The sequence below is a fragment of the Elephas maximus genome, chromosome 6 (assembly GCF_024166365.1).
Source record: "Elephas maximus indicus isolate mEleMax1 chromosome 6, mEleMax1 primary haplotype, whole genome shotgun sequence".
NCBI classification, from domain to species: Eukaryota; Metazoa; Chordata; class Mammalia; order Proboscidea; family Elephantidae; genus Elephas; species Elephas maximus.
Genome location: NC_064824.1, coordinates 142120295 through 142192383, shown reverse-complemented (window position 1 = coordinate 142192383; position 72089 = coordinate 142120295). Strand labels below are relative to the sequence as shown.

General features: G+C 42.6%; 3 protein-coding genes and 1 pseudogene across 3 annotated transcripts; all 4 read right to left on the bottom strand.

Moving 5' to 3' along the window:
- Nucleotides 1-11447: 11447 nt before the first annotated feature.
- On the bottom strand, nucleotides 11448-12398 carry LOC126078492 (olfactory receptor 12-like). The gene has a single exon (XM_049889039.1). The coding sequence runs from the start codon at nucleotides 12396-12398 to the stop codon at nucleotides 11448-11450; it is 951 nt and encodes a 316-aa protein (XP_049744996.1).
- Nucleotides 12399-24440: 12042 nt separating this feature from the next.
- Nucleotides 24441-25391, bottom strand: LOC126078388 (olfactory receptor 12-like). Its single transcript, XM_049888870.1, has one exon. The coding sequence runs from the start codon at nucleotides 25389-25391 to the stop codon at nucleotides 24441-24443; it is 951 nt and encodes a 316-aa protein (XP_049744827.1).
- Nucleotides 25392-37119: 11728 nt separating this feature from the next.
- Nucleotides 37120-38031, bottom strand: LOC126078387 (olfactory receptor 12-like; annotated as a pseudogene).
- A 10200-nt stretch (nucleotides 38032-48231) lies between these two features.
- Nucleotides 48232-49182, bottom strand: LOC126078491 (olfactory receptor 12-like). The gene has a single exon (XM_049889038.1). The coding sequence runs from the start codon at nucleotides 49180-49182 to the stop codon at nucleotides 48232-48234; it is 951 nt and encodes a 316-aa protein (XP_049744995.1).
- Nucleotides 49183-72089: the final 22907 nt, after the last annotated feature.

The following is a 72089-nucleotide window of genomic DNA, read 5'->3' as shown; positions in this document are numbered from 1 at the left end:
TGACCCTACATTCAACAGAATGAAACACTGCCTGGTACTGCACCATCCTTACAATCATTGTTATGCTTAAGCCCATTGTTGCAACAACTGTGTCAATCCACTTTATTGAGGGTCTTCCTCTTTTTTGCTGACCGTCTACCAAGCATGATGTCCTTCTCCAGAGACTGAGCCCTCCTGACAACATGTCCAAAGTATTTGAGGCATAGTCTTGCCAACTTTGCTTGTAAGGAGTATTCTGGTTGTACCTCCTTCCAAGACAGATTTGGTGTTTAAAAAGTGGTTCTGAAATTTCTTTCAGGTCAAATTTTTCAAAGTAACATTTTACAGGTACCATATTTACACAAGTACCATGTGTCTGTCAGTTTGTCATACTGTGGGTGCTTGTATGTTGCTGTGATGCTGGAAGCTATGCCTCCAGTATTTAAATACCAGCAGTGTCACTCATGCAGACAGGTTTCAGCTGAGCTTCTGCTCTGAGACAGACTAGAGGAAAGGAACTGGCAGTCTACTTTTGAAAATTATACAGTTAAAACCTTATGAATAACAGCAGAACATTGTCTGGTAGAGTGTGGGAAGATGAGCTCCTCAGGTTGGAAGACACTCAAAAGATGACTGGGGAAGAGCTGCCTCCTCAAAGTACAGTAAATCTTAATGACATGGATGGAGTCAAGCTTTGGGGACCTTCATTTGTTGATGAGGCACAACTCAAAATGAGAAGAAACAGCTGCAAACATCCATTAATAACAAGGATGTGGAATGTACAAAGTATGAATCTAGGAAAATTGGAAATCATCAAAAGTGAAATGGAATGCATAAACATCAATATCCTAGACATTAGTAGGCTGAAATGGTCTGGCATTAGCCATTTTGAATTGAACAATCATATGGTCTACTATACTGGGAGTGACAACTTGAAGAGGAATGATGTTGCATTCATTGTCAAAAACAACACTTCAAGATCTGTCCTGAAGTGCAATGCTGTCATTGATAGGATGATACTCACATGCCTACAAGGGAGACTAGTTAATATGGCTATTATTCAAATTTAAATACCAACCACTAAGACCAAAGGTGAAGAAATCATGATGCATTGATAATTACTGGTGATTGGAATGTGAAATTTAGAAACAAATAAGAAGGACTGGTAGTTGGAAAATATGGCCTTGGTGATAGAAACAAAGCCAGAGATCACATGACAGAATTTTGGAAGACCAGGAACTTCATTGCAAATACCATTTTTCACCAACATAAATGGCGGCTATACACGTGGACCTGGCCAAATGGAACATATAAGAATCAAATCAACTACATCTATGGAAAGAGATGATAAAAAGCTCAATATCTTCAGTCAGAATAAGGCCAGGAGGCCAACTGTTGAACAGACCATCAATTGCTCATATGCAAGTTCAAGTTGAAACTGTAGAAAATTAGAACAAGTCGACGAGAGTCAAGGTATGACCTTGAGTATATCCCACATGAATTTAGAGACCACCTCAAGAATAGATTTGACATGTTGAACACTAATGACCCAAAATCAGTTGAGTTGTGGAATGACATCATACATGAAAAAAGCAAAAGGTCATTAAAAAGACAGGAAAGAAAGAAAAGACCAAAATGGATGTCATAAGAGACTCTGAAACATGCTGGGAATGAGTTAAAATCTGTTCTTGATTAATAAGCCCCATGACTCTTGAGGTTTTATTACTCCAGGGCAAGGGCTTTAGTAAAGTTGTGGGATTTATTACAGATAATGTAAAATCTGTGTCAATTAAAATGTTACATGGTTCTATATTTATATGAATAGTAACTTTCTCCCTCAGAGTTCAGTGCTACCATAGGAAAAGTCCTTGATTTGCCCCTGGAATTCCTTTATTCTATTTCCTTCTGGGCTGCATCTAATCTTAGATTGCCCAATTTATTTTTTAGTCTTGAACATTCTCTTTTAAAAAGTCCAGGATTCTTAAAGTAGTAACAAACAAGGGGCAAGTTACTGGGCCCAGTCGTAGCCATATGTTGGGTGAACCCGTTCTGTGTGTAGAAATTAGTCTGAGGCTGGGCTTGCAACTGCTGTAATTGCAGAGCCATAAGGTGATTTTGTTTAGCTTTACTTCTCTGTACAGCTTCCCTAGCCTGATGTTTAAGAGTTTGAGAGAGTTTATGGGCTAGAGTGGCTAACCGTGAAGTGTTTTCATTTCCCCAATCTAGTTTATGGCATTTGACTAACTCAGTGAGCTCTGGATGTAGGTCATTCACAAAAAGGCATTGAAAGCAATAGGGGATCTAGACTCTTCTAGCCTTAAACTGGAGTGTTCTGGAAAAAGTTTAATCAAACAGTTCCTAAAATCATAAACATTTTCATCTTCATTTTGTTTTCAACCCTGAACATTGGTCCAATCTACTTTTCAGGGAAAATCTTTGGGCTAGTTTCAATAAAGGTTTGTGACAATAACTCTGGTCTGTGTTATTATTTCCATGCCAGAAACTTCAGGCTGGACAGTTAGGGATTCTGTAGGAGCTTTCCATTGGGTCTTTTTCATCTATCTTTTAGCATCATCTGGCTCCATCAGTGAATTTATTAAATTATATAAGTCTGCTGGACCAGGTCATAGGTATCAGCTGAGATTCTAAATTCTTGAATGAATTTGTGAGAATCCTTGCAAGGGCTAGGGAATTCCTTAACAACACAGAGAAGTTCCACTTTGACCAGAGGGCAAACGTAGCTTGTGGTGGCTTCTGAGCCTCTTCAGGATATTTAATTTTAAAAGGCATTTTACAGATGAGTTTGACTTCTAGAAGTTCCTTGAGATAATATGGAGTTTCGGTTAGGGGGTTTTCAGTGGTGTAGGCAGGTAGAGAGGGCCACAGGGGAGTAACTGCTGAAAAGGTAGAAGAAAATGAGGGTAGCAGAGCATTAGAGGCTGGGGTAGACTACAGACACTGTGGGCTTTACCATTTTGGTAAAGGAAGCCAATTTGGGAAAGGGAGCCAATCTGGGAAAAGGAGCCATTTTGGGAAAAGAAGGGTATAGGGGCTGCTGCTGGGTAAATATCTTTGAGATTACAAGGCTCTAATGCTGCAATTCTTTAGTTTATTTAGCTTGTTTCTAAACAGTTTCCTGAAAGGAGGCAAATTTGTCATTATGATTTTGTTTGGAAGCTTCCAATACTAATTACAAAATTCCTCCCATTGCTTCAGTTTTATTCATAAGCTCTTAGCCTCTAATTTGCTGTGCAGAAAGTTCAACTTATTTAACTCAAATGACTCTCACAATAGCCACTGGTCCTTTAAATTTCCCTCTGTAAGTGGATGCTATCAGCTTAAATACGAGACCTAACCGGGGCCATAATGCTTAGTCGTACAACCAGTAGGAGTTCCCTTAGGGGGTCTTACTTCAGTCTTGGACATGGCATTACCCACCTCACAGAGAAACTTGCAAGTATTAAAGACCTAAATGTATGCAAAAACCTTATGATGCACCGGAAAGAAAAGGGAGTTCAGCAAAATAGAAGGCAATGAGATGGCAGTCCCAGCAAACTTAATTTGGTAATGAACCCAGCAAGATGCTCAGGACACCAGCAGAAAATAAAAGCATAGAGAAAAGATATCCAATAAATCTCTCAATGAGCCATCTTCACAATAAGCAGAGGCTTCGATCAGAGAGGATTACCTCCAGAAAACCTGAAGAATTTGAGGAGGCAACTCTGGGCACAAGGGACCCTGGCTCATATCAGGGTGAGCTGGTTCCATGACTTCTCAGGAGTACGTAAGACAATATTCCTTCAGAATCCTGTTCGTGGCACCACTAAATGTCACAGAGTAATTGTCATACTCTGATTAAAGTAAACTTGAGAGATTTATTGAAAGAAAAGAGACAGCTTGAGCTGCGAATAGATGGAACTCCATGAGGTGAAATCTAGTAATTCAAAATGGCAACTCAGCGATGATGTTTTATAGGAGGCGAAAAATGGATATGAAACAGGTTACTTGATTGGTATTTACAAACTTAAATTATCGAAAGCCATTACTTGATTGGTAATCACAGGCTTATATCATCCAAAGGCATTACTCAATTGATAGTAGATCATTTTAAGGCAGGACTTCCTGTGGCGGCAACTTGTAAGGCTGGAATTACTGTAATGCAAGCTCCATTAGGCAATTGGCTTAAAAGGGTGTACTTCTCTTTCTTACATTGGTTACAGTGTGGCAGTTACACAGGTATGTGACAGGGAAGGGTCACAGTATAGTTGCATCATCAATACTGAATATCACTTTTTTTTTTTTTGGCATTAATGAAGAGAAATTTATTTTCTCACAGTCTAGTAGGCTAGAAGTCCCAATTTAGGATCTCAGCTCCGGGGGAAGGCTTTCTTTTTCTGTCAGTTCTGGAGGAAGGTCCTTGTCATCAGTCTTTCCTTGGCCTGGGAGCATCTCAGCACAGGAACCTGAGGTCCAAAGGATGCACTCTGCTCCTAGCACTGCTTTCTCAGTGGTATGTAGTCCTCATGTCTCCCTGCTGACTTCTTTCTTTTATATCTCAGAAGAGATTGGCTTAAGACACTAATCTTGTAGATCTCATCAATATAACTGCTGGTAATCCATCTTATTACATTATAGTGATAGGATTTACAACACATAGGGAAATCACATCAGGTGGTAAAATGGTAGACAATCATGCAAGGGAATCATGACCTAGCCAAGTTGACAGATATTTTTTGGGGACACAGTTCAATCCATGACAGCTGCTGTAACAGAAATACCACAAGTGGATGGCTTTAACAAATGGAAATTTATTTTCTCACAGTCTAGGAGGCTAGAAGTCCAAATTCAGGGTGCCATCTCCCAGGGAAGGCTTTCTTTCTCTGTTGGTTTTGGGGAAGGTCCTTGTCATTAATCTTCACCTGGTCAAGGAGCTTCTCAGTGCAGGGACGCTTGCTCCTAGCCCTTCATGCTTGGTAGTAATGAGGTGGTCCCCCACTTTCTGCCACCTCTTGTCTCTCTGCTCGCTTCTCTCTTACATATCTTAAAAGAGATTGACTCAAGGTACAACCTAAACTTGTACATTGAGCCCTGCCTCATTGACATAACTGCCTCTAATCCTGCCTCATTAACATCATAGAGGCAGGATTTACGACGAATAGGAAAATCATATCAGATGACAAAATGAATCACTCAATACTGGGAATCATGGCCTAGGCAAGCTGACACACATTTTTGGGGGACACAATTCAATCCATGACACATGGCTAGGGATAAAACTAGTTGCAGTGGAGACTTGGAGACTGAGAAGGTGTTTTTTTTTCTTTACAATTTTTATTGTGCCTTGAGTGATAGTTTACAAATCAAGTCAGTCTCTCACACAAAAACCCATATACACCTTGCTACACACTCCCAATTACTCTCCCCCTAATGAGACAGCCTGCTCTGTCCCTCCACTCTCTCTTTTCATGTCCATTTCGCCAGGTTCTAATCCCCTCCACCCTCTCATCTCCCCTCCAGGCAGGAGATGCCAACATAGTCTCAAGTGTCCACCTGATCCAAGAAGCTCACTCCTCACCAGCATCCATCTTCAATGCATTGTCCAGTCCAATCCATGTCTGAAGAGTTGGCTTCGGGAATGGTTCCTGTCCTGGGCCAACAGAAGGTCTGGGGGCCATGACTACTGGGGTCCTTCTAGTCTCAGTCAGACCATCAAGTCTGGTCTTATGAGAATTTGGGGTCTGTATCCCACTGCTCTTCTGCTCCCTCAAGAGTTCTCTGTTGTGCTCCCTGTCAGGGCAGCCACCGGTTGTAGCTGGGCACCACCTAGTTCTTCTGGTCTCAGGATGATGTAGTCACTGGTTCATGTGGCCCTTTCTGTCTCTTGGGCTCATAATTGCCTTGTGTCCTTGGTGTTCTTCATTCTCCTTTGATCCAGGTGGGTTGAGACCAATTGATGCATCTTAGATGGCCACTTGTTAGCGTTTAAGACCCCAGACACCACTCTTCAAAGTGGGATGCAGAATGTTTTCTTAATAGATTTTATTATGCCAATTGACTTAGATGTCCCCTGAAACCATGGTCCCCAGACACCTGCCCCTGCTACACTGGCCTTCGAAGAATTCAGTTTATTCAGGAAACTTCTTTGCTTTTGGTTTAGTCCAATTGTGCTGACCTCCCCTGTATTGTGTGTTGTCTTTCCCTTCACCTAAATTAGTTCTTATCTACTGTCTAATTAGAGAATGTCCCCTCGCACCTTCCCTCCCTCCCCCTCTTGTAACCACAAAAGAATGTTTTCTTCTCAGTTTAAACTATTTCTCAAATTCTTATAATAGTCGTCTTATACAATATTTGTCCTTCTGCAACTGACTAATTTCACTCAGCATGAATATCACTCTCTTAGAAACAATACAGAAGATGGCTGCTGTTCACGTTAAAACAGAACTAGCAAACAAAGAATCATACCCAATCCTCAAACTGGCTATTTGAGATCTATCAGGTACTTCAATTTTTTTTTTTAATTCCCGTAAGATGTGTGGCAAGTCTCGTTTTCAGTCTACTGTCTACTGTTAACTGACTGGAAGAGATCCATATTTGTACCCATTCCAAGATAGGTGGTCCAACAGAATATGGAAATTATCAAACAATATTATTAATATCACACACAATATCACACTGAAGTTCATTCAAAGGTGGTTGCAGCAATACATCGACAGAGAACTGACAGAAATTCAAACCGGATTCAGAAGACAACATGGAAGAAAGGATATCATTGCTGATGTCAGATGGATCATGGCTGAAAGCAGAGAATTCCAAAAAGATGTTTACCTGTGTTTTATTGATTATGAATCATAACAAATTACAGGCAATATTTCAAAGAATAGAAATTCCAGACACTTAATTGTGCTCGTGAGGAATCTGTACTTAGACCAAAAGACAGTCATTCAAATAGAACAAGGGGATACTGCAGGGTTTAAAGTCAGGAAAGGTGTGAGTCAGGGTTGTATCCTTTCACCATACCTATTCAATCTGTATGCTGAGCAAATAATCCAAGAAGCTGGGCTATATGAAGAAGAACAGGGCACTAGGATTGGAGGAAGACTCATTAACAACCTGCATTATGCAGATTTTACAACCTTGCTTGCTGAAAGTGAAGAGGATTTGAAGCACTCACTGATGAAGATCAAAAGCTACAGCCTTTAGTATGGATTACACCTCAAAATAAAGAAAAAAATTCTTGTAAGTAGACCAATAAACAACAACATGATAAATGGAGAAAATATTGAAGTTGTCAGGATTTCATTTTACTTGGATCCCCAACAATGCCCATGGAAGCAGCAGTCAAGAGATCAAAAGACCCATTGCATTGGGTGAATCTGCTCAAAAAACCTCTTTAAAGTGTTAAAAAGCAAAGATGTCACTTTGAGGACACCATTGTGTTTTCAATCATCTCATATGCATGTGAAAGCTGGACAATGAATAAGGAAGACTGAAGAAGAATTGATACCTTTCAATTACAGTGTTGGTGAAGAATACTGAACATACCATGAACTGCCAGAAGAATGAACAATTTTGTCTTGGAAGAAGTACAGCCAGAATGCTCATTAGAAGAGAGGATGGGGAGATGTCCTTTCATGTATTTTGGACATGTTATCAGGAGAGACCAGTCTCCGGAGAAGGACATCATGCTTGGTAGAGTAGAGGGCCAGTGAAAAAGAGGAAGACCCTCAATGAGGTGGATTGACACAGTGGCTGCAACAATGGGCTCAAGCATAACTATTATGAGGATGGTGAATGTCGTGGATTGAATTATGTCTCCCCAAAAATGTGTGTATCAATTGGGCTGAGCCATGATTTCTGGTATTGTGTGATTTTCCTATATGTTGTAAATTCTGCCTCTATGGTATTAATGAGGGAGGATGGGTGGCAGTTTTGTTAGTGAGGCAGGACTCAATCTACAGGATCAGATTGTGTCTTGAGGCAATCTCTTGAGATATAACAGAGAGAAGCAAGCAGAGAGACAGGGGGACCTCATACCACCGAGAAAGCAGTGCTGGGAGCAGGGCGTGTCCTTTGGACTCAGAGTCCCTGTGTAGGGAAGCTCCTAGTCTGGGGGAAGATTGCTGAGAAGGCTGACAGAGAGAGAAAGCCTTCCCCTGGAGCTGACACCCTGAATTTGGACTTTTAGTCTACTTTACTGTGAGAAAATAAACTCTTCGTTAAGGACATCCACTTGTGGCATTTCTGTTGTAGCAGCACTAGGTGACAAAGACAGCGAAGTACTGGGCAGTGTTTCCTTCTGTTATAAATAGGGTCTCTGTGAGTCGGAATCGACTCCACAGCATCTAACAATGACATTTGTCACTTTCTGTTAGTGACCTCTGCATTTGCTGTGAGCCTCATAACTGCCTTTTCCTGTACACGTAAACAAATACCATACAACTAAACACTCACTAAAACCAAAGCAAAACCAAACCAATAAGCATCTTTTGTACAATTGTCTACTTATTATATGTATTTCAACAATAGCTAATTAACACGCCTTGAATTTATATTTGTTTATGGAATGCCCAGGGGTCTAACTTTGTGTTTTTCCAAGCAGAGAATCATTCACGAATTTTTGAATATTCTCAGCCTTTCCACATTTGCTTTATTTCATTTTCAATTATAAATTGTAATACAGAAGGGTGTAATGGCAAAATATTTCCCGACTCATTATATCATCACCAGATAACATCAATTAACATTAAAATCATAAAATAATATATAAACAAGACAAAAAATAAAAATAACTAAAGCTAGAAACCTCATTACAATCCAGTATCTTGGGGCTCAAATTCTAGACCCTAAGTTTCTGTGTGAACATATGTGAGTTACACCTTCCCTCTGACTCACTTTAGTATGATGCTTTATTGTTATTACTAATGATATTGCTATTTTTGTTATTATCCTTGGCATACTCCCTCTATAACATTTCCTAAAAAAAAAAAGAACTCCTAAATCATCTCCTGGAAGTGAGTTAAGAAATCAACAAACCGTTGCCATCAAGTGGATTCCAACACATGGTGACCCTATAGGACAGAGTAGTACTGCCCGATAAGGTTTCCAAGGCTGTAAAACTTCACAGGAGCGACGGTCACATCTTTCTTCTGTGTAGAGGCTGGTGAGTTGGAACACTGATCTTTTGGTTAGCAGTCGAGTGTTTAACCACTGTGCCATCAGGGATCCCTATTATCAGCTTTCCTGTCCTTTCCTGACTTCCAGGCCTTGCCCTTGGGCTTGTGTGCCCATTTAGTCTCCTTTTGTTTTATAGTCCTATCTAATCTTTGGCTGAAGGGTGAACCTCAGGAGTGACTTCAGTACTGAGTTAAAAAGGTGTCTGGGGCTATACTCTTGGGGTTTCTCCAATTTCTGGCAGACCAGTAAGTCTGGTCTTTTTAAATTTTTTTGTGAGCTAAAATTTTGCTGTACTTTTTTCTCCGGCTCTGTCCAGGACCCTCCACTGTGATCCCTGTCAGAGCAGTCAGTGGTGGTAGCTGGGCACCATCTAGTTGTACTGGACTCAGTCTGGTGGAGAGTGTAGTACTGGTGGTGCATTAGTCATTTGGACAAATATTTCCCTCTTGTGTTTGGTTTTCTTCATTCTCCCTTGCTCCAGATGGGAGCAGATATTATGCCAATTGAGCTAGATGTTCCCTGAGACCACGGTGCCCATTGCCCTCAGCCCAGTAATTTGGTCCCTCAAGGAGTTTGAGTGCATCTATGGAGCTTCCAGGACCTTGCCTTGCACAAGTTGTGCTGGCTTCCCTAGTATTGTGTGCCCTTCACCAGAGTTACCACTTATCTATTGTCTATTTAGTGTTTTTCTGTCCCCACCTCTCTCCTCCCTCATAACCATCAAAGATTGTTTCTTTTTAACCATTTTGTTGTATATATAACCACTTTGTTATATATATATGCAGCTTACTTTTTTTCACTTCACAATATATTCCCAAGATTCTTGATTATTCTATGTGTTTATTTCAAATGTTTTAAACATCATGCAACTATGTATCAGTTTATTTGTGTAATCTTATGTTGGAGGGTATTTAGACTGTTTTGCTATTTTTTTCTTCAGTGATGAACAGTAAAGCGACGATCAATCTTTTTTCCTTCTAAGATATACATCTAGAAGTGAATTCTTGAGTAGCAAAATATACATTTTTTCTGTCATTTATATCCATTTTAGTCTTATATATGGAAGCTCCATTACATATTTCTTTTTTTGCCATTTATTTATACTATTCAGCCCCAGAGGTGACACCCTGGTTACACTGGAGAGGATCTGCTTGAGTAACTAGGGGGATGGCACACTGTGGGGATTGACGGTTATTGATGCCAATCCTTGTACTCCAGTTCTGGGGTCTTTACCAAGTCTCTGTGAGTCTGGTCTGTTTGTATTTATAACTTCCATGAGAACATGAGGGAAAACTGTTCTATCTATAAATTATCTTGGCTTTCAACTGTCTCTAGTGAATAAGTGCATCATATTAAATGTTTCCTTCTTTATCCTCTTAAATGGTTAAATTTCTCTTCAAATGGTTGTACTGATTAAACACAACTAGCAGGGTGTGAGCTCCCATTTTCTTTATCTTTCTTTGTTTTGATGAGTGTGTTAAGTATATATCATTAAAAAAGTTTGCATTTCCTTCTTTCTAATGACTTCCAGTATCTTTTCAAAACATTTTCAGCCATTTTATTTTCATTTTCTATTTTTCTACTAGATATTTGGCAATACTAAACTTTGGATTGCTAGAATTTTAAAAGGAGTATTGATTTTTGAAGGACAAGTTCCTCCTCCTTGTTCTTATTTTTCATACATTCTTGGGATGTTCTTTGATACAACCGCAAAATCAATTGCATTTGATTTGTCTATCTTCATATAAAAGACAGGTCAATTAAACTTCTAAAACATAACCTGGAGGACTTTCTGTGATCTGAATAAGCAGATTTTTTTTTTTTGTCATATGACAAGGCATAATAGATGGATAAGTGTACTACATTAAATGTAAGAAATTCTGTTGAACAAAAACACCATTAGAGAGTGAATATAAAAGCGACAAAGTGGAAGAAGATATTTGCACATCATATGATCAGCAAAGGCCCACATCCAGAATGTATAAGGAGCTCCTAAAAATCAATAAAAAAAAGTGCAGACCACAGGTACTATTCCTAACAGAATATCCAAATGACCACTAGATGTATGAAAAGATGTCCAACTTCATTCACCAGTAAGAAAGTGCAAGTGAAGCATAAGATACACATTAAATGGCTAAGGAAAAAAAAAAAGACAATATTAATTTTACAACAATGTGAAGCAAATGCAACTCTCATATACTTTTAGGGTGCATATAAATTGCTATAAACATGCTTTGAAAACTTTTTGGCAATATTTAAGAAACGAACTTCTGCTTACCCGTTACTGCCCTCCTTTATGTGGTTGCGTGTTTTCGGCCCAGCCTCCACAGGGCCTCCTTAACATCCTTGTTCCGTAGACTGTAGATGAGGGGGTTGAGCATGGGAATGACCAGGGTGTAGAAGATGGAGACCACCTTGCCCTGTTCCATGGACTCCACAGCCTCTGGCTGGGTGTACATGACAAAGATGGTCCCATAAAATAGGGACACTGCAATCATGTGGGAGCCACAGGTGGAGAAGACCTTGTGTCTCCCAGTTCCTGAGTGCATCCTCAGGATGGTCACTGTGATGTAGCCATAGGAGATGAGGACAACGAGCGTGGTGCTCACAATGATCAGCCCACAGATGCTGAACATGACCAGCTCATTGAAGGCCGTGTTGGTGCAGGCAATCTGGAGCAGGGGTGGCACATCGCAGAAGAAGTGGTTGATGAGATGGGAGCTACAGAACGAGAGGCGGAATGTGAGGCTGGTCTGCACAATGGAGTTGAGACAGCCTCCACAGTAGGTGCCCAGCACCAGGTGGGTGCAGGCTGAGGGGCACATGGTGACCGGGTACCGCAGGGGGCTACAGATAGCCATGAAGCGGTCATAGGCCATGGTGGCCAGGAGGAAAGTCTCGGTGGTACCCAGCAGGCAGAAGAAGAAGAACTGGGTGGCACAGCCAGTGAAAGTGATGACCTTGGTTGGGGAGAATAAGTTGGCCAGGGCCTTTGGGGCGATGACAGAGGAGTAGCAGAGGTCTAGGAAGGAGAGGTTCTTGAGGAAGAAGTACATGGGGGAGTGGAGGCGGGTGTCCACTGTAATGACCATGATCATTGTGAGGTTTCCCAGCATAGTCACCACATACAGGGCCAGGAACACAGCAAAGAGCAGGGCCCGTGTCTCCAGCTCACCCTCAAACCCCACTAGCACAAACTCCTGCAAAGAGAGTCCCGAGAGATTCCTATCTCTGCGTGTTGGCATGGCCCCAGATTATGGACGAGGTGGGGCAGAGAGGGGTCAGTGAGAGGAAGTGGGTCACTGTTCACTGTCACATGTCCTCCTGGAGCACAGGGCCTGTCAGTGTCACTGGCCGCTGCCCAGGGGATGACAGCTGCCTGGTTCTCACTCCAGATGAGCTTGGCCTGTAAGGACGACTTTTCCTCTGACAGTTAATTCACAAACAGGTATGGAGCTCCCACCATGTCAACCCAGGAAGCAAGGAAGCCACCAAAGACTCCCAGGTCCTGTTGAAAGGATCCAGGGGCCAATTAAAAAGTGCTCCTATTAGCCAAAGATGAAATAATTTCAGCATCAAACATAAATAAATAAACAAACACTAACTAACTAAATAAACTAAACAAATTGAAGCATAACAAATGTATAAAAATCTGTGAGCTCATAATGACACTCCAAAAAGTAAATAATAAAAACATGAACCAAAAAAACCCCCAAAAACTCATTAGTCCACTTTGGGGGTTGTTATGGCACCATCTCATTATTCTGCCAATTTATAAGTAAAAAAATTAAACACTTATGGTTCCTTTCCTCTTGGGGTTATTATTTCAGAGCAACCAACGAGTTGAGTAGGTGAAGTTCTTTTTCATTGCTATCAATGCAGAAGGAACAATAGACCTACAAGGTCACTGCTTTGTCCTCTGAATGAAGATACAGTCCTGGGCATTAGCCACCAATGGCCGCTAACACCAGTAGGTTGAGGGTGACAGGGACCTCCACACTGGATGGTCAACTGGCAGCACCAGGCCTCATTGATCCATCTTACAGAACTCAAGTGGGGAAATAGGAGGTTAAGGGCTTCCTACTGGGACGTGCTAGGAAGTTCACAGCCCTCCTGTGAAGTATTCCCACCATGATGAGGAGGAAAGAAACAAATGAACTTGAATCTGATCAAACTCTCCACCTAACTACCCATAGACTGGAAATGGTATTAAACAGGGCATTATGGGCATTATGTGTAAAATGACCATAGGGCTACAACTGAACAAAATCAGCATCTGTGAGACTCTACTGGACAAATGACTTGGTGTTTTCAACAAATAAATGGCAGGAGAAATGAGGCGGGCGGGTGGGAGAGGTAGTTTTGTCATGTGTGAGACAGGACTTCAGAGACAAAGCAAACAAATGCCACACACGAGCTCCGAATCCAATCAGCCATGTATGAAAATTATCTCAGACAATTGGGAACATACACGGGGTGGTGGATGACATTTAGGGACAGTTGCTAATTTTGTGGAGTGTGATGCTGGTATTTCAGGGATGTTTTCAAAAGCTCTGTATTTGTCAGAGATACAAACTGCAGTGTTGGAGGAAACATGTAGTCCTGAATTTGCTTTAAGATTCTCTCAGCGACTATGATAACAATGAAACGTGGGAGGATCGGTGAAAGGACAGCAGAGCAAAGATAATTTTGTATTTACAGGTGTGTGAAATTTTCCCTAATAAAAAGTTAAAAAAAAATGTATTGAGTACTTACGCCCTATAAGAGTCTGAGATGCTACTGAGCGTGTGCAGAGAAGCCTGACAGAGCTGATGGAGCTGAGTTAGTAGCCCCTGTGTGGGACAGAAGGTCAGCCCCTCCCCTACCAAGAGTCAGTGCTGTGCCCCCTGTGGGCCTGCACCCTCCTTGGTGCTTTTCCCTCCCTGCCCACATATCCCACCCTGCTCTTTCTGCCTTATTCACTTATCCACTCACTCAGTTGTGTTTACTGAACACACCTAGAGCCCCAGTTCTGTGCCTGGTAGATTATATCTCCAGCTCCCGGATGAAGGCTAAATAGCGACCAGCTCTCCCCAGGTTATAGAGAGTGCTATCTGTCTCCCCTGGAGGTCTTGGTACCCTGACCCTGTACCTGGTTGCAGTGGCCCTCTATCAGCCAGGGTCTCTGTGTCCTTGAGGACCTCAGGGGTTTCCATCAATGTCCAGCTGTCAGACAGATCATGGGCAGGGACAGCCCAGTCCCAGGGTCTGAGAGCTAGCAGAGACAGGCAAGGACACATGCAGAGATGGCGTACTCTCTCCATTGTCCTCACTCAGGCCCACTCGCATGGCCGTCAGCATTTCTTCAGGGCCAGAATGCTTTAGGCAGGGTGGTCACTCTCCTATGTGATGCCAGGCAGAGTTGGACCCTGCCTGGTCCTGCCTTCATCACAGCACAGAACATGCAGGATGGCCCTGAGCATGGTGGGCTCTGCAGAAATGCTAGCCCCCAGCAGTGCCACAAAGGCTGGCCAGAGAGAGCCCTACTGGGGGAGACTGGGTGAGAGAGAGAAGAAGGAAGGCAGGTGTGAGCTCCAGGAGGGACAGTCAGGGTGACATTGCAGGCAGGTCTCATGGACCCCAGAGTCCAGGCCCTGGGCTGAAAGAGTGGCCTTTGGAGGAATGAGCTCCCCAAGGCGAAGTCATGGAAGACAAAGGTATGTGTGGAAGCCCATCCAGAGTCCCTCCTGACCCTACTTGCTCTCCAAAATGCTATTCCTGGGCTGGTCAGTGAGAACCTACTATTTCAACAGAAGGGGTACAGATGAAAGCATGGGTCATCCTATTTTCCTCTCCTGGGGAGACATCTATTCCTACCGACTATGACAGGACAAGGGTGTCCAGTCAAAACACCCTGGGCTCTGGACCTGCCTATTGGGCTGCTGAGCTGGGAGAAGTGGGGGATGAGGAGGGACACTGCCGTGTCAGCAGCCCTGGTGATACTCTTGGTTCTGATGGACGCTCCATGCTCACCCACTGTCACTCGTTCATGATAGGGACACCAGAGCTGAGGTGGCTCATCTCTCCCTCACCATCTTCTTACTAGTATATTTTGCCACTGTCAGCCCCCATGTCTTCAAAAAATGGAATAAATCCAGCAGAGTAGCCATTGAGGCCGTGGGGTAAGATATGGCAGGGCCACCAGCATTTCCTCCCCAAAGCCCAGCTCTGTTTCTAAACAAGGCAAACCCTGCCGCTCCTAGAGGACCTGATGGCATCTTTGGACATCAGCTTGTCAACCAGCCTTCACTAGCCTTCACTACCGCCCAGGAAATGCAGTCATGTGATGAAGGAGAGCCCAAGTGCTCTGTGACCCTGTGTCTGTAATGAACACATAATCTGTCCTTTCTGCCCTATTCATAGTCACTGAGAGTGGTCCCTGGACCAGTAGTCCCGCCATCATCTGGAGCTTCTTAGAAATGCAGAAACTTGACTTGACCTGCTGAGACAGAAACTGAGTTGAAATGAGTCTAGGGAGGTCTTGCTTTCAGTGTGGCTTTGGGAGGCTCTGCCCCTAATGTCCTTGAAGCTGAGGCCAGAGCTCAGCAAGTGCAGGAGGGTGGTCAGTTTGTCACCTGCCAAGAGCAGCCCTTGAGTGCTTCCTGTGTACACATGCCCTTGGCCACCTCATTCACGTATTATCTTTTACCTATGGGCAGCCCTCCTGGGGGTATCTTACCCAACCTTTTCCAGATGAAAGCCCCAAACCACCCAAGAAGGTGTGCTCTGGGGTCTCCCAGGCTCCTGACTCTGATCTGTACTGATGGTGATGACCCGGCACTGAAGATCCCTGTCCCACCCATCTAGAGATGGACCCTCGGCAGTGAAAAGAGGGAGAGAAACTGTTAGATGGGGTACCTGAGTCCCAGATGGGTGCGGGCGCTCCAGGTTCTGGTGCAGGGTGCTGCCGGGTACTCAATGGAGACAGGGGAGACTCAGCTCTGCTTCTCCACGCCTGGTTCCTGTTGCTGGGTGGCACAATGTTGGGGATTTCTCATCGTGGGATCACTGCAGGGACTTTTCTCTGTGCCTGGCAAGGGTTGGACTTGGGCATCATATGGCCAATTAGGGGAGAGCCTGGCCTGCTGCCCTGGGACTCCTGGCCCCCTGGGTCTCAGGAGGCTATAGCCTTGTCACCCATCTGTGTCTGATCACCTTGCCTTAAGATGGGGGTGGAGGCAGCCTGAAGTCCCTCAGCAGCCCCTGGAGGGTCAACAGGAGACAAGCTCAAACAACTGGGAGGAAGCTGGAGGTCTTTGTTGGGATCTCGCTCCCTTCTGGGCGCAGGGGGACAGCTATCCCACAGCCCTGCCGTCAACTCCCCCACACGCTGCTCATCTAAATGTGTATTTTTTCCAGAAGTGTGTCTGCATGCTGGTGGATTTTTGTTTGAACCACACCCCAACATCCGTCAGTTCACATGACAATACGTGGGCATCTCTCTAAGTTAGTGAGTGGTTTCAGGTGTCCCCTCAGTGGCCCTTTGCTGGGGCACAGTACACCTCCTTAGGCTTCTTCCTAGGACACACACTCCGCCCACATTCTTTCTCTTCATGGACAAGGATGCACTGAATGTCCTCATGAGCCCCTGTGCACATTCCCGCAGGCTGAGTTTCCACAGATAGCATCATGGGCTATCAGTGGACAGTTTATTTTGTAAACACTGCTTTTTTCTCTGCAAAAATATACATTTTCGTTTCTCCCCTGGCACATGACAAAGTATGTGTCCCTTCCTCTCACGAGTGCTTCATGTTACCAGTCTTCTTCATATTTGCTCATCTAATGGGCAAATTGTCTAATTTTAGGTTCATGTCTCTCCTTCCTAAAGAGACCTCTTCCTATATTCATTGCCCATTTGCAGCCCTACTTCTGTGCTCCTTCTCTTTCAAATGACGTCTTGTATCCTGGCCCCCAGTCAGCTGAGAATGTTCCTACCTGACCTGGGCAGCCTGATTCTCAAAGAGACACCTTGGCCAGGCAGTCCAGGCAGCTGAGCCCACCTAGTGGGTGCTCCCATCCCAGGCCATGTGCCCCAAGGCTTGATGAGAGGTGGCTAGTCGGCAAATTCACAGCTTTGTTTGCCAGTGTGAGACAGAGACATCTCCCTATTTTTGGTTTAAAGAAAAATCTCAACCTAGTCGCCTAGGTGGCACTGTCCACAGAACTTTTAGGACGGTGGACATGGTATCTCTCTGCCCTGCCCAATATGGCAGCCACCAGCCGCATGTGAATAGTGAACTCTTGGAAAATGCGGATTTCACCCTGAAACATAATTTTTAGTTAAATTAAAGTAGTTGTTAGTTGTCGTTAGGTGCCGTCAAATTAGTTCTGACCCATAGCAACCTTATATACAACAGAACGAAACACTGCCCCATCCTGCACCATCCTCACAATCATTGTTACACTCGAGCCCATTGTTGCAGCCACTGTGTCAGTCCATCTTGTCAAGGGTCTTCCTCTTTTCCACTGACCCTCTACCTTACCAAGCATGATGTCCTTCTCAAGGGACAGGTCCTTCCTGATAACATGTCCAAAGTCCATGAGACAAGTCTAGCCATCATCACTTCCAAGAAGCACCCTGGCTGAACTTTTTCTAGGACAGATTTGTTTGTTCTTCTGGCAGCCTGTGGTATATTCAATATTCTTCTCCAACACCATAATTTAGAGGCATCAATCCTTCTTCAGTCTAACTTATTCATTGTCCAGGTCTTGCATGCATATGAAGTGACTGAAAATATCATGGCTTGGGTCAGGCACACCGTAGTCTTCAAGGTAACATCTTTGCTTTTCAACACTTTAAAGAGGTCTTTTGCAGCAGATTTGCCCAATGCAATGCTTCGTTTGATTTCGTGACTTCTATTTCCACGGGTGTTGATTGTGGAACCAAGTAAAATGAAATCCTTGACGACTTCAATCTTCCCTCCATTTATCATGATGTTGTTTATCAGTCCAATTGTGAAGATTTTTGTTTTCTTTATGTTGAGGTGTAATCCATACTGAAGTCTGTAGTCCTTGATCTTCATCAGTAAGTTCTTGAAGTCCTCTTCGTTTTCAGCAAACAAGGTTGTGTGATCTGCATAATGCAGGTTGTTAATGAGTCTTCCACTAATCCTGATTGATGTTCTTCCTCATATAGTCCAGCTACTCGGATTATTTGCTCAGCATACAGATTAAATAAGTATGGTGAAAAGATACAACCCTGATGCACACCTTTCCTGACTTAAAACCATGCAGTATCGCCTTATTCTGTTTCAACAACTGCATCTTGATATATATACAGGTTTGACATGAGCACAATTAAGTGTTCTGGAATTCCTATTCTTCAAAATTTTATCCATAATTTGTTATGATTCACACAGCCTAATGTCTTTGCACAGTCAATAAACACAGATAAACATCTTTCTGGTAGTCTCTGCTTTCAGGCAAGATCCATGTGACTTCGGCAATGATACCTCTCACTCTACATCCTCTTCTGAATCTGGCTTGAATTTCTGGCAGCTCCCTGTTGATATACTGCTGCAACCCCTTTTGAATGATCTTCAGCAAAATTTTATTTGTGTGTGATATTAATGATATTGTTTAATAATTTCTGCATTCTGTTGGATCATTTTCTTTGGAATGGGCACAAATATGTATCTTTTCCAGTCAATTGGCCAGGTAGCTGTCTTCCAAATTTCTTGGCATAGACAAGTGAGCAACTCCAGTGCTGCATCCGTTTGTTGAAACATCTCAGTTGGTATTCTGTCAATTTCTGGAGCCTTGTCTTTTGCCAAAGTCTTCAGTGCAGCTAGGACCTCTTCCTTCAGTACCATTGATTCTTGATCATATACTACTTCCTGAAATGGTTGAAAGTTGACCAACCCTTTCTGGTACAGTGATTTCGAGCATTCCTTCCATCTGCTTTTGATGCCTTCCTGCGTCATTCAATATTTTCCCAATAGAATCCTTCAAAATTTCAACTCAAGGCTTGAATCTTTTATTAATTTCTTTCGGCTTGAGAAATGCTGAATGTGTTCTTCCCTTTTGGTTTTGTAACTCAAGGCCTTTGTGTTTTCATTATAATATTTTACTTTGTTTTCTCGATCTGCCCTTTTAAATCTTATGGCCAGCTCTTTCACTTCATCATTTCTTCCATTCGCTTTAGCTGCTGTAAGTTCAAGGGCAAGTTTCAGAGTCTCTTCTGACACACATTTTGATCTTTTCTTTTTTTCCTGCCTTTTTAATGACTTTTTGCTTTCTTCATGTATGATGTTCTTGATGTCTTTCTACAACTCATCTAGTCTTTGGTCATTAGTGTTCAATGTGTCCAATGTATTCTTGAGATGGTCTCCAAATTCAGGTAGGATATACTCAAGAATCTTTTTTTGGCTCTGTGTACAAGTTTTAATTTTCTTCAGTTTCAACTTGAACTTACATATAAGCAATTGATGGTCTGTTCCATAGTCAACCCCTGGCCTTGTTCTGACTGATGATATTGAGTTTTTCCTAAGTCTCTTTCCACAGATGTGGATCCTGTGTTAATTTGATTCCTGTGTATTCCAGGTGGCAAGGTCCATGTGTATAGTCACCATTTATGATGTTGAAAAAAGGTATTTGCAATAGGCAATTCATTGGTCTTGCAAAATTCTATCATATGATCTCTGGTCTCATTTCTATCACCGAGGCAATATCTTCCACCTACCAGTCCTCTTCTTTGTTTCCAACTTTTTCATTCCAATCACCAGTGATTACCAATGCATCAGGATTGCATGTTCAATCAATTTCAGAGTGCAGAAGGTGGTAAAAATCTTCAATTTCTTCATCTTTGGCATTAGTGGTTGGTGCATAAATTTGAATAATAGTCATATTAACTGGGCTTCCTTGTAAATGTGTGGATATTATCCTATCGCTGACAGTATTGTCCTTCAGGGTAGATCTTGAAATGTTCTTTTTGATGATGAACACAACACCGTTCCTCTCTAATTCGTCATTCCTGGCATAGTAGATCATATGATTGTCCAATTCAAAATGGCTGTTACTAGTCCATTCCAGCTCACTAATGCCTAGGATATCAATGTTTATGCTTTTTGTTTCATTTTTGATGACTACTTAATACTTTCATACTTCATACATTCCATGCTCCAGTTATTAATGGATGTTTGCAGCTGTTCTCGTTTTGAGTTGTGCCACATCAGGAAATGGAGGTCTTGAAAGCTTGCCTCCATCCATGACATTAAGGTCTACTCTACTTTGAGGAGGCAGCTCTTCCCCATTCATATGTTGATTGCCATAATTTAAAAAGCAACATGGAACTCATTGCTGTAGCTCTGGTCAGGGCAGCCTGGGAGCCCAGACACCAGGCAGGATGGAAGTCTCCCCTGCAAAAATCAACATCTGAACTCTTAATCCTTCTCTTTTCTTCTACAGACGATCTCGTCCATTTTTCTTTAGGGCTGTTGCTGCTTTTGTATTGATTTTTATTATCTTTTCATATATTACAAAACCTTGATGGCTTAGGCATGTGGAAAGCTTATTTTCCAGCCTACTGTCTGTGCTTTAACTTTGTAGAGGCCTACCTGTCATCTTTCCTTAGTGACCTCTGCATTTTCTGTCAGCCTTGTAACTGCCTTTACATGCACACTTAAAAAATGAAACAGCAAAAACCCACTAAAGCAAAACCAAACCAAACCAAAAACATATGTGTAATTGTATACTTATCTATTTTTCAACAATTAGCAAATTAATGTACCTAAAATTTGTATTTGTTTATGGAGTGAACAGGAGTCTAACTTTGTGTTTTTCCAAGCAGAAAATCAATCACCCACTTTTGAATATTCTCAACCTTTCCATGGTTCTTTTATTTTATTTTCAATTTTAAGTTTTAATAAAAAGATTATGACAAAATATTTACAGCCTTATCATATCATCATCCAGATAACATTAATTAACATTTAAATCATCAAATAATAAATTAACAAGAGGAAAAATCAAAAGAACCAAAGCTAGGAACCTCATTACAACCCAAAATGTTGGGGTTCAAATTCAAGACCCAAAGTTTCTGTGTGATCTTATGTGAGTTACACATCCCCTTTGACTCATTTTAGTATTACATTTTATTGTTATTATTAATGATATTGCTATTCTTGTTATCATCCTCACCATACTCCCTCTATAGCCTTTTCTGAAAACCTGTTGCCGTCTCGTTGATTCTGACTCATAGTGACCCTGTAAGAACTCCTAAATCATCTTCCGAAGGTGAGTTAAAAAAACAAAACAAAACAAAACAAAAAAAAGCAACCTACTGCCACTGAGTCAATTCCAGCTCATAGCCACCCTATAGGACAGAGTAGAACTGCCCCACAGAGATTCAAGGCTGTAAAGCTTTACAGGAGTAAAATGCCATATCTTTCTCCTGTGGAGTGGCTAGTGTGTTGAAACTGTCAGCCTTTCAGTTAGCAGCCAAGTGCTTAAGCACTGCACCAGTAGAGATCCCACCGAGGTGAGTTTGAGCTTTATAAAAAGTATGGAAGTAGCTTATGTAACTATGAAAATGGAAAAAACCAACAATGGAAGAGAAGATGTTTTTGAAGACATTATAAAAGATAATTTTTCTGCATTGAAGGAGGAATTGAATTGCCAGCACCCTAGCTCTGAACTGTGCCTACAGGAAGACTCGCTCAGAAGAGCAAGGCTGAAGAGGAGCTGAAGGTGATGGGGCAGCAGGGACCACATCTTTGTATGCCGAAGAGTGTGCCTCTGAACATCAGTTCTGAGTGATGTGAACCGTTGTTTTTTTCTTTATTGTAAAAAAGATTTCTGCAACTAAAGAAGCTTGGAAAATGCTGGGGTAGGCCAGTACCTTTCTTCTCAGAGTCTCTAATATGTTGGCAATCATTGCAAATCCACAGGATAGAGAGGCAGTGTGCCTACTTATTTGGATACCCATTTTTGCAGGGAGTTTCTTGAAAGATTAAGGTCTCATAAATTATGCTTTTAGGTGATGCTGTGCTAGGTTCTGACTAGGCTGGGGAAACATTCTGATCTGAGTGAAGTCAGTCCCAATGTGGAGATAAGGAAAGTGTGTGTATAGCTGGGGTCAGAATTTGAGAGGGGTCACTGCTCAGGACAATGTAAGGGGTTGTCAGGCAATCTTCTTCCCAGTTGGGCTCATCATCAGCCTTGACCTCATGCTCTTTCCCTCAATGGGGGTGGAAGAAACATGGGGCTTGATGTTTCCAGTAATGATTTTAAACACTGAACATTGCGGACTGTTGAAGTCCCTTTGCTTCCGTCACTCCATATTGTTATCCGCTTCCCTCTCTCCAAAGAGACACATACTATTATGACTTTTCTCGGGATATTTTTACTGCATATATCTATAGACATAGATAAATATGTTTAATTTTGTGTTTTTATTTTACATTTAACATTAACCACTGTATTATATATATGCAGCTTACATTTTTCCACTTCACGTTGTATTCCTAAGATCCTTCCTTTTACTATGTAATTATTGCAAATATTTTAAACATCATATGAATATGCCTCAACTTATTTGCACAATCTTCTGTTGGAGGGTATTTAGCCTCTTTTATTCTTTTTTTATTATTGATGAATAATTCAGCAAAGATCAACCTTCTTTCCCTCTGAGATAAATATCTAGCAGGGAATTCTTGAGCAGGAAAATACACATTTTTCCTCAACCTCTTTAATATTCATGTTAATCTACTATCTGGAGGGCTCCAGCGTATCTTTCTGCATTTTTGCCATTCAATTACACCACTGAGCCCCAAGGGCGAAAGCCTTCCCTGGGGTGACACCTTGGTTACTTGGGAGAGGACACAGTCCATGATCTGTTTGAGTAAACAGAGAGATGGCACATTGTGGGGAGAGAGGTTATTGATGCCAAACCTTGTCAGTTCTGTTCTAGGTTCTTTACCAAGTGTCTGTGCAGCTGGTCTGTCCATATTTGTAACTTCTGTGAGAACATGGGGGTGAACTGTTCTATCTATCTTGCTTTTGACTGTCTCTGGTGAACAAGTGCATCATATTAAATTTTTCCTTTTTTATCCACTTAAATGGCCAGATTTCTCTTCAAATGGTTGTATTGATTAATCACAACCAGCAGTGTATGAGTTCTATTTTCTCCATCCTTTGTTGTTTTGATGGGTGTGTTAGGTATACGCCATTTATTTTCTACCTTCTAATGAATTCCAGTACCTTGTCAAAACATTTTCAGTCATTTGATTTTCATTATCTATTTTCCTAATAGATATTTGACAATATTACCCTTTGGATTGCTAACTTTCTAAAAGGAGTCTTGATTTTGCAGGACAGACAAGTTCCTCTTCCTTATTCTCATTTTTCATACATTCTTTGGCTCTTCTTTGACATGATGCACTCTATTGTAGAATCAGTTTGTTCAATTCTATAAAAATCCTGTCAAGACAGGAGTAACACTGACTTTATAGGTTAAGTTGAATAATTAAAGCTTTTATTTTATTGCCCACCCCGAACATGTTTTAGACTCACATATACCTGACCACTTAATTTATGACAAAGGTGGCATTGTATCACAGTTGGAAAAGGGCTGGTTTTCAATAAATGGTCAATAGATAGCCATATAACAAGATAATAAAACTTATCCCTACCTCAAAGCAACCACAAAAATCAACTGCATATTTGTTGTTGATCTTAACACGAAGACTGGCCAATTAAACTTCCAGAACATAACCTGGATGACTATCTCTGTGATCTAGAGTAGGCAGTTTTTTTGTGATATGACACAGAATAAAAGATGCATAAACTTTCTAAACTTTCTACATTAAATGTAAGAAATTCTGTTGATCAAAAACACCATTACAGAGGGAATATGAAAGCCACGAAATGGAAGAAGATATCTGCACATCGCATCATCAGCGAAGAACTCGTATCCTGGATATATAAGGAGCTCCTACAAGTCAATAAGAAAAAGACTGAAAAAAAAAGAAGTGCAAACATGGATATCATCCCTAGTAGAATATCCAAACGACCACTAAACACGTGAAAAGAAGCCCAACCTCATTCACCAGTAGAAAATGCAAGTGAAGCATAATAAGATACCCACTAAATGGATAAAATAATAAAGAAGAAATGACAGTATTAATTTCACAACAACGTGAACTGAATGGAACTCTCACACTCTTTTGGTGCACATAATAATTGCTATAAACCCTCTTTGAAAATTGCTTGACAGTATTTAAAAGATGCCCACCCATTACCGTTGTCCTTCACGTGGCTACAAGTTTCCAGCCCAGCCTCTTCAGGGCCTTCTTCACATCGTTGTTCCGTAGACTGTAGATGAGAGGGTTGAGCATAGGGATGACCAAGGTGTAGAAGATAGAGACCACTTTTCCCTGCTGCATGGACTCCACAGCTCCTGGCTGGGCATACATCACAAAGACGGTCCCATAGAATAGGGACACAGCAATCATGTGAGAGCCACAGGTGGAAAAGACCTTGTGTCTCCCAGCTCCTGAGTGCATCCTCAGGATGGTCACTGTGATGTAGCCATAGGAGATGAGGACAAAAAGGGTGGTGCCCACAATGATTAGCCCGCAGATGCTGAACATGACCAGCTGGTTGATGGCCGTGTTTGTGCAGGCAATCTGGAGCAGGGGTGGCACATCACAGAAAAAGTGGTCGATGCGGTTGGAGCTGCAGAATGGGAGGCGGAAGGTAAGGCTGGTCTGTAGAATGGAGTTGAGGCAGCCTCCGCAGTAGGCGCCCAGAACCAGGCGGGAGCAGACTGAAGGACACACGATGACTGGGTAATGCAGTGGACTACAGATGGCCATGAAGCGGTCATAGGCCATGGTGGCCAGGAGGAAAGTCTCAGTGGTAGCTAGCAGGGAGAAGAAGAAGAACTGGGTGGCACAGCCAGTGAAGGTGATGGCCTTGGTTTGAGAGAAGAAGTTCGCAAGGGACTTGGGGGTGATGACAGAGGAGTAGCAGAGGTCCAGGAAGGAGAGGTTCTTGAGGAAGAAGTACATGGGGGAGTGGAGGCGGGTGTCCACTGTAATGACCACAATCATCGTGAGGTTTCCCAGTACGGTCGCCATATATAGGGTCAGAAACACAGAAAAGAGCAGGGCCTGGGTCTCCAGCCCACCCTCAAATCCCGCTAGCACATACATCTGCAAAGAGAGTCCTGAGAAGTTCCCATTTCCATGAGTTGGCATGGCCCAAGAGTATGGATGAAGTGGGGCAGAGTGGGACCAGTGAGAGGGAATGAGGGAGTGGGTCACTGTTCACTGTCACATGTCCTTCTGGAGCACAGGGCCTGTCAGTGCCACTGCCCACTGTCCAAAGGCCAACAGCCTCCTGGTTCTCACTCCAGATGAGCTTGGTCTGCAAGAACGACATTTCCTCTGACTCAGTTAACTCATAAGCACGTATGGGGTGCCACCTTGTCAAGCTAGAAAGCAAAGAAGCCACCAAAGACACCAAGGTCCTGTTGAAAGGACTCAGGGGCTAATTAAGATGAGGCTCCTATTGGCCAAAGATGAACCTATTTAAGCATCAAATTAACAAATAAAATACTACAACAAATTGAATCATAACAAATTTATAAAAATCTGTGAGCTCATAATGGTACTCAGAAAAGCAAATGAACAAAACAAAACAAAAAAAATACCCCAAAGACTCATGTCAACATTGGTGGTCTTTAGGGCACATCTCATTTTTCTGCCAATTCATAAATAAAAAGAATTCAACATGTATGCTTCCTTTCCTCGTGTGGATTCTATTTCAGGGCAATCAAAGAGTTGAGCAGGGGAAGTTCTTCTTTTTCATTGTTAATAAATGCAGAAGGATCAATAGGCCTAGGAAGTCATTGCTTTGTCCTCTAAGTGAGGGTATGGTTCGGGGCAGCAATCACCAATGACCGCTAACATTGGTAGGTGAAGGGTGATAGGGACCTCTACACTGGATGTTCAGCTGGCAGCACCAGGCCTCATTGATCCATCTCACAGAACTCAAGTGGGGAAATAGGAGGTCAAGGGCTTCCTGCTGGGACACACTAGAACGTTCACAGCTCTCCTATGAAGTATTCCCGCCATGATGAGAAGATAAAGGAGAGAAAGGAGGAAAGAAACAAATGAACTTGAATCTGATCGATGTCTCCATCTAACTACCCATAGATTGGAAATGGTGTTAAACAACCAGTCTACAGGGCATTACGTGTAAAATGACCACGGGGATTGTTTCTTGTTGTTAGGTGCTGCCGAATCAGTTCCGACTCATAGCAACCCTATGCACAACAGAACAAAACACTGTCCAGCCCTGCAACATCCTCAGAATTATTGCTATGCTTGAGCCCCTTGTTGCAGCCACTGTGTCAACCCATCTCATTGAAGATCTTCCTCTTTTTCACTGACCCTCTACTTTACCAAGTGTCTTAGTCATCTAGTGCCACTATAACACAAATACCACAAATGGATGGCTTTAACAAAGAGAAATTTATTCTCTCACAGTCTAGTAGGCTACAAGTCCAAATTCAGGGTGCCAGCTCCAGGGGAAGGCTTTCTCTCTCTGTTGGATCTGGAGGGAAGTCCTTATCACCAGTCTTCTCTTGGTCTGGGAGCATCTCAGTGCAGGAACCTCAGGTCCAAAGGATATGCTCTGCTCTTGGCGCTGCTTTCTTGGTGGTGTGGGGTTCCCATGTCTCTCTGCTTGGTTCTCTCTTTTATATCTCAAAAGAAATTGGCTTAAGACACTATCTAATCTCTTAGACCTCATCAGTATAACAACCACTAATCCATCTTATTACATCATAGTGATAGGATTTACAACACATAGGGAAATCACATCAGAAGATAAAATGGTAGACAATCATACAAGGGAATCATGACCTCGCCACGCTGACAGATATTTTTCGGGGACACAATTCAATCCAGACACTAAGCATGATGTCCTTCTCCAGGGACTGATCACTCCTGATAACATGTCCAAAGTATGTGAGACGTAGTCTCGCCATTCTTGTCTCTAAGGAGAGTTTTAGTTGTACTTCTTCCGAGACAGAATTGTTCGTTCTTTTGGCAGTCCATGGTATGTTCAATATTCTTCGCCAACACCACAATTCAAAGCTGTCAATTCTTCTTCGATAGTCCTTATTCACTGTGCGGCTTTCCCATGCATATGAGGCGATTGAAAACATCACGGCTTGAGTCAGTCGCACCTTAGTCCTTGAGGTGATATCTTTGCTTTTTAACACTTTAAAGAGATGTCTTGCAGCTGATTTGCGCAATGCAATGCATCTTTTGATTTCTTTACTGCTGCTTCCATGGATGTTGATTGTAGATCCAAGTAAAATGAAATCCTTGACAACCTCAATCTTTTCTCCATTTATCATGATGTTGCTTATTGGTCCAGTTGTGAGGATTTTTCTTTTCTTTATATTGAGGTGTAATCCATACTGAAGGCTGTAGTCTTTGATCTTCATCAGTAAGTGCTTCAAGTCTTCTTGACTTTTAGCAATCAAGGTTGTGTCATCTGCATAACGCAGGTTGTTAATGAGTCTTCCTCCAATCCTGATGCCCTGTTCTTCACATAGTCCAGCTTCTCAGGTTATTTGCTCAACATACAGATTGAATGGGTATGGGGTAAGGATACAACCTAGACACAACTTTCTTGACTTTAAACCATGCAGTATCCTCCTGTTTTGTTCAAATGACTGCCTCTTGATCCATGTGTCCTCATGAACACAATTAAGTGTTCTGGAATTCCCATTCTTTGCAATGATTTATTATGATCCACACTGTTGAATGCCTTAGCATAGTCAATAGAACACAGGTAAACATCTTTCGGGTATTCTGTGCTTTCAGCCAGGATCCATCTGACATGAGCAGTGATATTCTTGATTCCATGTCGTCTTGTAAATCCCACTTGAATTTCTGACAATTCCCTATCGCTATATTGCCATAGCCACTTTTGAAAAATCTTCAGCAAAATTTTGCTTAAATGTGATATTAATGATCCAAAGATACAACTGACCAAAACTAGCATCTGGAACATTCTACCAGACAAAAATTACTTGGAGTTTTCAACAATCAAATGGCAGAGGAAAACGAGGTGGGCAGGTGGGAGAGGCAGTCATGTCATGGGTGAGACAGAATTTCAGAGACAAAGGAACGAAATGCCATGTGTGGGCACTGAGTCCAATCAGCCACACGTGGAAACTGTCTCTTAGAGAACTGAGGAAAGGGAAAGTCCACTGACATTTAAGGACAGTTGCTAGTTTTGTGTGGTGTGATGCTGATAGTACAGGGATGTTTTCAAAAGCTGTGCATTTGTGAAAGATACAGACTACAGTGTTGGAGGAAGCATGAAGTCCCAAATTTGCTTTAAGACTGTGTCTAGGGATGATGATGACAATGAAACATGAGAGAATTGGGGAGAGAACAGCAGGGTCTTGATAATTGTGTATTTGTAGGTGTGTAAAATTTTCCTGATAAAAAGTTGAAATTAAAAAACACGTATGTATTGAGTGCTCACTCTTTATGAGAGTGAGATGCTGCTGAGGGTGTGCAGAGAAGCCTGAAAGAGCTGATGGAGCTGAGTTAGTAGCCCTATGTGGGACAGAAGGTCATCCCCCACCCCCCAAAAGCCCATGCACTCCCCCCATTGTGGGCCTGCACCCTCCTTTGTGCTTGTCCCTCCCTGCCCGCATATCCGACCCTGCTCTTCCTGCCTTATTCACTAATCCATCCAATCAGTGGTGTTTACTGAACACACTCGAAGCCCTATTACTGTGCCTGGTAACTTACTATCTTAGCCTAGGGCTAAGATAGTAAGTTACAGTGGGTGCTGTCTGCCTGTCCCCCCTGTAGGATGGGCACCCATTTCTGCATTCCTGACCCTGTGCCTATACTCAGTGGCCTTCTGTCAGGTGGGGTCTCTGTCCTTGAGGACCTCAGGGGGCTCCAACTAAGGTCCAGCTGTCAGGCAGATCATGGGCAGGGACAGCCCAGCCCCAGGGGCTCAGAGCCAGCAGAGAGGAGAGGGCATATGCAGAGATGGCATATCCTCCCCTTCATCCTCACTCAGGCCCACCCGCATGGCCATCAGTGTTTCCTCAGGGCCAGAGTGCTTTATTGAGGGTGATCATTCTCCTACATGATGCCAGGCAGAGTTGGGCTATGCCAAGTCCTGTCTCCATTTCAGCAGAGCCTACAGGATGGCCATGAGAAGCGTGGGTTTTGTAGAAATGCTGGTTCCCAGCAGTGCCAAGAAGGCTAGCCAGAGACGGCCCTATTTGCGGAGACTGGGTGAGAGAGAAAAGAGGGGAGGAAGGTGTGGATCCTGGGAGGGAGGGTCAGGGTGACACTGCAGGCAGGTCTCATGGGTCCCAGCATCTAGTCCCTGGGCTGAGAGATGGTCTTTGGAGGAGTGAGCTCCCCAAGGAGGAGAGGTGCACGTCAAGGGTGTGTGTGGAAAGAGGCCCCCCTCCCAGGGTCCCTCCTGACCCTAGGATCTCTCCAGAATGCCATCCCTGAGCTGAATAGTGAGAATCAGGTATTCCAACAGAAAGGGGTGCTCATGAAAGTATGGGCCATCCTATTTTCCTCTCCTGGGGAGACATCCTCTCCTAACCCTGATGACAGCACGTAAGTGTCCAGTCAAACCACCCTGGGCACTGGACTTGCCGGTGGGGCTGCTGGGCTGGGAGGAGTGGGGGATGAGGAGGGAGTGTGCACTGGCAGCAGCCCAGGTGATGCTCTTGGTTCTGATGGAACCCCCCTGCTCGCTCACCCTCACTCGCTCGTGATGGGGACTCAGTGGTTGAAACTTCCAGGCTCCTGATCCTGGTCTGTGCTGGTGGTGATGACACAGCACTGTGGACCCCTGCCCTGCCTGTCCACATTTGGCTCCTCTACAGTGAACTTAGGGAGTGCAGGGGGCAATGGGTTACCTGGGTCTCAGCTAGGTCCAGGCGTTTCAAGTTCTGGTGCGGGAAGCTGCCGGCTCCTCAGTGGAGTCAAGGAAGGCTCAGCTCAGCTCCTCCACGCCTGGCCTCCACTGCTGGGTAGCGCGATGTTGGGGAGCGCACACCGTGGGGGTCACTGCAGGAACTTTTCTCTGTGCCTGTGACAGCTGGGACTCGGGCCTCACATGGCCAATTAGGGGAGATCCATGCCCTGGAGCGCTGGGATTCCTGGCCCCCTGGGTCCTGAGAGGCTACAGCCCTGTTGCTAATCTGTGTCTGATCGCCTTGCCTTAAGATAGAGGTGGAGGCAGCCTGAAGTCCCTCAGCAGCCCCTGGAGGGTCAACAAGGGACAAGCTCCAACAACTGAGAGGAACCTGGAGGCCTCTGTGCGGAGCTTGCTCCCTTCTGGGCGCAGGGGAACGCCTGGCCCACAGCCCTGCTATCAACCTCCCACGCCCCCTGCTCTACTAGATGTGTGTATTTTCCAGAAGTGCCTCTGCATGCTGGTGGATTTTTGTTCATGTGTTTTCGTTTGAACCACACCCAACATTCATCAGTTCACCTGACAATGCGTGGGTGTCTCTCTAAGTCAGTGCATGGTTGGGGTTGTCCCCTCAGTGGCCCTGTGCCCGGCACAGTACACAACCTTAGGCTTCTTCCTAGGACACACCCTTGGCTCACATTCTCTCCCTTCATGGACAAGGACGCACTGAATGTCCTCACGAGCCCTGTGCACGTTCCCGCAGGCTGAGGCTCCATAGGGAGCATCATGGGCTATCAGCGGACAGTTTGCTTTATTTTGTAAACACTGCCCTTTTCTCTGCAAAAATGTACAGTTTCTCTTCTTCCATGGCACAGGAAAGAGTGGGTGTCCCTTCCCCTCACCAGTGCTTCATATCACCAGTCTTCTTCATATTTGCTTAAAAAAAAAAAAAAAACTTTTTTTTTTTTTTTTGCTTACCTATTAGATAATCCAAAAACCAAACCTGTTGCCATCAAGTCAATTCTGACTCAAAGCAACCCTACAGGACAGAGTAGAACTGCCCATAGGGTTTTTCCGAGGAGCAGCTGGTAGATTTGAACTGCCAACCTGTTGGTTAGCAGCCAAGCTCTTAACCACTGTGCCACCAGGGCTCACTAATGGCAAAAACGCTGTCTAATGGGCAAAGTGGTCTAATTATAGGGTCCTGTCTCTCCTTCCTAAAGAGATCTCTTCCTATATGCATTGTCCATTTGCAGTCCTACTTCTGTGATTTGGCTCTTTAAAATGACACCTTGTATCCTGGCCCCCAGTGGGCTGAATGAATGGCCATCCGGACCAGTCCTCTTGATTCTCAAAGAGGTACCTTAGCCACGCAGCTAAGCCCACCCAAAGTGGGTGCCCCACCCCAGACCATGTGTTTCAGGGAAGGACAGTCAGTGAGTTCACAGCTTTGTTTCCCAGCGTGGGACAAAGTCATCTCCTGATTTTTGCTTTAAAGACAATCCCACCTAGTCCCCTAGGGGGCACTGTCCCCAGAACGTTCAGGAGGATGGACATGGTCTCTCTCTGCCCTGCCTAATATGGCAGCCACCAGCCCCATGTGAGTAGTGAGCTCTTGGAATATGCTAGTGTCACCTGGAAACGTGGCCGTAGCACTTAACCACTACACCACCAGGGTTTCCAGAATTTTTAGTTAAATTAAATTAATTTAAATTTTCTTAGCCTTTCCACAATTCCTTTATTTCATTTTCAATTATAATAAAGAAGATTATAATGACAGAATATTTACTGGGTCATTATATCGTCACCTAGTTAACATCAATTAACTTTTAAACCATAAAATAATATACGGACAAGAGGAAAAATCAAAAGAACCAAAGCTAGAAACGTCATTACAACCCAATATGTTGGAGTTCAAATTCCAGACCCAAAGTTTCTGTGTGAACACATGTGAGTTACACACCCCTTCTGGCTCACATTACTGTTCTGTTTTATTGTTATTACTGATGATATTGCTGCATGATCACCACACTCCTCTATAACCTTTTCTAAGAACTCATAAATTAACTCCCCAAAGTGAGATACAGCTTTATGAAAAGTACAGAAATAGCTATGAAATGGAAAATCGGACAATGGAAGAGAAGGTGTTTTTAAAGACATTATGAAAGATAATTTTTCTGCATTGAAGGAGGAATTGAATTGCCTGCTCCCTAGCTCTGACCTGTGCCTGCAGGAAGACTTGCTCAGAAGAGAAAGCTGAAGAGGAGACAAGGTGATGGGGCAGCAGGGACCACATCTCTGTATCCTGAAAAGTGTGCTTCTGAACATTAGTTCTGAGTGATATGAACCCATGTTTGTTTCTTTACAGTAAAAAAATATTTCTGTGATTAAAAAAGCTTGAGAAATGCTGAGTTAGAGCAGTTTGTCTCTTCTCAGAGTCTCCATATGGTGGCATGCTTTGCAAATCCACAAGATAGGGAGGCAGTGTGCCTACTTATCTGGATACCAATTTTTGCAGGGAGTTTCTTGAAAGATTAACGTCCCACAAATTATGTTTTTAGGTGATGCTGTGCTAGGTTCTGACTAGGCTGGAAAAACATTCTGATCTGGGTGAAGGCTATCTCAAGGTGGACATAAGGAATGCGTATGTATATAACCGGGGTCAGGATCTGAAAGGGGTCACTGCTCAGAATAATGTGAGCAGTTGTCAGGTGCTCTTCTTCCCGGCTGGGCTCATCATCAGCCTTGACCTCATGCTCTTTCCCTCAGTGGGGGTGGAAGAAACACGGGGCTTGATGTTTACAGTAATGATTTTAAAAACTGAACATTGTGGACTGTTGAAGTCCCTTTGTTTCCATCACTCCCTATTGTTATCTCCTTCCCTCTCTCCAAAGAGACGCCTACGACTATGACTTTTCTCTCAGAATATTTTTACTGCATATATCTATAAAAAAAATCTATAGACATAGATAAATTTTTTTTAATAACTTTTATTAAGCTTCAAGCGAACGTTTACAAATCCAATCAGTCTGTCACATATAAGTTTACATACATCTCACTCCCTACTCCCACTTGCTCTCCCCCTCTTGAGTCAGCCCTTTCAGTCTCTCCTTTCTTGATAATTTTGCCGGCTTCCCTCTCTCTCTATCCTCCCATCCCCTCTCCAGACAAGAGTTGCCAACACAATCTCAAGTGTCCACCTGATATAATTAGCTCACTCTTCATCAGCGTCACTCTCCCACCCGCTGACCAGTCCCTTTCATGTCTGATGAGTTGTCTTCGGGGATGGTTCCTGTCCTGTGTCAACAGAAGGTCTGGGGAGCATGGCCGCCGGGATTCCTCTAGTCTCAGTCAGACCATTAAGTTTGGTCTTTTTATGAGAATTTGGGGTCTGTATCCCACTGATCTCCTGCTCCCTCAGGGGTCCTCTGCTGTGCTCCCTGTCAGGGCAGTCATCGATTGTGGCCGGGCACCAACTAGTTCTTCTGGTCTCAGGATGATGTAGGTCTCTGGTTCATGTGGCCCTTTCTGTCTCTTGGGCTCTTAGTTGTCGTGTGGCCTTGGTGTTCTTCATTTTCCTTTGCTCCAGGTGGGTTGAGACCAATTGCTGCATCTTAGATGGCCGCTTGTTAGCATTTAAGACCCCAGACGCCACATTTCAAAGTGGGATGCAGAATGATTTCATAATAGAATTATTTTGCCAATTGACTTAGAAGTCCCCGCAAACCATGTTCCCCAGACCCCCACGCTTGCTCCGCTAACCTTTGAAGCATTCATTTTATCCCGGAAACTTCTCTGCTTTTGGTCCAGTCCAATTGAGCTGACCTTCCATGTATTGAGTGTTGTCTTTCCCTTCACCTAAAGCAGTTCTTATCTACTGATTAATCAATAAAAAAAACCCTCTCCCACCCTCCCTCCCTCCCCACCTCGTCACCACAAAAGTATGTATTCTTCTCAGGTTTACTATTTCTCAAGATCTTATAATAGTGGTCTTATACAATATTTGTCCTTTTGCCTCTGACTAATTTCGCTCAGCATAATGCCTTCCAGGTTCCTCCATGTTATGAAATGTTTCAGAGATTCGTCACTGTTCTTTATCGATGCGTAGTATTCCATTGTGTGAATATACCACAATTTATTTACCCATTCATCCGTTGGTGGACACCTTGGTTGCTTCCAACTTTTTGCTATTGTAAACAGAGCTGCAATAAACATGGGTGTGCATATATCTGTTTGTATGAAGGCTCTTGTGTCTCTAGGGTATATTCCCAGGAGTGGGATTTCTGGGTTGTGTGGTAGTTCTATTTCTAACTGTTTAAGATAACGCCAGATAGATTTCCAAAGTGGTCGTACCATTTTACATTCCCACCAGCAGTGTATGAGAGTTCCAATCTCTCTGCAGCCTCTCCAACATTTATTATTTTGTGTTTTTTGGATTAATGCCAGCCTTGCTGGTGTGAGATGGAATCTCATCGTAGTTTTAATTTGCATTTCTCTAATGGCTAATGATCGAGAGCATTTTCTCATGTAAGACATAGATAAATTTTTTGTGTGTTTTTCATTTTACCTTTAACACTTACCACTGTATTGTATGTATGCAGCTTCCTTTTTTCCACTTCACATTGTATTCTCAAGGTCCGTCCTTACTCCATGTGTTTACTTCAAAAGTTTTAAACATCACACGACTGTGTCTCAATGTATTTGTGCAGTCTTCTGTTGGAGGATATTTAGTCTTTTTTGTTCTGTGTGTCTGTTTTCCAGTGATGAATAATATAACAATGATCAGCTTTTCCCCTCTAAGGGAAAAAAGTGAATCCTTTAGTAGGGAAAGTCACATTTTGTTCCTCAACCTCATTTATAAACATATTAATCGTACATCTGGAGGCTCCATTGTATCTTTCCACGTTTTTTCATTCAATCACACTACTCAGCCCCAGGGGTGAAAGCCTTCCCTGTCAGGACACCCTGGTTACATGGAAGAGGACACAGTGCACGATCCCCTTTGGTGACCAGGGGAATGGCACATTGTGGGGCTACAAGGTTATTGATGCCAACACTTGTAGTTCTGTTCTAGGTTCTTTACCAAGGGTCTGTGCAGCTGGCCTGTCTGTATTTGTAACTTCTGTGAGAACATGGGGGTGAACTGTTCTATCTATAAATTACCTTGCTTTTGACTGTCTTTGGTGAACAGGTGCATCACATTAATTTTTTTCTTCTTTTTCCACTTAAATGGCCAAATTTCTCTTCAAATGTTTGAACTGATTAAACACAATCAGCAGTGTGTGAGTTCCCATTTTCTCCATCCTTCCTTGTTTTGATGGGTGTGTTAAGTACATAGCATTAAAAAGAAATTGCATCTTCTATCTTCTAATGACTTCCAGTATCTTCTCAAAACATCATCAGCCATTTGATTTACATTTTAAATTAGATATCTGGCAATACTACACTTTGGATTGCTAGAGTTTTCAAAGGAGTCTTGATTTTTGCAGGACAAGTTCCTCCTCTTTGTTTTTACTTTTCATAAATTCTTTGGCTATTCTTTGACATGATGAATCCTATTGTAGAATCAGTTTGCTCAATTCTATAAAAATCCTGTTAAGGTTGAGGTAACATTGAATTTATAGATTAACATGAAAAATTAAGATCTTTATAATATTGACCCTTCCCATCCATGAACACACTGTGTGTCCACATATACCTGGACTTTTGAGACAAAAGTGGCTGTTTTAGTTAAGTAGTGCTGCTATAACAGAAATAGCATGAGTGGAGACTTTAACAAATAGAAGCTTATTCTCTCACAGTTTAAGAAGCTAGAAGTCCAAATTCAGGGTGCCAGCTCCAGAGGAACGGTTTCTCTGCCACCTCTGGAGGTAGGTCCTTGTCATCAATCTTTCCCTGGTCTAGGAGCTTCTGAGCACAGGGACCCCAGGTCCAAAGGACACGCTTACTCCTGGCTCTTCTTTTTTGGTGGTTTGAGGTCTCCCATCTCTTGCCTAGCTTCTTTCTCCTTTTACCTCTTGTAAGATAAAAGATGATGCAGGCCATACCCCAGGGAAACTCCCCTTATATATGATCAAGTCTGTGACCTGAGTAAGGGTGTTGCATCCCACCCTAAACCTCTTTAACATAACCTCATCTTGCCTCATTAAGCACAGGCAGAGATCAGGATTTACAACACACAGGGAAATTACATCAGATCACAAAATGGAGGGCAACCACAGGATACTGGGAATCATGGCCTAGCCAAGTTGACACACATTTTTGGGGGGACACAATTCAATCCATAACAGTGATATTGTACTGCAGTTGGGAAGGATCGCTCTTCCGTAAATAATAGTCAATAGATAGCCATTTGGCAAAAAGGTAAAACTTGACCCTGCCTCAAAACAACCACAAAAATTAATTGCATATGAATTGTCTCTCTTAATATAAAAGGCTGGTCAATTAAACTTCTAAAACATAACCTGGAGGACTTTCCCTGTGATGTTGGTATGCAGTTTTTTTGTGATATAGACACAGAATAATAGATGGATAAACTTACTACATTAAATGTAAGAAATTCTGTTGATTGAAAGACACCATTAGAGAGTGAAAATGAAAACCACAAAGTAGAAGAAGATATTTGAGCATCATACCATCAACAAAGGTCTCATCTCCAGAACATATAAGGAACCCCTACAAATCAATAAGAAAAAGACAGTTAAGTGCAAACCATAGATACTACTCCCAGCAGAATATCCAAATGACCACTAAATTTATGAAAAGATGCCCAATCTCATTCACCAGTAGGAAAATGGAAGTGACCCATAATAACAGATACATCAAATGGCTAAAATTAAATTAAAAAAAATATATATATACAATACTGATTTCACACAATGTGAAGCAACTGGATCTGTTATATTCTTTTTGGGTGGCATAAAAATTGCTATAAATCTCTTTGAAAATTGCTTGATAGTATTTAAAAATGAACTTCTGCCTACTCATTACAGCCCTCCTTCACATGGCTAAGTGTTTCTGGACCAGCCTCTTCAGGGCCTCCTTCACTTCCTTGTTCTGTAGACTGTAGATGAGGGAGTTGAGCATGGGAATGACCAAGGTGTAGACGATGGAGACCGCCTTGCCCTGTTCCATGGACTCCACAGCCCCTGGCTAGGTGTACATCACAAAGACGGTCCCATAGGACAGGGACACAGCAACCATGTGATAGCCACAGGTAGAGAAGAACTCGTGTCTCCCGGTCCCCCAGTTCATCCTCAGGACAATAAGGGTGGTCCCCACGGTGATCAGCCTGCAAATGCCGAACGTGACCAGTTCATTGAAGGCTGTGTTGACACAGGTGATGCGGAGCAGAGGTGGCATATCGCAGAAGTGGTTGACGCGGTGGGAGCTACAGAATGGGAGGCAGAATGTGAGGCTGATCTGCAAGATGGAGTTGAGCCAGCCTCCAAAGTAGGTACCTAGTGCCAGGTGGGCGCAGGCTGAAGGACACATGGTAACCGGATAGTGCAGGGGGTTGCAGATGGCCATGAAACGGTCATAGGCCATAACAGCCAGGAGAAAGTGCTCAGTTGTGTTCAGCAGGGAGAAGAAGAACTGGGTGGCATAGATGGCTAAGGTGATGGCCTTGGTTGGGGAGAATAAGTTGGCCAGGGCCTTGGGGGTGATGACGGAGGAGTAGCAGAGGTCCAGGAGGGAGAGGTTCTTGAGCAAGAAGTACATGGGAGAGTGGAGACGGACGTCCACTGTAATGACCATGATCATTGTGAGGTTTCCCAGCAGGGTCACCACGTTTAGGGCCAGGAACACAACAAAGAGCAGAGCCTGAGTCTCCAGCCCACCCTCATATCACACTAGCACAAACTCCTGCAAAGAGAGATCCGAGAGGTTCCCATCACCTTGGGTCAACATGGCCTCAGAGTAAGGACAAGGTGAGGTAGAGAGGGGCCAGCAAGAGGGAGTCAGTCAGTGTCCACTGTCACATGTGCCCCTGGAGCACAGGGCCTGTTAGTGGTACTTTGTCTGCTGACAAAGAGATGACAGGCGCCCAGCTCCTGAAGAGCTTGACCTACAAGGGCGACATTTCCTCTTCATCTGTTAATTCATTGATATGTATCAAGCAATCGCCCTGAGTCTGAGATGCTGCTATGGATGGATGAACGATGAATGGTTGGATGGATGATTGATGGGGGGGCGGTTACAGAAAAGCCTGACACAGTTGAGTTAAATAGCCCGCTTGTGGGACAGTATGTCAGCCCCCCAGCTCCTGAAAGTTCTTGCTTACCTCCCCCCATGGGCCTAGTTTTTCCTAGGTGCTTGCCCGACCCTACCTGAGTATCTGACCCTGTTCTTCCTGCCTTATCCACGAATTAGCAACTCAGCAATGTTTACTTAATGCACCCGGTGACTATAATAGTTCCGCCGCAAGCTGGAGGCTGAACAGGGATCAGCCCACATCAGGCTACTGCGAGTACTATCTGTCTCCTTTGCTGGACTCTGCCCACCTTGGCAACCCTGACCCATTGCTGTTGAGTTGATTCTGACTCATAGTGACCCTGTAAGACAGAGTAGAAATGCCCCATAGGGTTTCCAAGGCTGTAATCTTTATGGAAGCAGATGGTCATTTCTTTTCTCCCTCAGAGCCACTGGGTGGTTTCGAACCACTGATATTTCAGTTAGCAGTGGAGCGCTTAACCACTGTGCAACCAGGGCTCCTTGTCTGGACTCTAGTGGCCCTCCATCAGTCAGGGTTTCTGTCCCTTGAGAGTCTCAGGGGGCTGCCACCAAAGTCCAGCTGTCAGGCAGATCCTGGAGAGCAGCTCAGTCTCAGGGTCTGAGAGCCAGCAGAGAGCGGTGGGACACATGTAGAGATATCTTCCTCACTGTCCCCGTGGCTGGCGCACCCCCCATACCCATTAGCTTCCCCTCTGGGCTCAATTTGCTGTGAGCACAACAGCCACTCAGCACTGGAATGTCTGTCCTAGTCTGTGTGGACTTCTTCCACCAGGGGCTGCTTGCTACCCCACCTCGGCACAAACCACACAGGAGAGCCATGAGCAGAGGCTGGGCACCACACCTGGGGGACTGGTAACAGGTGTAGGTTGTGAAGGCTGGCCAGAATACTGAGGGAGTGGCCACCCTAGTGAAGGAGGAGTGGGCAGAGGTGGTAGGGGGCAGGCTGTGACGTCACAGGGAGGGTTTGGGGTGCGTGTGCTTGTGCAGGCTGATTTCAGTGTGGATGATTAGCTTCCTTGAGGCAGACCTGGGGCATCATGGAGAGGGTGCCTTTGAAGGGAGTGAGCTCCCCGACCAGGAGGTGTGTAAGCAGAGGCGGGTGGTCAGTGGTGAGAAGTAGAGGAGGAATCGTCCCCACGTCCCTTCAAGCCCCACAGTGCTCCTACAAGGTGGTTGGTGACAACATAGATATTCAAACAGATGGAAGGATGGGTGGGCCAAAGTCCTCTCCCAGTGAGACATTGACTGCCACCCTCACACAGCAGCCATTTGGGACCATCAGTACTGCCATGCCACTGGAACCCCCACCTCCCTAATAGGGAGCTGTGTGCCAAGGGCAGAGTGGAGCACTGCCCCAACTACGGGCAGGAGCTCCAGGAGGCCTGGCAGAGCTGGTGGCCCCTGGCTGCCTACCCCCACACTGACACACATACAGTGAGGACCACTGTGACCCATCTGTCCAGTAGCCTCAGCAAATGAGCTCACTTTGCTCCTTCTGCCTCGAGGCCCTCAGTTTAATGTCCCTGTGGTTATTTTCCAGACAAGTAACTCCCCTCAGGGGCTTCCAGCTCCTCACAAACCTGACTGTCCAGGACATGGGAACCCAGAAGGTTGTTGGTATGTTTATTTGCAAAGCCATGTTCCCTGTTTAAGTTTGGAGAACACACAGGCCCATCACTCTGGCTGGTTTAGCTGAACCCGGGGGCTGCTCAGTAGATCAGTCTTTAGCTGAGCAGTGGAAATGTCTTTGTGGTGTGGAAGGCCTATGATGAACACCCCACAGCTCTTCATTCAACTCTTGTCCTCAGAGAGAGGTCCCAGGACGAGCAGCCTCAGCATCACCTGGGAGCCTGTTTGTACAAGATCCCCAAGCATTTCTGTTCACATTGAACTTGAACAAGTACTGCCTCCTTGTCCTGGAGGCGGAGGGCAGCTCTTGGTGAGCCCTCGGCTTGGCAGGGGTGAAGTCAGGTTCCTCTGTCCTCCTGGGAACCCGTTGTCAGGGCAACTGTACCCCACGCCCTGCTGAGCAGTTTCACCACAGTCCCCTCTATTTATCATGACGGTCACAACTCACGCAAGGCCACAAAGCCAGGGCCTGTATTCCTGGGTGGCTGGGCTCCTGACTTCTGGTCTGTGCTGATGGTGATGACCCCAGCCACCCAGTACTGGACCCTCTACAGTGAAGTGAGCAAGGGGAGGGAGCATGTGGGGTACCTGGGTCCCAGCTGGGCCCAGGTGATCCAGGCTCAGGTACAGAAAGCTGCCAGGTCCTTGGTGGAGAGAGGGAAACTCAGCCCAGCTCCTCCACGCTTGGTTCCCATTGCAGGGTGTTGGGATGTGGGGGAGCCCCCACCATGGGGTCACTGTAGCGATGTTTCTCTGTGCCTGGCACGGCTAGGACTCGAGCCTCACATGGTCTATTAGGGGCGGTTGTTTGTGTTCAGGCCTGCAGTGTGCTGGGACTCCTGGCCCCTTGGGTCCCTGTCACCATCCTTGGTTGGACTCATTACCTCCAAGCCTGGTGCTGAAGCCTGGAAACTGCTCAGGGACCCCCAGAGGGCAAGCAGGAGACAAGCACGGAGCCTCAGACAGTTCCAGTGGATTTCAGTAGAGAGGCCGCCTTCCGGGGTGACAGGGGTGTCCTCCTGGGCCCTGAGCCCCTCCTGTCCCCTCCCCACCCAACACATCTCCACCAATTTGGTGGAGGAAAAGTGACCTAGTGGGGAAATTCCTGCCCCAGGAACCTGGAAACCTGTTTTCTACTGGGCAGCCCCTCTCACCATCTTACATTAGAACATTAAAGAAGGTAGTCACCAAGCTTCTTTTTGCTTTTTTTCCCAAGAAACATGTTTAACATTCTCTGTGTTTTAAGATTCAAAAGGAATACCCACATGAAGAAATCCAAACAATTAAGAAATGATCAAGTAAAAAGGGAGACATTGCTCCCTTAATCCAGGAAAAACTTAGAAAGATTAACACCTAGAAACAAATCTTTCCCTGAGTGGGTGGACACTTGTGACCTTTGCTTCATTTATTTATTTTTGGTATGGGTGTCCTAAAAATTAAATCATGGTATTCATTCATTCTACAATTTTATTTTTTCACTTAGCACTGTAAACGTATCTCTGAGTCAGTTTCTCTCCCTTTGTATAAAGCCAAAATCCAAACTTGATTTCTTCAAGTTGATTCCAATTCATAGCGACCCTATAGGACAGAGTAGAAGTGACCCATAGGGTTTCCACGGAGCGCCTGGTGGATTCCAGCTGCTGACCTTTTGGTTAGCAGCTGAGCTCTTAACCACTACATCACCAGGGCTCTACCTTCGTATATGGATACTATAATTTCTTTAGCCAACAGATTCATAGATATTGAGGTTATTTTTTTCCCTGTCACCAACAACATTGCAAAGTGTGTTAGTTTTGTTCTCAGGGAGATGTTCCCGTAGGTGAGAAACTAATTTGTACACTGATACCCTATTGTGCCCAAAGAAGTTGTGTGATTTCTTCTGCCGTTGGCATGGAAACACAGATGTCCCTCCCCTGCCAGTACTTAAGGTCACCAATCTGCATAACATCCACGCATCTAACAAAACACCTGCTAGCTCGTCTGGTCAGCATGACTTTATTGTGGGTGTGGCTGGACATCCTTTCGTATATTTGCTGGCCATTTGAGTTTCTAATTCTGTAATTGTCCTGGGCAGTGACACACCCAGCCTGACAATGATGCAGTCCTACCTGGGTGCTGTGGCCGATCAATCCAGGTGGGCACCCCCCTTCCCCTGCAGACCACAGCCCTGGCCCAGGAGCATCATATCCTCGGGATCCGTGACCTCGCAGAGTTGCTTTCCCAACACAGAGCAGAGCCGTTCCCACTCATTCACGCCCTCCAGATCCAAGGCTTCTGGCTGGATTCGGCTCCCTACTGGGCAGGAAAGCTTTTACATGATCAGTCTTTTCTCCCTCCATAGGGTTTTCAAGGCTGTGACCTTTTGGAAGCAGATCGCCAGGCCTGTCTTCCAAGGCGTCTCTGGACAGGTTTTACTGCCAACCAAGTGCTTAATCATTTGTGCCACCCCGGGACTCCTAATGTGTCTCTTAAAAAAAAAGACCAAACCCATTGAGTTGATTCCGACTCATAGCAACCCTATAGGACATAGCAGAACTGCCCCAAAGGGTTTCTTCAAACTGCTGACCTTTTGGTTAGCAGCCGAACTCTTAACCAGTAATCCGCCTATAAACCCACTACTGTCGAGTCGATTCTGACTCGTAGTGACCCTACAGAACAGAGTAGAAGTGCCCCGTAGAGTTTCCAAGAAATGCCTGGCGGATTCGAACTGCTGACCTCTTGGTTAGCAGCCATAACATTTAACCACTACGCCACCAGGGTTTCCACTATACCACCTAGGGACTCCTAATATGCCTTTTAGGACTCTTTAAAAATTTTCTCTTCTCTCCCTCTCCCTGTCTGTCTGTCTGTCTACCTGTCTGCAACGTATGTTGTACAGAAATTGGATTTTCAATTTTAATTGAATTTTTATTAAATTCATTGATTTTATGAAACAGAATTTTATTCGAAAGACTTTTCTGAAAGGACTTCTAGATGAACTGGGAGCCAGTTCATTTTTACTAAGGGGTATAAAATATTTTATGATGTTGGTGTAATTTATTTAACTAGTCCCTTATTGCTGGTCATTAACTTTATTTCCAGCTTATGGGCCACTATGAACAATAAAATAAATGTCCTTCTCCGTGGATCATTAAGTATTTTTTAATTGTATTTATTGAGATAAGAATATACACATTTTTATTAAGCAAAGTTTGTTTAGATTTATTATTTTATTTGTATATGATATCTTCTTGATTTTTAGACATTTTTACAATCTTTTCTTTCTTTGCTGAAGTAGAATTTATAAGGCCTGTTAATAGTAAACTCTATTTTTTTCGATGTTGGAAAAAAGTCTTCATATTTACTTGTTTTATTAATAGGTATTTCAGCTATGCAATTGTTGGCTAATAATTATTATTTATTAGCACTTTGAAGACATTTTCTACTCTTTTCTAGGTTTTCATTGTTGCAATTAAGAAATAGCAATACCAAAAAGAATTGGTTGAAGTTCAACCATTCTCAGGAGGTAACATGTAAGCAGGAACTGATGGCACTGAAGGAAGTAGTCCACGCTGCACTGAAGGCACTGGTGAAACCAAGGCTCCAGGAAACGACGGAATACCAGGTGAGATGTTTCAACCAACAGATGCAGTGCAGGAAGTGCTCACTTGTCTAGGCCAAAAAATTAGGAAGACTGCTACCTGGGCAACTGACTAGAAGAGATCCATGTTTATGCCTATTCCCAAGAAAGGCAATTCCACTAAATGCTGAAATCATTGAACAATATCATTAATATCACAAGCAAGTAAAATTATGCTGAAGATGATTCAAAAGCGGCTGCAGTAGTATATCAACAGGGAACTGCCCGAAATCCCAGCTGGATTCAGAAGAAGACATGGAACCAGGGATATCATTGTTGATGTCACATGGAACCTGGCTGAAAGCAGAGAATACCAGAAAGATGTTTACCTGTGTTTTATTGACTATGCAAAGACATTGGACTGTGTGGATTATAACAAATTATGGATAACCTTGGGAAGAATGGGAATTCCAGAACACTTGAATCTGCTCCTGAGGAACCTGTACATAGATAAGTGGCAGTTGTGCAAAGTTAACAAGGGGATACTGCCTGGTTCAAAGTCAGGGAAGGTGCGCATCAGGGCTGTATCCTTTCACCATACCTACTCAACCTGTATGCTGAGCACATAATCTGAGAAGCTGGATGGTAAGAAGAAGAACAGGGCATCAGGATTAGAAGACTCATTAACAACCTGTGTTATGCAGATAACAAAACCTTGCTGCTGAAAGTGAAGAGGACTTGAAGCACTTACTAACGAAGATCAAAGACCACAGCCTTCAGTATGGATTACACCGCAACATGAAGAAAACAAAATCCTCACAACTGGACCAATAAGCCACATCATGATAAGTGAGGAAAAGCTTGAAATTGTCAAGGATTTCATTTTACTTGGATCCACAATCAACGCCCATGGAAGCAGTAGTCAAGAAATCAAAAGACGCATTGCATTGGGCAAATCTGCTAGAAAAGATTTCTTTAAAGTGTTTAAAAGCAAAGATGTCACCTTGAAGACTAAGGTGCGCCTGACCCAAGCCAGGGTATTTTGAATTGCCTCCAATGCATGTGAAAGCTGGATGATGGATAAGGAGGACCAAAGAAGAATTGACACCTTTGAATTGTGGTGTTAGAGAAGAATATTGAATATACCATGGACTGCCATAACAAATGAACAAATCTATCCTGGATGAAGTACAATCAGAATGCTCCTCAGAAGAAAGAATGGCGAGACTGCATCTCACATAGTTTGGACATGTCAGCAGGGATCAGTCCCCGGAGAAAGTCATCATGCTTGGTGAAAAGGAGGAAGACTCTCAACAAGAAGGATTGATACAGTGGCTGCAACAATGGGCTTAAGCATAACAACGATTATCAGAATGGCATGACTGGGCAGTGCTTTGTTCTGTTGTACATAAGGTTGCTATGAGTTGGACTGACTGGACGGCACCTAACGACGTTAAGAAACTAGTGCCAGCCTAAATGATATTACTTTGTAGTAGCCTGTCTTTTCTCTCCGGTTGCTTTTAAGGTCTCTTTTTGTCTTTGATGTTCTAAAGTTTTACTATGATGTATGTCATCTGTACTTTCGTTGAGTCTTCCTTGGGATTGTCTGGAATTTCAGACCCTAAGGTTTAGTGTCTATGACCAATTATTGGCCATCAATTCTCTTTGAATATTGCTTCTTACTCACTTTCTTTTGTTTCATCTTTTGTAACTCTTATTAGATGCGTATTTGGCACTGTCACCTCATTTTTATAATATGTATTTTACATTTATTTGCCTTTCTGCCCTGCGTCCTGGACAATTTCTTTAGATCTATCTTTAAGTTTTCTAATTCTATATTCGATGGTGCCTACTTTGCCATATAATCTGCTAACAGAATTTTTAATTTTAATAATTATATTTTTCATTTCTAGAAGTTCTTTTTGATTCTTTTTCTAATCTTCAAGTTCATTTCTAAAAATCTCTTGCTCTTTACACATGTTTTTGATCCCTTTTTACCTGTCTACCTGCCGGCCAAACCTCTTGGTTCCCTTTTCCTTTTTAAAATGTGCACATAAGGCACAAAGAAGTGGACTAATTAAAATCCTTGGCTTAGGACACACTTTTGATAATGGCCCATTCGTGCTCTATCTTATGCAACTTTGTTCTACTTTCTAATACACCCTTTCCTCACTTATCGACATGGTTCGTTTCAAAAGACCAGGTCATCATGTGAAATCGGTGGTATGCAAAAAGTAAGGATGATCTCAACAGATCACCAAATGGAGGGCGACTACATCATTACATACCTATGAAATTACAACATTACATACCTGTCAAGTTACATCATTGCATAACTGCCAAACCGCTGAGAGGCATGGCCCAGCCAAGTCAATACATAACCTTAACCATCATAGCTAGCACCCTGGCATTCATTACAACCAGTTGTATGTAGTTATTGTGCAAAATAGCCTAATAGTTGATTTTTTACTATTACTGTAACTTTGAAAATTTGGATAAGGAGATAGTTGATAAGGGAGGAGAAGGCGTAATATAATTAATGCTTGTGACTACATCACTGAACTCATAAATTAAAAAATTATCTGTATAGCTTACATCTATCCCTCCTTTTTTCACCATTCTGAACTTTTTTGGGTCTGAACTTTAGGCTTATAATTCTCTTGCTTCTTTTTGTTTTATTTTATCACGTATTTCTCTTTCTGTATATATGTGTGTCTGTACGTGTAGTTAGTATACTACTTTATATTCTAGCACTCTAACTATAGAAATGTTTCATTCTGTTTGTGGCCTTTCGGTCCTTGCTTTTTGCACACAGCCTTATTTTTCTAAGATTCATCCTTTTTGTGGGGGGGGTTACTAAAGCGGCAGTACTGGGTACGGCAAATGTTTAAGTGCTTGACAGCTAGCTGAAAAGTTGGCAGTTCAAACCCACCTAGAGGTGCCTTGGAAGACAAGCTTGTTGACTTGCTTCTGAAAGGTCACAGCCTTGAATACCCTATGCAGTAGTTCTACTCTGCACTTATGGGGTCCCCATGAGTTGGAATCAACTTGAAGCAACTAACAACAACAAAATGGCAGTCCATTAATTTTCAAAGCTGAGTAATATTTTATTGTTTATAAAATATTGCTGAATAACACAATGTTTTCATTTCTCTGTTGATGGGCATTAGGTTACCTCCAGCTTTCTTTATCATTATTATTTGGTGCAAGCAATGATGTTACGAAGTCTCTTTTATATCTGGAAGAATTTTTGTGTTGTTGAGTATGCAAAAATTTGACTTTAAAGATAATGCCAAATTGTTTTTAAAGTGTTTTATCAATTTTCAGTTTCATAAACAATGTGTATGATATTCCATCGATCTACATAATTTTTAACCCTTTATAGTGCCAAATTTATTTTTTTGCCCATTAAACAGGTATAAATATTTTCTCACTGTGGCTTTCATTTTCATTGGCCAATTTGTCTCTTCCTTCTCATTCTTCTCCTTTACAATTTTTTGGCTATTCTTGCCTCTTTGGATTTTGTAATTAGTTTTGCAAGTTCCGTTCTGAAACCTACTGAAATTTTAACTTGATTTGTACTAAATCTATAGGTTAATTTGGAGAGAATCAGTCTAATTGCTATATTAAGTGTCCCTACACTTGAATCTATGAATCTCTAATGCCTCTCATTTTATTTAGGTTAAAGTTCAAGCCCTTCAGTAAAGATATATAATTTTGGATGGATAGGTCTTGCATCCTCATTAATACCTGGTATTATTAATCATTTCAATTTTAGCCATTCTACTGGATGTGTACTGATATCTCGATTGTAGTCTTAATTTGCATTTCTGCAATGTATAATGATGTTGAAATTCTTTTCATGTGCTTATTTCCTATTCTTATATTTCTTTTATAAAAGTTTGTTCAAAGATTTTTCCCATTTTTTAGATTGGGTTCTTTGTGTTCTTCCTGTTGAATTGTAGGAGTTCCTCATATATTCCAGATATGTCTTCTATCAAATATGTATTTTACAAATATTTTCTCTTAGATTATGGCTGAACTTTTTATTTTTTAACTAATTTTTGGAAATGCAAAAATTTTTTCTTTTTTTTAAATTTTGATAAAGTCATATTTATCAAATTTCTCCCTCAATGTCTTGTGCTTATTTTGTCCTATTTAAGAAATCTTTGCCTAATCTAAACTCTCAAATGTCTTCCTTTATTTTCTTCTATGTGTTTTAAAATTTTAGCTCTTACATTTAGAGATTTTATTTATTTTGAGTTAATTATTATTAGGGTTGAGATTCATATTTTTGCATATGGATATCAAGTTTTTCAGCACAAGTTGTTGGAAATACTATCCTTTCCATCACTGAATTACCCTGAAGCCCTAACAGTGTAAACTTACATGTACTCATTCTGTACTTTGTGCCATTATTGTAATAAATTTACTTCTTCATAAGTTGCAAACAACACAATAAATTTTATTATTTTTGCTCCATTGGACTATTGGTTCTTAGCGGACAACAACATTGTCATATGCATCTTTCCAAGTAGTTTGCAAATACAAGATACATAGTGTGCTTTAAATAAAAGTTGATTGAATGAAGGAAAGAACAATGGAAGGAATTTCCTGATCCACCCCAACCAAAAGGCTCTCCTTTCGCTGAGTTCTCAAGATACTCCGTCTCTCCCTGGCTGCCCCCTTCATGTAGCTGCATGTTTCTGACCCAGCCTCTTTAGGGCTTCCTTTACATCCTTGTTCCGCAGACTGTATATGAGGGGGTTGAGCATGGGGGTGACCAGGGTGTAGAAGATGGAGACCACCTTGCCCTGCTCCATGGACTCAATGGCTCCTGGCTGGGCATACATCACAAAGACAGTCCCAAAAAAGAGAGTCACTGCAGTCATGTGGGAACCACATGTTGAGAAGACCTTGTGGCGCCCAGCTGCTGAACGCATCCTCAGGATGGTCACTGTGATATAGCCATAGGAGACAAGAACCACACATGTCACACCCACGATGATCAGCCCACAGATGCCAAACATGACCAGTTCATTGAGGGCTGTGTTGGCACAGGCGATCCGGAGCAGAGAAGGCAAGTCACAGAAGTAGTGGTTGATGTGGTTGGAGCTGCAGAATGGCACACGGAGAGCGAGGCTGGTCTGCACAATGGAGTTGAAGCAGCCTCCACAGTAAGTGCCCAGTACCAGGCGGGTGCAGGCTGAGGGGCACATGGTGACTGGGTAGCGCAGGGGGTTGCAGATGGCCATGAAGCGGTCATAGGCCATGACACCCAGAAGTAAACCATCAGTGGTGACCAGTAGAGCAAAGAAGAAGAGTTGGGTGGCACAGCCAGCAAAGGTGATGATTTTTCTTGAGGAGAAGAAGTCTGAAAGGGCCTTGGGAGCAATGACAGATGAGTAGCAGAGGTCCAGGAAGGAGAGGTTCTTAAGGAAAAAGTACATCGGGGAATGGAGGCGGGCGTCCAGTGTGATGACCACGATCATTGTGAGGTTCCCCAGTACAGTCACCATATAGAGGGTCAAGAATACAGCAAAGAGCAGGACCTGGATCTTCAGCCCACCCTCAAATCCCACTAGCACAAACTCATGCAAAGAGACCACGGAAGCATTGCCATTTCTCAATGTTGGCATGGTCCTGGGGCCTCAGACTAGGATAGGAAATTCCACTTACAGTAATACTGGATTAGGTAAGCCAGACTACACTTCCTGGTGATGACTATTAGAAACCCAAACGACAACATCTGATTCAAGCCATAGGAGAGTTAATGATTTAGTGAATAATTACTGAACAGAGCTCACAGAAGACCAGAGGGATGAGCCCAGCTTTGAAAGCATGGCTTATATCCCTGGAGGTTTAAGTTAGTTTTGAAGAGGTAGTCTGAGAGGCCAAGTGGCTAAGCAGTGAGTTTTTCATGTCTTTTGGAGTAGATGGTGAAAGCAGATGGTTACTAAAGGCCAACACAAATTCATTCATGGGCAAAGTTTAAATAAGGAGTAGGTCTGCAGCTCAGCTTCTGATCATTTCAATTACTGAAATTGGATTAAGGTGTTCTGAGAGCCAGTGTCTCTGATACCTTGAAAAAAAATTACAATGCAGTTTATCAAGAGGAAGACACCTAATGTCAGGCTTCAGGTTTTTTCTATAAAAATTTTGCATAAGCAATAGCAGAGAGACAATATAAGAATTGAGGAGTTAAGGCAATATGAATTAAGACAGCAGAAACAATGGATAATAGAAAAAATCTCAGAGGTGTCAGTCTTTGGAGTTAGTGAACATAAACTTTGAAATAACTAAAACTTTATGTTTGGGAGAATAAAAGACAAGATTAAGAATTTTAGCAGAGATATGGAAATTATAAAAATAATCACACATACAATTTTTCAAAAAAGTAAAATGACTAAAATCTAGTACTGATTGAGTGGGTTAAATAGCAGATTAGACATAGCTGAAGAGGGAATTTGTGACCTAGAATACAAGTCAGCAGAAAATATTCATAATGAAGCATGAAGAGAAAAAAGGATAGAAAAATCAGAAAGAGGTCAGAGACATAGAAGATACAGTGAGAAAACTTAACACATGTGAAGTATTAAAAAAATACTAAAAAAGAGGAAAAAGAGAAAAGGGCTGAATCAGTATTTGGAGAGATAATGGCTGAATATTTTCTTAAGATAATGAAAGACATTAAACCATAGATTTGTGTACCCTATAACATCAAAGCAGGATTAACGCAAAGAAGACCACACTAAGCGTACCAAAATCCAAAAAACCAAAGCCACTGCCATCAAGTCAATTCCAACTCATAGCGACCCTATAGGACAGAGTAGAACCACGCCATAGAGCTTCCAAGGAGTGCCTGGTGAATTCGAACTGCCAACCTTTTGGTTAACAGCCGTAGCACTTAACCACTACACCGCCAGGGTTTCGATAGTACAAAACAAAGAAACAAAAGTTAAAACTAAGATAAAGAGAAAAATCTTCAAAGCAACCTGAGAAAAAAAGGCATAATACTTCAGAGAAGCAACTGCAAAATTAAGACTGCCAAGTGACTTTTTACTAGATATATATATATATATACATCAGAGTCAATGAAATGATATTTTAATGTACTCTAACAAAATAATTCCCAACATGAATTCTATACCCACTCAAACTATCCTTTAAGAATGAATATGAGTTCAACAGTAATAGCTGCAGACTTCAATACCTGACTTTGAATATGGATAGAATCAGCAGACAGAAGGACAGCAAGAAGTAGAAGGCTTGACCAGCATTAGAAGCCAACTAGACCTAATAGACATCTGTAAAAGTCTCCACCCAGCAACAGCAGAATAGACATTCTTCTCAAGTGCATGTGGATCATTGTCCAGGATAGACCATCTGTTAGGCCACAAAAGAAGTCTGAATGATTTTGAAGAGATTGAATTCATACCAAGTGTCTTCTCCGACCACAATGGGATGAAACTAAAAATTGATAACAGGAGGAAAAACGGAAGAGACACAAATATTTGGTTTATTCATACCATAAGGAGCCCTGGTGGTGCAGTGGGTAAGTGTCCGGCTGCTGATCAAATGGTTGATGGTTCGAATTGACCCGCTGCTCTGCAGGAAAAAGATGTGGCAGTCTTCTTCCTTAAAGATTTGGCACCTTGGAAACCTTATGGGGCCATTGTACTCAGTTCTATGGGGTTGCTGTGAGTTGGAATCAAATCAAGAGCAGTGGTTTTGGGTATTGGTATTACTACCATGGAATAGTATTCAGCCATAAAAAGGAACGATACATTGATGCATGCTAGGATAAACTAACGTTAGTTTCATTAAGTGAAGAACACACATTGTGTTATTTGTCAGCAGCCACCAAAAAAAGAGTAAAAGAATGTACAATTTCCAAGCTAATATAAGCAAAACGTATAATAACACATTGTTTCAATGTGCCAAAGGCAGAAAAGGAGAAAGACAGAGGCAATGAAGTAGAAAGCACTAAATGACGTGGTGTGCTTAAAACCTAAAGATAAGAGCACTTATATATGAAATAGAAAGCAAGCATGTAATAGAACTTACACCAAAAGTTAATTATTTTAAAAAACGAGTAAAATTGGCAAGATTAATGATGTATAAAGGAGAAAGGATACAATGTCAGGAATGAAAGGGGGACATTAGCAGAGATCCTAAAAACACAGAGAGGAGAGTGGGGTAATATCATCAACAGCTTGGTTTTAATAAAGTTGAAAATTTGATAAACTTGAGAACTAACTAGAAAAATATAACCTTCCAAAACTGACCTTATAATAGAAAACCAGGAAGTCCTATACTCATTTAAGAAATTGAATGTACACTTCAAAATCTTTCCAATGAAAAGGTTTCAGGATCAGATGGCTTTCCTGGTAAAGTCTATCAAATATTTCAGGAAGAAAAAATGCTAATTTTACACAAAATATTCCAGAAGGAAAAAAAAAATAGAGGGGCCACTTTCCATGTTATTTTAGGGAGCATGGATAATGTCGATATCAAGGTGTGACAAGACATTATAAGAAAAGAAATATACATAATATTCTTATTCATGAACATAAATGCAAATTTCTCAATCTATTTCAGTAATATATAAAAAAGATGACATGTGCACAGGAATGCAAAGTTGTTTAATACTGGAAAATCAATGTTATTCATCACTTTAACAGAATAAAGAGGAAAATCATATTATTGCAATAAACTCAGAAAAAGCACTTGATAAAATCTGGCATTCAATATAGAGGAGAATGTCTTAACCTGATAAATGGCATCTACAAATATCTTTAATGATGAAACATCTTTAATGGTGAAATCCTGAAAGCTTTCCATTGAGATGGGAGCAAGACAATATTGCCCAATCTCTTCAGTTACATTCAACATTATACCGGATATCCTAACCAGTTCCTTTAGGTGAGAGAAAGAAATGATAGTTATTGTGCTTCTTGGAAGAAAGAATAAAAACCATCATTAATAACAGATGATATGATTGTGTGCATAGAACACCCATAGTAAGCTACAGATAAATTATTAAAATTAATAAATGAATTTGGAAAGTTTACTGAAAACAAGATCGACATATAAAATTGATTTTATTTCTGTGTACCAGCAACAAACAGAAAATGAAAAGGCAAAAGGGATATGATTTAAAAATAATGTGCAAATATCCATGGCCAATATGGGAAAAACATTTTTACATAAAACTATTGGAGAAGTATGAATCTAGGAAAATTTGCAAGCATCAAAGATGAAATGGAACTTAGAAAGATTGATATCCAAGGGATTAGTGAGCTGAAATGGACTGGAATTTGTCATTTTGAATGGGACAATCATATGGTCTACTATGCCGGGAACAACACCTTGAAGAGGAATGGCAGTACATTCATTGTCAAAAAGACCATATCAAGATCTATCCTGAAGTACAATGCTGTCAGTGACAGGATAGTATCCATATGCCTACGAGGAAGACCAGTTAATGCAATTATTATTCAAATTTATGCACCAACCACTAAGGCCAAAGATGAAGAAACTGAAAATTTTTACCAGCTTCTGCAGTCTGAAATTGATGGAATATGCAATCCAGATGCACTAATAATTACTGGTAATTGGAATGCAAAAGTTGGAAACAAAGAAGAAGGATCAGTCTTTGGAAAATACGACCTTGGTGTTAGAAACGATGCCAGAGATTGCACGATTGAATTTTGCAAGATGAATGACTTCTTCATTGCAAAAACCTTTTTTCACCAACATAAACGGCGTCTATACACATGAGCCTTGCCAGATGGAATACACAGGAATCGAATCCACTACATCTGTGGAAAGGGATGATGGAAAAGCTCAATATGATCCATCAGAACAAGGTCAGGGGCCAACTGCAGATCAGACCATCAATTACACATATGGAAGTTCATGTTAAAAATGAAGGAAATTAGAACAAGTCCATGAGAGCCAAAATAAGACCTTGAGTACATCCCACGTGGATTTAGAGGGCATCTCAAGAATAGCTTTGACACATTCAACACTAATGACCAAAGGTCAGATGAATTGTGGAATGACATCAAGGACATCATCCATGAAGAAAGCAAGAGGTCATTAAAAAGACAGGAGAGAAAGAAAAGACCCAAACGGATGTCAGAAGAGACTCTGAAACTTGCTCTTGAACACTGAGCAGCTAAAGCAAAAGGAAAAAATGATGAAGTAAAAGAGTTGAACAGAAGATTTCAAAGGGAGGCTCGAGAAGACAAAGTAAAGTATTGCGATGACATGTGCAGAGACCTGGAGTTAGAAAACCAAAAGTTAAGAACACCTTCAGCATTTCTCAAGCTGAAAGAACCGAAGAAAAAATTCAAGCCTTGAGTTGCACTAAATAGTGAAGGATTCTACAGGGAAAATATTAAAAGATGCAGGAAGCATCAAAAGGAGATGGAAGGAATACACAGAGTCACCATATCAAAAATACTTGGTCAACATTCAAGCATTTCAGTAGGTAACGTATGATCAGTAAGTGATGGTACTGAAGGAAAAAGTCCAAGCTGCACTGAAGGCATTGGTGAAAAACAAGGCTCCGGGAATTAATGGGACGCCAACTGAGATGTTTCAACAAATGGATGCAGCACTGGAAGTACTCACTTGTCTATGCCAAGAAATTTGAAAGACAGCTACCTGACCAACCTCTTGGAAGATATCCATATTATGCCTGCTCCCAAGAAAGGTGATAACCAAATACGGAAATTACCTAACAACACCGTTAACATCACATGCAAACAAAATTTTGCTGACGATCACTCAAAAGCAGTGGCAGCAGTATATCGCCAGGGGGCTGCCAGAAATTCAGGCCGGATTCAGAAGGGGATGTGGAACCAGGGATATCATTGCTGGTGTAAGATGAATCCCGGATCAAAGCAGAGAATTCCAGAAAGAGGTTTACTTGTGTTTTATTGACTATGCAAAGGCATTCAACTGTGTGGATCATAACAAGTTGTGGATAACATTGCAGAAAATGAGAATTCCAGAACACTTAATTGTGCTCATGAAGGATTTGCACATAGATCAAAAGGCAGTCGCTTGAACAGAACAAGGGGATACCACATGGTTTAAAGTGGAAAAGGTGTGTGTCAGGGTTGTATCCTTTCACCATAGCTATTCAATCCGTATGCTGAGCAAATAAATCTAAAAGCTGGACTATATGAAGAAGAACGGGGCATCAGGATTGGAGGAAGACTCATTAACAACTGTGTTAGGCAGATGACACAACCTCCCTTGCTGAAAGTGAAGGGGATTTGAAGCACTTACTGATGAAGATCAAAGACCACAGCCTTCAGTATGGATTACACCTCAACATAAAGAAACAAAAATCCTCAGCGCTGGGCCAGTAAGCAAGATTATGATAAATGGAGAAAAGATTGATGTTGTCAAGGATTTCATTTTACTTGGATCCACAATGAACACCCATGGAAGCAGCAATAAAGACATCAAAAGACACATTGCATTGGGGAAATCCGCTGCAAAAGTCCTCTTTAAAATGTTGAAAAGCAATGATGTCACCTTGAAGACTAATGTGTGACTGACCCAAGCCATAGTGTTTTCAATCACATCATATGCATGCAAAAGCTGTACAATGAATAAGGAAGACCGGAGGAGAACTGATGTCTTTGAATTGTGGTGTTGGCAAAGAGTATTGCATATACCAGGGACTGCCAAAAGAATGAACAAATCGGTCTTGGATGAAGTATAAGCAGAATGCTCCTTAGAAGCAAGGATGCTCAGATCATGTCTCACATTCTTTGGACATGTTATCAGGAGGGATCAGTCCCTGGGGAAGGATATCATGCTTGGTAAAGAGGAGGGTGGGCAAAAAAGAGGAAGACCCTCAGCCAGATGGACTGACACAGTGACTGCAACAATGGGCTCAGGCATAGCAACAGTTCTGAGGATGACACAGGACAGGGAATTGTTTTGTTCTGATCTGCATTGGGTTGCTATGAGTCAGAACTGACTCGATGGCACCTAACAACAACAACAACATTGGCAAACCAAAGCAGATTTAAACAACATGATGGGATATGCCAAGCTCATAAGCTGGAAAACTTAATACCACAGAAATGTCAATTTCCCAAAAACTAAACTGCGTCAATGCAATCCCAATGCACTTTATTTGTGGAACTTAACAAGCTGATCCTCAAATTTATATTGAAATGGGCAAATTCAAATATATCCAAGATAGTCTTGAAGAAGAAAAGCAGAGTGGAAGGACTTTTCCTACTAGATATTGACTCATAGTTTACAGTAATGAAGATAGTGTGATAATGGCATGAGGCTAGACAAGTAGACCAATGAGATAGAGCAGAGGCCTAGAAACTGACCCTGTGTTTAGATACACTCAATTTATCAAAGAGTTAGCACTACAGAAAAGTGAAAAATCTGGGACAACTGGATACATATCATTTAAAGAGTGAAATTTGACCCTTACCGCACACTGTACACAAAAATCGTTTGCCAGCTGAGACCAAATCAAAAAACAAAAACAAAAAACACAGACCTGTTGGTGTGATGTCGATTCTAACTCATAGCGACCCTATAGGACAGAGTAAAACGGCCCCATATGGTCTCTGAGGAGCAGTTGGTGGATTCAAACTGCTGATCTTTTGCTTAGCAGACACATCTCTTAATCACTGCGCCACCAGTTGAGAGTACACCTAAATATGACAGCAAAAGAATGAATGTCCTAGAATATAATATAGGAGAATATCTTTGTGGCCTCAGTGTAGGGACAGGCTTCTTAAATTTGCCAAAGAGGGAACAAAAAATACTAAACAGAGAGAAAACATTTGGTGAATTGGACTACATAAACACTGAGCTACTATTCAGAGTGTGAAAAGGCAGACCACAGCTTGGGAGAAGATACTTGCAATACACACAATGGACAAGGGACGTGTACTAAAGGTATATAAATAATCCTACAGACAAATAAGTAAAAATACTGGTGAGAGACTTGCAGAAGTGCTTTACAGAAGAGAATATCCAAATGGCCAAAAAGCACTTGAAATTGAGCACAACCTGGCTAATCATCAGGAAAAGGCAAATTAAGGCCCTGGTGAGATACTGCTGCACACCCACCTGGCTGGCTAAAATTAGACGGACAGCAAGAACTGGTGTTGGGGAGGATGGGGGGCAACCGGAACGCTCATGTGTTTAGAACTGCTGATATAATTTAGGGCAAGCTGTTTGGCGTTTCTACTAGAGTTGAAGATACTAGCCTTACTTATGACCTAACTGTGCCTCCTGAAGGTATTTACCCAACAGATATGTGCACACCTGTGCACTAGCAGACGCGTGCAGGACTGATCCCCGTGGCATTGATCTTAAACGCTGCAAGTGGGGAGCAACTCAAATATCCATCACAACTGAACAGATCCATAAATAATGGCATATTTGTCTGATGGAGTACAACAGAACAGCGAAAATGGACAAACTACTTGTACACATAACAATGTGAATCAGTCCCATGAGCGTAACATCAAGCAAAAGGAGCCAGACAGAAAAGAACACATATGATACGAGTCAGCTTAATATGAACGTTCTAAGAGTTGGGGAACCTGAAGGAAAATGCTTCAGGGATACGTGCTTAGAAGAGAAAACCATAGAACCCACCAACCTAAACATCAAGACCATGGTTATCTTTTCATGGACGAGAGGAATTTGTGGTTAAGAGGACACTTGAGAACTTCTTAGCCTCTGGGAATGTTCTATTTCTTGACCTGCGTGGTGGTTACGGGGTGTTTGCTTTGTGATCATTTCCTTGACTGTAGGTTTCTTCCATGCACATTTCTGCAAATGTGTGGTAGCCAGGGCCAAAGGGATGGAGCACTTCACCCAAGGTTCCTGAGGACCCTTGCCAACCCGAGGGGCAGCTGCCACCTCCTCCTCCTTCCTGGAGGAGCTCAGACCAGGTTGAAAAGAAAACATTTGCTGCACTTTCTTGCATTCACACTTACCTATCTATCACCCGCATTGTGAAGGGTCAGAGGTTTGCCGTGGGAGATGCTGAGAGGACTTAGAAATGGCCCTGCACTCAAGTCACTTTGGGTGTTATTCCTCATTAGGTGCCATCCATGGGACTAGTAGAACTGCCCCATAAAGTTTCCTAGGCTGTAGTCTTTACTGGAACAGATTGCCACTTCTTTCTACTGCTGAGCTGCTGGGTGAGTTTGAACTGCCAACATTTTGGTTAGCAGCCGAATGCTTAACTATTGCACCTCCAGGACTCCTTGTTCGGGGTGTACCAGCAGCCTTCAACACCCTACTTCCTCCCTCTATAACAAATATTTTTCCTTGGTGTTGGCAACCACAGTCTATCCTGGTAGCTGACCTGCCTCTCACTGCTTTCCCTCATCTCCTTTGCTTGCCTGGTTCCCTGACCACGCTGGAATGGTGGTGTCTCCAAACACTTTACTTCTTAATTCAGTGCCTCTCAAACATTAGCGTGAATCAGAATTACCTGGAGAACTTGAGAAACCACAGATCCCTGGCCTCCATACCCAGAGATTTGAATTCAGTAGATCCGGGTCATCTGCCATTCCAACAAATCCCCGGGTGACACTGATGATGTGGGTCTGAAGACCACACTTTGAGGGGCCCTGATAATAAAAGCTCCAACTCTCTCCTGCACTAAAGACCTACATCTCCAAATGGCAATTGGATATGTCCTCCAGGAAGTCCCACCAGCACCCCAAGTCATCATGTTCAAAACTGTCATCCCCATGGAAGTGCCTTCTGCCTGGCTTGAGGGTACTGCTGTCCTCCAGTCCCCAAACCCAGTCCTTTTTCCTCTCCTGCCGTATTCAACATTCACTACCTCCTGCCAGCTCTCTGCACTCAATTTTTCTCCTCTCCACCAACTTGTACCCGACCTCATTCTTCTCACCTCTCTTTCGGATGGTTGCCATGGGCTTCTCACGGGCTCCATTTTGTCCACTCAGTAATTTCTTTCCTACACAGCCTTCGCACCCTACGCTAATTTTACAAATTGTATCATTGACTCCCCAATTCAAACCAGGCAGTAGTTCTTCCAGCACCTGAAGAACGCACAGTAGCAATCTCAGCTTGAGCTTGCTCACCCCACACCTGCCAGGGGAGCTCAGTTCCAGCCTGGGGGCATGTGGTCTGCCTTCTCTGATTCTTTCTCACTCTGCCAGGATGGACTCTCCAGCCCCCTCCCCCTGTGGGTGTGGCCAGCTGTCATGTCTTCCTCACACTTGGATGTATTTGTTTCCTCCTTTGTGTCATCACAGGAGCCCTGGTGGTGTAATGGTTAAGCACTCAGCTGTTAATTGAAAGGTTGGCTGTTTAAATCCACCAGCTGTTTCATGGAAGAAAATGTGGCAGTCTGCTTCCATAAAGATTATAGTCTTGGGAACCCTCTGGGGCAGACCTACCATGTCCTATAGGATTGCTATGAATGGGAACTGACTTAATGGCAACAGGTTTGGTTTTTTGTTTTGTGATGTCAAGGGACTGGGTCACAACCCTCTTGTTGCACTTGTCACTATGCATTGCAGGTATTTGTTTACATGTCTGCATTCCTACTGAACCTAGACGTCCTGGCACCTGGACTTGGCCTCCTTTGTCTTCATATCCCTGATGCAGACTATGCCCTGTAGCAGAGTGTGCCCAGAAGTCTGATGGCCTTGATTTCAGCCTGAGAGATGGATTCATGGTCATGGGGGAGCCCAGTGTGCTCCTGGTCCCCTCTTCATCATGAACATGTAATCTTTCCCTTCAGGCCAAATGACCCTGAAGCCCAAGACCAATGCTGGGCCAGGGCAGGTGTGTGGTCAGTTCTTCACTTGCTGAGAGCAATTTCTGAGTGCTTAGTATATATATATATACCACCCTCAGACTCCCTCCAACACAAGCTCTCTTCAACCTCTCTGGAGCCCTGCAGAGGGTGCCCTGAACTTACCTTTTCCAGATGATGGTCGTGGCTTGCCTAAGGCCACACAGCCAGAACCTGTGCTCCTGGGTTGCCAGGCTCCTGACTCCTGGTCTGTACTGATGGTGATGCCCTACTTGTGCAAACCTGGCCCCTCTGCAATGAAGTGAGCAAGGGAAGGGGGCAGGTGGGGTACCTGGGTCCCAACAGGGTCTGGGTGCTCCAGGTTCTGGTGCAGAAAGCTGTAGGATCCTCCGTGGAGGCAGGGAGGCTCAGCACAGCTCTTCCTTGCCTGGTCCCTGTGTCTGGGTGGCGTGATGCCACGGAGCCTGCACCATGTAGTCGCTGCAGGGACTTTTCTCTGTGCCTGGCACGGGGGGGGGTACTTGGGCCTCGCATGGCCAATTAGGGGTGGTTGTTTGTGTTGGGGCCTGCAGTGTGCTGGGAATCCTGGACCTCTGGGCCCCTGTCGCCAACCCTGTTTGGACTCCCTAACCTCCAAGGCTGGAGTTGAAGCCCGCAAGTCCCTCGGAGGCCCCCAGAGGGCAAGCAGGAGACAAGCACAGAACCTCAGACAGACCCAGTGGATTTCACTGGCAAGGCCGCCTCCCTGGGTGACAGGGGGGGTCTTCCTGGGCCCAGAGCCCCTCCCCAACCTTTCCTTTTCTCTACCTTTTAGCCATAACGTTCTTCTGTGCATTGGAATGACCTCATAGAGAAAAATTCCTCCCTCTGTTCTACTCCTTGTTCTCCCCTGAACTGGCCCCTGACCTTGAGTAGGTCACCTTGCCATGGAAAAACCACAAGGGGAAGAAGACCGCTCCTCAGTTCCACTTCTGCTTTTGGAAGAGGCTTCACAGCGTGGGATAGTATAGTACTTGAAAAGTCTTGGTTTGCAAAATTAGAGAAACCGAACCTGTATGAAACATTCAAGCAATTCAAAAGTTTTTGGAGTCAAGAGTGAAGACACTCCCCTCTGTTCCTCCTAATCACAGTCCTGGCCTTTGTGGGCAGTGTGGGGTCTCCACTTCCAAGCCTGTGTGTGTGCACATGCGTGTGCCTGTGTGTGAGTGTGTGCCTGTCTGTGAGTGTGAGCAGGTTCACCGAGGGGGTCGTGCATGCTGGTATAATTTGTTTGATTCTTTTTTCTTTTACCAAAAATATGGTCACACTCTACATCGGTCTGCAATTTGACTTTTTTCTTTTTTCACCAAATCATGAACAAGTGTGATCTTTCTAAGCCAGTGTTTTGTCTTTCAAATGTCGCTGGAACGTTCCATTGTACGGGGATCATCATTGATTCATTCAGCTCTACATTCATGAGCTTTTAAGTTATTGCATTTTACAAAAAAATTGTAGTGTTTCAGTACTTGACCTTGTACTCTATGTCCTCAGTGCTGGGACTTCTGTGGGCTAGACTCAGTTCCTAGAAGTCAGATGGTTGGGTCAGAGCGTGAACAACATTGTTCGATTCCCACCAGGTCCAGCTGCTGTCTTGCCGACTTGGACTCATGGCGACCCCACGCGTGTCAGAGGTGAACTGTGCTCCACGGGACTTTCAGAGCCTGAGTTTTCAGAAGTAGATCACCAAGCCTTTCTTCTGAGGTGCTTCTGGGTAGGTTCCAAAATCCAACCTTTTGGTTAGCAGCTGAGCTCATTAACCATTTACACTACCCAGGGATTCTTTTGTTTAGATAATCACTGTCGACTGATCTTCTAAAAATTAATAATTTACCTTCTGCAATTAGTATATGAAAGTCCCATATACTAATAATTAGTGCAAATTCGATAGACAAAGTGTTGTTGTTAGGCCTTTAGATAAGGAGATGATCCTGGATTATTTGGTTGGGCCATTGTAATGACAACTGTTCTGAAAACACGGATGAGGGAAGCAGAAGTGTTAAAGAAGAAGATGAGACAATTTAAGCAGAGGCTGGAGTGATGCAGCCTTGAGCCAAGGAGTGCAGGTGGCTTCTAGATGTGGGAAGAGGCAAGGACTGCATTTTCTTCCAGAGCTCCAGGAGGAATGCAGCTCCGCTACACTTTGCTTCTAAGTCCTTAAGACTCATTTTAGATTTCTGACCTTCAGAATTGTAAGATAATATATTCGTATTGTTTTGAGCCATTATGTGTTTGGTATTCGGGACAGCAGCTGTAAGAATCTAATACAATCAGTTTTAGGGGTTGCTCTAAAATTGAAGTGTGCATCATTAACATATCATTCAAAAAATAAAAAGTTACTGAAAAGTCAGCTGTGACTCATGGAAAGCCAGTGTGTCTCAGAGCAGAACTGTGCTCCACAGGGTTTCCAGTGGCTGGCTTTTTGGGAAGTGGATCACAAGGCCTTTCTTTTGAGGCACCTCTGGGTGGACACAAACCTCCAAACTTTTGGTTACCTACCGAGCACATCGTTGTTGTTGTTGTTATCTCCAGGTCTTTGCACATGTCATCATAATACTTTACTTTTTCTTCTTGAGTCACCCTTTGAAATCTTCTGTTCAGCTCTTTTACTTCATCATTTTCTCCTTTTGCTTTAGCTACTCGATGTTCAAGAGCAAGTTTCAGAGTCTCTTCTGACATCCATTTGTGTCTTTCTCTCTTGTCTTTTTAATGACCTCTTTCTTTCTTCATTATGATGTCCTTGATGCCATTCCACAACTCCTCTGGTCTTCGGTCATTAGTGTTCCACACATCTAACCTATTCTCAAGATGGTCTCCAAACTCAGGTAGGATATACTCAAGGTCATACTTTGGCTCTCATGGGCTTGTTCTAATTTTCTTCAGCTTCAATTTGAACTTTCATATGAGGAATTGATGGTCTGTTCCATAGTTGGCCCCCTGGCCTCGCTGTGACTGATGGTGTTAAGCTTCTCCATAGTCTCTTTCCATAGACGTAGTCGATTTGATTCCTGTATATTCCATCTGGCGAGGTTCACGTGTACAGTCGCTGTTCATGTTGGTGAAAAAGGTATTCCCAATGAAGAAGTCCTTGGTCCTGCAAAATTCAATCATGCAATCTCCAGCATCGTTTCTATCACCAAAGTCATATTTTCCAACTGCCAATTCTTCTTTGTTTCCAACTTTCCCATTCCAATCACCACTAATTATCAGTGCATCCTGAATGCATGTTCAATCAATTTCAAACTGCAGAAGTTGGTCAAAATCTTCCATTTCTTCATCTTTGGCCTTACTGGTTGGTAGGTAAATTTGAATAATAGTCGTATTAACTGGTCTTCGTTTTAAGCGTATGGATATTATCCTATCAGTGACAGCGTTGTACTTTAGGATAGATCTTGAAATGTTCTTTTTGACGATGAATGCAACACCATTCCTCCTCAATTTGTCATTCCTGCATAATAGTCCATATGATTGTCCGATTCTAAATGACCAAAACCAGTCCATTTCAGATTGCTAATGTCTAGGATATTGGTATTTATGTGTTCCATTTCATTTTTGACGGTTTCCAATTTTCCTGGATTCATACTTCGTCCGTTCCAGGTTCTCATTATTAATGGATATGTGCAGCTGTTTCTTCTCATTTTGAGTCATGTCACATCAGCAAATGAAGGTCTTGAAAGCTTGACTCCATCCACGTCATTAAGGTCACCTCTACTTTGAGGAGGCAGTTTGTCATGGACTGAATTATATTCCTCCCTTCCCCCCCCCCGCCAAATGTGAGTATCAGTTTGGCTGGGCCATGATTTCCAGCATTGTTTAGTTGTCCTCCATTTTGTGATTGTAATTTTATGTTAAAAGGGTTCGGGTGGGATTGTAACACCAGCATTACCCAGGCCACATCCCTGATCCAATGTAAAGGGAGCTTCTCTGGGGTGTGGCCTGCACCACCTTTTATCTCTCAAGAGATGAAAAGGAAAGGGAAGCAAGCAGACAGTTGGGGACCTCATACCACCAAGAAAGCAGCACCAGGAACAGAGTGCGACCTTTGGACCCAGGGTCCCTGCGCAGAGAAGCTCCTAGTCTGGGGGAAGATTGATGAGAAGGCCAACAGAGAGAGAAGAATTCCCATGTAGCTGACACCCTGAATTTGGACTTTTAGCCTACTTTACTGTGAGAAAATAAACTTCTGTTTGTTAACATCATCCACTTGTGCTATTTCTGTTATAGCAGCACTAGGTATCTAAGACACAGCTCTTTCCCAGTCATATCTTGAGTGCTTTCCAACCTGAGGGGCTCATCTTCCGGCACTATATCAGACAATGTTCCGCTACTATTCATAGGATTTTCACTGGCTAATGCTTTTCAGAAGTAGACCAGCAGGTCCTTCTTCCTAGTCTGTCTTATTCTGGAAGCTTAGCTGAAACCTGTCAACCAGGTGACCCTGCTGGTATTTGAATACCTGTGGTGGTGTAGCTCCCAGCATCACAGCAATAAACAAGCCCCCACAGTATGACAAACTGACAGAGGCTTGGAGGTGTAATTATCTATGTGTTGTAAATCCTAACCTCTATTATGTTAATGAGGCAGAATTAGAGGAAATTATGTTAATGAGGTAGGACTTACCTACAGATTAGTTTGTATCTTGCTTGAGTCAATCTCTTTTGAGATATAAAAGAGAGAAATGATCAGAGAGGAAAAGGACCTCATTAACATCAAGAAAGAAGTGCCAGGTGTGGAATGTGTCTTTTGGACCCGGGGTCCCTGCGCTGAGAAGCTCTTAGGCCCAGGGGAAGATTGACGACAAGGACCTTCCCCCAGAGCCAACAGAGAGAAAATCTCCTGAAGCTGGCACCCTGGATTCAGACTTCCACTAAACTTTGAGAGAACAAATTTTTGTTTGTTAAGGCCGTCCACTTGTGGTATTTCTGTTATAGTAGCACTAGATAATTAAGACTTTTACCTGCATGTATGTTCATATGGATTCATTATATTTATCCTTGATAGGGCTCGCTGAGATTTTTGGTCCTGTCAGATAAAGTCTTTCATAAATTTTGGAATGTCCTTGACCGTTAATTCTTCAAATATGTATTTTTTCCCGTTCTCTTTCTTCTGGGACTTGAATTTGCCATATGTCGGACCATGGCTATCCATAGACTGTTGATGCTCTGTTCTGACTTTTTTTTTCCACACTGTTTTGTTTTGTTTTAGTTTGGGTATTTTCTGTTGACTTGTTTTCACATTAGCTAATTCTTGACTCTACAGTGTCCGGTCTTCTGCAGTACTTTTTAATTTTAGAACTCACATTTGATACTTCGTTATAATTTCTACATCTCTGCTGAAAATTTTACATACATTATCCACCTTTTACAACGGATGTTTAACATTTATATCATACTTATCTAGAAGTCCCTGTCTGATTATTCCAACATATTTTCATAACTATTTACTTGTTCCTCTCTTTATTTTGAGTTGATCACCTTTTGTTGATTTTTTGTGTGTTCTCTAATTTTTTATTATATGCTGGACATTTAAGTAAATAATATTTATCTTAGAAAGAGGAATGCCATTTTTCTGTCAGGCCATTAGAGTGGGAACTGAGTCAGTCTGGTCTGTTGTTGAGCTTGGCCTGGTCTTTGTGTCAGCTTTAGTTTGATCCATAACAACGCTAGCTTCAAATGTTTTGAGGGTAGGATCATGACTTTTCCTTCAGCTGTGTCAAAGATTTGAGCATTGGTGAAATTCAGGAATCTGAAATCTAAGCCACTTCCTTTAGAAACTGTGGGAGATCTCTTGGTCCTTTACACCACAGCATCCAGGATTCTGGGTTGGTAAAGAGTTCTCTTTGCTCTCCAGTTTAGATCCTGGTTTTGTGTGCTGCAAGAGACCTCTAGCAGCCCTACTGGCCTTCAACCAACCTTTGAAAGGCCTCAGGCTTACATTCTGTGAATGTCAGCAGTGACTTGGAGGAGTTTTCTTAGGTTTCCCACCTTGCCCTCAATCTTTCATAGATAATAGCCAAGATTATCTGCAGTATTTCTCTCAACTTAGGCCACACCCTAAGGTAGCTGAACACTTTGAGTGTCCTTGATGGGTTTTTCTCAGCCCTCTTGCACTGCCCCCTACCCGTACATAATTTTTGCAATACTAAAGAGAGACCCTGTTTGTCTCATGGGTATCCACCTCAACTCTGAAGCTCTGCCACCTCCCCTGTTTTTATACTGTTGCTGGACTCTGTGAAACACCATGTGTGAAATTTTGCAGGTGTGTACAATTCCACTGTTTGGATGGGGCTCCTCTAGTTTGTATTCTCTCATGCCAGCATAATGACACCACTAGAAGTTTGGCTGTATTTTCCTTCCCTCCTCTATGGTAGGTTCCTTTTCCTTGCCCAGTTATGCCAAGAAAGAGAGCAGCTGTAAAATTATTTTCTTCTATGAAATGTTTTACCCACCCATCTGTCAGTTTGTTGTACTGTGGGGGCTTGCGTGTTGCTGTGATGCTGGAAGCTATGCCACCAGTATTCAAATACCAGCAGGGTCACCCACGGCAGACAGGTTTCAGCTGAGCTTCCAGTCTGAGAGGAACTAGGAAGAAGGACCTGGTGGTCTACTTCTGAAAAGTGTTAGTCAGTAAAACCCTTATGAGTAGCAGTGGAACATTGTCTGATACTCTGATGATGATGCCAGGAAGATGAGCCCCTCAGGCTGGAAGGGACTCAAAAATGACTGTGGAAGAGCTGCCTCTTCAAAGTAGAGTCGACCTTAATGACATGGATTGAGTCAAGCTTTTGGGACCTTCATTTGCTGATGTGGCACAACTCAAAATGAGAAGAAACGCTGGCAAACATATATTAATAATTAGAACATGGAATGCAGGAATCATGAATCTAGGAAAATTGGGAATTTTCCAAAATGAAATGGAATGCATAAACACTGATATCCTAGGCATTAGTGAGATGAAATGGACTCGTATTGGCCATTTTGAATCAGACAATCATATGTTCTAATATGCCAGGAATGACAAATTGAGGAGGAGTGGTGTTGCATTCATCAACAAAATGAACATTTCAAGATCTATCCTGAAGTACAGTGCTGTCAGTGATAGGCATAATATTCATATGCCTATGAAGAAGATCAGTTAATATGACTGTTAATCAATTTACCTACCAACCAGTAAGGCCAAAGATGAAGAAATGAAGATTTTTACCAACTTCTACAGTTTGAAACTGATCAAACATGCAATCAGGATGCACTGATAATTAGTAGTGACAGGAATGGGAAAGGTGGAAGCAAGAAGAAAGATCAGTATTTGGCAAATATGGCCTAGGTGACAGAAGTGATGGCAGAAATCACATGATAGAATTTTTGCAAGAACACGACTTCTTCATTGCAAGTATCTTTTTTTCACCAACATAAATGGTACTATACGTGTGGACCTCGCCAGACGGAATACACAGGAACAGACCATCAATTGCTCATATTGAAGTTCAAGTTGAAGCTGAGGAAAATTAGAACAAGTCCACAAGAGCCAATGTATGACCTTGAGTATATTCCACCTGAATTTAGAGACCATCTCAAGAATAGATTTGATCCATTGAATGCTAATTACCAAAGACCAGACAATTGTGGAAGACATCAAAGACATCATCCATGAAGAAAGCAAGAGGTCATTAAAAACACAGGAAATAAAGAAAAAAGACCAAAATTGATGTCAGAAGAGGCTCTGAAACTTGCTCTTGAAAGTCAAGTAACTAAGGTGAAAAGAAGAAATGATGAAGTAAAAGAACTGAATGGAAGATTTCAAAGGGTGGCTCAGGTAGACAAAGTAAAGTACTATACCGACAAGTGCAAAGACCTGGAGATAGGAAACCAAAAGACAAGAACACACTTGGCATTTCTCAAGCTGAAAGAACTGAAGAAAAAATGCAAGCCTCGAGTTGCAATAGTGAAGGATTCTATAGGGAAAATATTAAGCAATGCAGAAAGCATCAAAAGAAGATGGAAGGAATACACAGAGTCACTATACACAAAAATAATTGGTTGACATTCAATCATTTCAAGAAGTAGCATATGATCAGGAACCAATGGTACTGAAGGAAGAAGTCCAAGCTGCACTGAAGGCATTAGCAAAAAACAAGGCTCGGGAATCGATAGCGTAACAATTGAGATGCTTCAAAAAACAGATGCAGTGCTGGAAGTGCTCACTTATCTATGCCAAGAAATTTGGAAGACAGCTATCTGGCCAACCGACTGGAAGAGATCCGTATTATATGCCTATTCCCAGGAAGGTGATCCAGCCAAATGCGGAAATTATCACATAATATCACTAATATCACACATAAGTATAATTTTGCTGAAGATCACTCAAAATCAGCTGCAGTAGTGCATTGACAGGGAACTGCCAGAAATTCAAGCTGGATTCAGAAGAGGACATGAGCCAGGGATATCACAGCAGATGTCAGATGGATCGTGGCTGGAAGCAGAGAATACCAGAAAGGTGTGTAGATAATCGAAAAATGCCATTAATATCACATGCAAGTAAAATTTTGCTGAAGATCATTCAAAAGCAGTTGCAGCGGTATGTCTGGAGGAAACAGCCAGAAATTCAAGGGATATCATCGCTGATGTCAGATGAATCCTGGCAGAAAGCACCGAATACCAGAAAGATATTTACTGCGTTTTCTTGGTCATGCAAAAGCATTTGACTGTGTGGATCATAACAAATTATGGGTAATGTTGCCAAGAAAGGAAATTCCAGAGCACTCAACTGTGCTCCTGAGGAGCTTCTACATAGATCCAGGGGCAGTTGTTCAAACACACCAAGGGGATGCTGCATGGTTTAAAGTCAGGAAAGGTGTGTATCAGGGCTGTATCCTTTCATCATACCTGTTCAATCTGTGTGCTGGGCAAATAATCTGAGAAGCTGGACTATATGTAGAACGCAGCATCAGAAATGGAGGAAGACTCATTAACAACCTGCATCACGCAGATGACACAACCTTGCTTGCTGAAAGTCAAGATGACTTGAGGCACTCACTGATGAAGATCAAGGACTACAGCCTTCAGTGTAGATTACACCTCAACATAAGCAAGACAAAAATCCTCACAACTGGATCAATAAGGAACATCATGATAAAAGGAGAAAAGTTTGAAGTTACCAAGGATTTCATTTTATTTGAATCCACAATCAACACCCATGGAACCAGCAGTTAAGAAATCAAATGATACATCGTGTTGCCCAAATATGCTGCAAAAGGCCCCTTTATACTCACAATGTGTATATAAATTTTTGTATGAGAAACTAACTTGGGCTGTAAACTTTCACTTAAAGCACAATTTAAAAAAGAGAGAAAATAAAAAGATCTCTTTAAAGTGTTAAAAAGCAAAGATGTCACTTTAATCACTAAGGTGTGCCTGACCCAAGCCTGAGGTGTTTTCAGTGATCTCATATGCATACTAAATCAGGGCAATGAATAAAGAAAATGGAAGAATTGATGCCTTGGAATTATGGTGTTGGTGAAGAATAGTGAATATACCATGGACTGCCAAAAGAAAGAACAGATCTGTCTTGGAAGAGGTACAGCCAGAATACCCCTTAGAAGGGAGGTTGGATAGATTTCATCTCACGTACTTTGGACATGTTATCAGGAGGGACCGGTCCCTGGAGAAGGACATCATGCTTAGTAGAGGGTCAGTGAAAAAGAGGCAGACCCTTAATGAGGTGGATAGACACAGTGGCTACAACAATGGGGTCAAACATAACAACCATCTTGAGGATGGTGCAGGAGCGGGCAGTGTTTCATTCTGTTGTACATAGGGCCGGAACCGGCTTGAGAGCACCTAACAACAACAACATTACAATATTAGTAAAGGAAATGGATATTGGGAGATAACTATTAACATTTTGCATGGTGTATACCTTTGCCCTACTCTCTGTTTTTATCGAGAGGAAAATATTTTCCACAAGACGCCACTTTACTTCTCACTGGCCACTACTGTGTCAAACAGACACCCCCAGGTGCAAAGGAGGCTGAGAAAGGTAGTATCTCTTTATGATTGATACTGGAATTTTAAATAGTTTGTAAAATTCCAGCTTGTCGAGGCCTACATATCTTCCAACTTGAAATGATAGAGCTTGGCTAAATGAACTTTTCGGTATTTGCAGTTCTCTGATTCTGCTGCCATGAAGCGTTTTTAATAAGAACCCAGTGTTTTTCTGTTTAGAAGGGTTAGGCATCTTTCCAATAAAATGAATTGTTCACCTGGGTCTATAGAGAGGGAGGGTAAACTTTGCAGATGCTGGTCATTTGGTAACTTAAATATCTTAGAGATGCAGTTTGCCACGATGGCTCACTAGAGGCTCGGGTCGAAAGTTCAAGCTCATTAGATATGAAGTTTGATCAGAAATTCCATTGGGAGCTGGCTGTTGGCCAAGCCTACCTCATTAGGATCCCCAAGTTATCTGGATTTATCTCTCAAAGGATTTAATTCCATGTCCTCCCTGTTTCAGAATCTAGATTCTCCCAGGGCCTTTTGTTGGCTGAACTCCAGTCGGGTTTGACGAGCTCATTAGTAACTCTTTAATGAGGAGAGCATTTCAAGATTGGTAGCAGCCAGAGCTGGCTTCAAGGCAGAGCACAAGGGAGTATGGTACTTCAGGGTTGGGAGAAAATAAACTCTTGTATTATTAGTAAACGGTCAAAGGCGATTGCTAACACACTTCAGAGAAGGCTCAGACAGAGGACAAACATCTAGGGGAAGCATTGGTATAGAAACTGTGCCAGATTCATGTACAGAAGGCTTGAACTTGAGTTCCAGTCCAATCGCCAACAGTGGGCTCTCTGGAAGGACACTAAATGTTGCTAAGCACTATTAATATTTGACTCATAATGTTGTTAGGATAAATTTAAATAATGTACTTGAATACACATTTTAGTTGTACAGGATAGTTTAAGAAAAGGTTAATTAACATTATTCATTGTTCTTAGTTGTCTTAGAGTTGGCTCTGACTCATGGTGACCCTGTGTACAACAGAACAAAATGTCACCTTGTTCTACACCATCTTCATGATTATTGGTATGCTCGAGTCCATCGTTGCCGCCACTGTGTATTTTGAGTGCCTTACAACCCAGGGGGCTCATCTTCTGGCATTATATTGGACAATATTTTGTTGTGATCCACAGGTTTTTCATTGGTAATTTTTGGAAATCGATTTCCAGGCCTTTTTTTGGAAGCTTAGTCCTTAGTCCTTGGAAGCTTTTTCCTTGGTCTGGAAGCCCTACTGAAACCTGTCCACCATGCGTTACCTTGATGGTATTTGAAATACTAGTGGCATAGGTTTCAGCATCGTAGCACATGAAATCCACCACAGTATGACAAACTGACAGACTTTATTTGTGGTAAATTAACATTGTTTGTATTTTGAAAAATTATATGCTAGTGTTCATGTGCTCAGAAATTTTAAAGTGCTTTTTATTCTTAAGCTTTTTAACCTCTTTATCGAATAAAATTTGTTAACTTGAAAGTTAATAAAATTTATAATAATAATCAAAACACTTGGCTGACAAGTGTCATTCATCACACTGTTACACAAACTAAAACTATATTAGATAAGGATGGCTGAATAAGCATATTTTCTTTTTTCTCTCTCATCTCAGATCCCATTATATGATCAAAAAAAGATAGTTTTTGAAGTGTAATAAACCCATAATAACTTGGAAAAACAGAAAAGAATGTCATCAGCGAGCAGGCATTTTAACAGATTTCTCAGAAAGGAAAACATCTGTGGAGTTACCAAGACAGCGTAAACCCAGACTTCAAAATATGGAGGAGGAGATTGCTGTGGAAGTAGGCATGGTTGGGGTGTATTAACAGAAACAAGAAAAAGAAAGGCACCTTGGGGCGTTTTCCAAGTAATGAGCTTAGGATATGCTTTTGGTCCAATCTAGACAAGCCAGTCTCTCCCCAATTCTCTTATGGAGCATAGCACGGTCTTTGTCCACAGGTAAAACATGGTGCGCTGTGAGGACTTGAGGCAGGGAGGATTGGCCCTGTATAGGTAGTGACAGACTCCAAGAGACAAGATTCTGAGCATTCTGTCCTCCATCACAAAGGCCTGCCCTCGAGGGAAACTACTTTGTCAGAGACTTATCTGATCTAAGGGAGGGACAATGAGACAACTTGACCCTCTGTAGCTGTCCTGTATCACATAAGGAGAGAAAAAGGTGTAAACTTTTCTGAATGTCACAGACCCACTAAAAATTAATCATAAGATTATTGAATGCTTTCCTTTCGAATGCCTTACCACCATATCAACAGGGGTTTGATATGATAATAGTGGATTAGAACTGACAGAGCTGCAAGATAGAAGCTATATTTAAGAAGGAGTTTTTAGGGACATTAGAAGATAACAGGGAAGACAAAAATAAGAACACTAGAGGAAATTGATTCTGACTCATAGTGACCGTATAAGAACTCCTAAATCATCTTCCGGAGGTGAGTTAAAGAAACAAAAACAAAACAAAACAAAAAAAAGCAACCTACTGCCACTGAGTCAATTCCAACTCATAGCCACCCTGTAGGATAGAGTAGAACTGCCCCGCAGAGATTCAAGGCTGTAAAGCTTTACAGAAGCAGCCTGCCATATCTTTCTCCTGTGGAGTGGCTAGTGTGTTGAAACTGTCAACCTTTCAGTAGGCAGCCAAGT

What these genes read in the sequence shown, in the direction of transcription:
- LOC126078388 (XM_049888870.1), bottom strand. Translation starts at nt 25,391, where the DNA reads ATGCCAACTCATGGAAATGGGAACTTCTCAGGACTCTCTTTGCAGATG.
- LOC126078491 (XM_049889038.1), bottom strand. Translation starts at nt 49,182, where the DNA reads ATGCCAACATTGAGAAATGGCAATGCTTCCGTGGTCTCTTTGCATGAG.
- LOC126078492 (XM_049889039.1), bottom strand. Translation starts at nt 12,398, where the DNA reads ATGCCAACACGCAGAGATAGGAATCTCTCGGGACTCTCTTTGCAGGAG.